This window comes from Peromyscus eremicus, chromosome 10 (assembly GCF_949786415.1).
Source record: "Peromyscus eremicus chromosome 10, PerEre_H2_v1, whole genome shotgun sequence".
NCBI lineage: Eukaryota > Metazoa > Chordata > Mammalia > Rodentia > Cricetidae > Peromyscus > Peromyscus eremicus.
In genome coordinates, this window is record NC_081426.1 from 49,893,396 (window position 1) to 49,965,484 (window position 72,089).

The following is a 72,089-nucleotide window of genomic DNA, read 5'->3' on the forward strand; positions in this document are numbered from 1 at the left end:
TCATCATGTGATAGTTTCTGAAAGAGAATTAGTGGGTGACATAATTTCTATTCATTTTATCTGATTAAGATTCTTTATTGTGTCTACTCACTGTTCTGTGGTCTTTCTGAAATACTTTGTAATATATGTACCTGGCAAACAAGTCACATTTTCCACTAAATATGTTACTTCAGCCATTGGCCATATGCATATTTTATATTTCATTTTGATATATGAAAGTACAAAGTACACAAAAATGCAAAACATGCTTTTAGTTATAAATCCTTTAGTTTTTTTCTTTCAACTATTAACTGGTTATTTCATTAATAGAACTTAGGCATGTATTATTTTCCCAAATTTAAATACAATTAGTCAATTCATATTTATTAAATATTTATTATGTTTCTGAAATTATAACAAAACATGTAATATTGCATTATAATTAATAATTTTTAAGATACAGATAAAATAATTTTATAATAAAATACAAACATTATTATTTTGCAGCCATAAAGCAGTCTGTTTTATATATATATGGTTTAGAAAGTAATATGATTTGAAAATGTATCTGTATAAAATTTTCACATACTTGTTTCCTTTTGATAATCTTATGAAGTGCTTTTATAAAGAACATTGTTACAATGTTTTTGAATGACCTTTCAATTTCAGTTTGCTACCTAGTACAGTATTATAAGAGGGTTGATATTGTAATGTTTATCTGCTGTCTTTTTACTTCATTTTATTAATGTTATGACAAGAGACCTGAATAAACTGATCAACTTATTTCTTTTTATTCTGTTTTGATTTGCCTACAGAAAAGAATTTAAGGGCATAGAATATCTTTAAATCTACAATCTTTTCTCTAAGGAAACACTTGTTACCTTTTTATAAATTCTTGAGAGAACATCATTACTACTGTCATGCTAATATTTATGAATTATGATAATTTGCTTAAAATACATGTTAAAAGAATACTAACTCTTTGATCTCCATTAAAAATGTAATAAGATGCATATTTCTGAGCTGTGTAAACAGAATGGCATAAGGACACGTCATGGGGAATAAAAAGACCTCAGACATAAAAAGCAGGCTTAGCACCTGGACACATTAGGCAATGTGAACCACAGATGAAAATATTGTATGACTATGAATCTTTGGTCACAGGAATTGGAGTGTGTCTAGCAGTACAATATCCCACTTCAATGAGAACCAATTCTTACAAAACTTCAGTTCCTATAGGCATCATAAAGACCTCTTTGTATTTTCTCTTACTGTGTGTGAAGCAGTCTGAATAGTAGTTCTCAAACAACACTAGCAACTCCTCATATAGAAGTTCTGCTGACTCCAGCTTAGGCTACTAAGAATAATTGAGAGGGTGCCTGAACTGGCTTACCCTAGTAATCAGATTGATGAATACCTTAACTGTCACTGTATAGCCTTCATTCAGCAACTGATGGAAGCAGATGCAGAGATCCACAGCCAGACAACAGGCCAAGCTCCAAGAGTCCAGTCAAAGAGAGAGAAGAGGGATTCTATGAGCAAGGGCATCAAGATCATGATGGGGAAACCTACAGAGACAACCAAACCAAACTAGTGGGAACTAATGAACTTTAGATCAACACCTGTGGAGACTCCATGAGACTGAACTAGGCCCTCTGCATAGCGAGACAGTTGTGTAGCTTGATCTGGCTTAGGGGCCCACAGTAGTAGGATAAGAATCCATTCCTGGTACATGTGTAGGCTCTTTGGAGCCCACTACCTATAATGGAACACCTTGCAAAGCCTTGAGACAAGGGGAGGGGCTTGTACCCACCTCTACTAAACGTACCTCCCCATGGGATACCTTACCTTCTTGTAGGAAAGAATGGGGGGTTAGTTGGGAGGAGGAAGTTGGAGAGCCTGGAGGAAGAAGGATGGGGATATTTGATTAATATGTAAAATGAATTAAAAAATTTAATAAAAAAAGAAGTTCTGATGACATCTGAAAATTGGTTTGATTATTATAGAAGGAGGCAGGAATGGAGGTAACATATATATCTATATAGGTCAAAATTTAAAGAGAATATAAAAGAATTAACAATGACAAAAACTCCCAGATTGAAACAGCATGTCTTATCGTATTTTACCCATTGATGGTAGTAAGAAGGGGAATTACAGTCCTCAGAACAACTTATTTAACCTACAAGTGGAAAGAAGAGGATTTGTTCTGCTGCTTTTTATTTTTCTTTTATAAATTTCTGTTTTCAAATTTAATGCATTTGTAGCTTATATTCTGTCAAACATACAAATACATTAATATGAATATAATTCATATTTTAAAGTGTTCCTATGTGTTAAAACTATTCTAAATGTATTATTATATTGAATGAGGATGACAGTATTTCTTAATATTTCCAATATAATTTATAGTATATATAAATAAATACCATTTTTATTCTTTGCAATTGCATGCCTTGCAGTTTTTTTTCATACAATTGTAAACTAAAATCTTTAAAACATTCTGAGATAAATTAAATTTTAAATTCAATATTAACTTGCTTTATTAACTCTTTTTTATCACAATCCTTTTTTCTGGTATAATGTTACATTAGGTTTGCTAATATGTAGTTAAATATATTTCATCTGTCTCACTGTAAACATCTGTCTTTACATATCCTTATATACTTTTCTCATTTGATGTTTATACATTTGTGGAGCTTAACTACAGTGTGTTATTGGTACATAAAATGAGTTGGAAAACTTTGTTCTATGCCTCTGCATTTTCTTCTCGTTGCAATTGTTCCTTCACTTTGATTATGTATCTTTTTATTATTTTTATTGAGCTTTACTCTCCATCTCTGGTTTTAAACAACTTGATTATGTAGAATCTTGAAGTTGTTTATTCATTAGACAGAAAAACTTTGATGTTACTTTAGATTTTTTTAAAACTTTCTTATTTTAGATATTATTGCTTCATTTATTTCCCTGACCCCTCTTTTTGTATGGGTTAAAATAGTGATATATCATATCACCATTATTTCTCACTGATCACCATAATTTACTTTTCCATCTATGCATCATTATATGTTTTCACTTCTTTTACTTTCAGTTCTCCTACCTTTAGTTTCATTATGTCTAATCAATTGTTAATAAAAATACTTTTTTAAACCTCACTGTTAGAAGCCTGAAAGACCATGGTGCTGAGAACAATGCGGCCATAGTAAGACAAGCTCAAGAGGTTTCCGAGGAGAGTGACATTAGATGGAGGAAATTCTTGTAATATAAATGCAATAAAATGGTTGTTTTTACCCTTGTTCTGAGGCTGATGTGAAGAATTTTGAATTGATTTCATTTGTAGTAGGAATTACAAGACAATCTAACATTGAATCTCTGGAAAACTTACTACAAACCATGCTTATGCAGATTTATAGCATAGTGGAGAAAATGGTCCAAGAAAAATTACATAATATACAGTTTGAGGAGAAAGAGAGCAGGAGGGAATTTAATGTCATAAGGTTTGTGCTGAAAGAGATACGGAAGGCATGATCAAGAATGGAAAAAGGGAGTGGTACCCTCAACACAAGACCCCACTTTTCTAAGCTTTCAGCCTGTAAAAAGTAAACAATCAAGGAAAACAACATGTCAAGTTTATCCAATATAATTCAAGTAGGTGGCCAGACTCCATCCTAAGTAAGCAGTGGACCTTGGCAGCACTGCTGTGGAACAATCCTTTTCTACACTGTGAATATGTATTACTCTCATTGATTAATAAAAAGCTGACAGGCTGGTAGCTGGGCAAGAAGTTAGGTCAGAAAGCCAAACTCAGAATGCTGGGAAGGAGAAGGGCAGAGTCAGGAGTCACCAGCCAGATGCAGAGCAAGCAAGATGAGAATGTTGTACTGAGAAAAGGTACCAAGCCAGATGGCTAAACATACATAAGAATTATTGATTAATTTAAGTGTGAGAACTAGTTAGCAATAAGCCTGAGCTCTCAGCTGAGCGTTTATAAGTAATATTAAGCCTCTGAGTCAATTATTTGGGAAGCAGATGCCAGGCATTTGGGAGTTCTTGACGAGACACAAACTTCTGCCTACATAGCACCAGCTCAGTGAATCTGCCTTTAGAAGCAAGAAGGATACAGGAGTAAAAGAGGCTCTGTATCTTCGTCCACAATTAAGGGAAAGTACTGAGGCCAGGAATGTGGACAGAGAGTTCCTGGATGGAGGCATGGACAGGCTATTATGTGAAGCTGTGAAACTGAGGTGTGGATTGTGTTGGAGACCCCAAGATTTTGGAGATCCAAGAGCTGGGGATTATCTGCAAAGGAGAGCTGCATAGAAAGAGTGGAACCAGTGCAAGAGAGAGAAGTGTATTACAACCAGTAAAGCTAGAGAGGCATAGCCATTCAAGCTCTTAGATATCAGATATAAAACCATAGGAGTTGGAGTTGGCCTTGCTGTTCTTTGTTCCTGCTTTGGTCCGGTATTTTCTCATTTTCTCCTTCCTTTTGGAATGTTAATACATATTCTGTGCCACTGCATGTTGACATTATACAATGTGCTTTTTGCTTTTGAATTACAGGGAGTTACAACTAAGACAATGCTTGAGTCTCAGAAGAAACTTGACTTCTAAACTGTCTTGAGATTATGAAAGACTATAGAGATTTTTTAAGTTGGACTAAATGCATTTTGGTATGTAATTTTGAAGTTGGACTAAATACATTTGTTATGGCCAAAAGCCTCTGAGGCCCAGAAGTGGAATGCAGAGTTTAGAGAGAATGGCCTCATATGCTCAAATATTTAAATTCTTGACCCCTCTTTGGGAGAGCTGTTTGGAAAGGATTGAGAAGTGTTGTCTTGTTTGAGAAGGTATGTCACTGGGGGTGGGCTGATTTCAGGTTTCAAAAGCCCAGACCATTTCTATTTCTGTCTCTGTCTCTGTCTCTCTTTCTCTGTCTCTGTCTCTCTGTCTCTCTCTGTCTCTCTCTCTCTCTCTGTCTCTCTCTCTTTCTCTCTCTCTCTCTCTCCTCTCTCTCTGCCTCGAGCTTTTGAATCAGATTTAAGCTTTCAGCAACTGCTCCAATGCTTCCTCTGCCTACTGCTACACTCTCTGCCGTGATGGTTGTGGACTGTATTACCCTCTAGAACTTTGAGTTTTCAATTAAGTACTTTCTTTAATAGTGATGGTCTTATCACAGCAATAAAAGAAGTAACCAAGAAAGGGGCTCATTCCCAGGAAAGGCTAATTCTTCTCTAAGCCGTCATGAGTGGCCTATAGTTCTTTAAGTAGGAGTATTACTTTGTCAAAATTTATGCCTTCCATGTTGATATTTTCATTGGTATTGCCATTGTTCCATCTTGTTTATGTAGCTATTTCTAAGAGAGACTGTTCCACCAAGAACTTTCTAGTATTTTGTCTTTTACAATGCTTTTTGCTACCTCATCCATAATGTTCTCTGAGTCATAGAAGCAGGAGCTGCAAAATAAATGTATCTGCTGAGGCTACGAAAATAATCATTGATGTTTATTTCTTAGTTATAGAAGTGCAGATTCTTTGCTTTCTACACTTCCTAATTCATTGCCTATTTTGTTCAAAATGTTCTTATAATACTTACATTTATTCATAGTATCCATATTAAAATCCTTCTGGAGCCAAATGATATTTTATGCTATGATAGAATCTATTCTTATCAACTGACCACTGTTCTCACTGATCTCATTTCCTGTTTGCTGGAAAGTTTAATAATTTTGAATTGATGATGAATATTATAAATACTATGCCAAGAAAATAGATTTCATGTATTATTTTTAAAGTGTTGTGTCTTGTTGATTAGAAAAATTTCCTCTAAGTGAAGTTCATTTTGAGCATTTTAGACTAAACTGGAGTATGAACTTTAGTCTGGGACTGTTTTAGCCCTCTGCTAAGAAATGAACAGTTTAGGGTTAGTCTTGAACATATTAAACATTCATGACATGTTTAAACCTTGACAGACATTCATCTGAGTTCCACCATCACAGATGAGCTCATCCACATCTTAGGTGGATATACTGTACTCTTACACTTTGAATGAATGGCTCCAGGAGTCAGAGACTTAAGAATATCTACATAGATATCTATATTAGATATCTTTCTTTGGAGAGTTATAAGAAGCTTTCCTTTCCTATAATCTTGATATCCAAACTACCACACCTTCTTCTCCCTGTATTATACTTCTTTATTAATATATTCTTATTCTTTAAAAGTTCTATATATTTATACAATATGTATTGACTATATTCATCCACCACTACCTCTTTCCAGCTTCACATTCGTGATCCCAACCACACACCCTTCCTTTCTTCATGTCCTTATATTATTACTATTAATATTTGTTATTGGTAAGCTCCATTAGTACTACCCATATGAACATGGCAACATGGCTATCAACTGGGGAATGAGTAAGAAGCCACCAACTACAGTCTTATTGCCATACTCAAATGAGACTCCAAGATACAGTAAGTATCACATGGAGTGCCATATCCTGCCACAGTCGTCTTCCCACTGATGACTCTGTTTCTTGTCAATTTATCTTAAAATTTCTTCTCCTAAAGGAATCATACTTCTATCCTAGTTCTATTCCTGTTTCTAAAGGAGTTGCATTTATCTTTCCAATTGGTTAGTATGTACTTTTAAGTGATAATCAGATTGTGATGAACTATTTATTACCTGAACTATTAGCTAATTTATAATTATGGACAAGATATTGATTTTAGGATCTGAGGAAAGATCATCATAGTGCCTAAATTTGTGTTGGATTGTTTAAATATATTAATTTATCATTGAAATATGATAATCTTTTAACATATAAACCACCATAAGGGATTCTATTATTCTCATTTTCTCAATAAAGAAGGCTGAAATAAAAAGGAGTATGATAAAATTATAACAAGATGCTTGAAAAGTTCTGAAAGTTTTTGTTCATGGTTATTATTAAAATTATTTTTAATTTAAATTTAAATTATTAAAATATAAATTAATTTGCCCTATTAGGTATATTAAAAGAGTCCGGCATAAGCATCAGGAAGTGTAAGATACACAGACCACAGAAGTCAATGAAGATAATTTCATGATATTGTGTTTTGTACTTTACAGCATAACAGAGTTTAAAAGATCATTCTGGTGCTCCTGTAAATTATTTTGTATACCAGCACATATTATAAGTGGATGTCTTATATTTCCTTTAGGAAAGGAGTGAAGAAATGTACGTATCCAAATCTGGTTTTCAGCACTGTAAGGATATGTGACTTTAGATGAATGCAATGAATTCCTATCTTTTGAAAGATAGGCAAGTAGTGCTAAATTACGTTTCTAATATTTAATTATTAAATTTTTATGATATAAATTATAAATTTATAATTCTTTAAAATATAAAGTCTCTAATATCACAACTAAAATTAGTATTAAAGAATAAAGGTAATAATACAACAAACCTTTGAAAATAAAGTATGTGTGATTGACTGACAACAGAGAGCCTGTCTTCAGACCATGAGGCCCATGGAACAGAGAAGAAAAACATTTCTCATGTATCACTATACACTGATTTTTATGTATTATCAAATCAAGAGGGAATATATTTAGCTATCAGAGGGAGAGGGGAGATTCAATTTTTCATGGTATCTTACTTACCTTGACAAGGGACAAAATGCATTCCATTCATGTGGCAAATGTAGACACCAGTTGAGCACAGCAGTCGCTAGAAAAACTATTTTATTTGTGAAACCTCATGCTGTCCAGAACACTGGGTAAAATCTCAACACTGTTACCTACCCCCTGGGTGTTTAATGTGAAATGAGTTATATTACCAATTCAGATAAGCATAAAATGTATGAAATGTGTTAGCGCTCTGAGGGAGTTTGCATCCAGCCACATTCAATACACATGATCATGATGGTTAAGAAGTGACAACTCTTACAATATTTTTGTTATATATATATATATATCATATATATATGATTTCCCACTGTAATCTTGAAAAATATATTAAAGTCTGTGAAAGAACCTAACATGTACTGGCATTGCTGATTTTTACTTTGCTCATTTAATTGTTGTTACCTTTTATTTATTTAATCCCCTTGTATATACCTCTTATTCACTTTATTACTTGTTACATCTTTAATTATCCTGTTATCACAGTTATTCTCAATACATCACTGTTCTTTAGAACAATGCTTGTATTTTTAAAGAGAAAATAAGTTTACAAACTTACACACACTAAAAAAAAATTCTCCCAATTACTGAGCTCTTGTATGTTTTTTTTCTTCTTTCTTAAATCTTCATTGTTATTTCAGTGGGAAATAAATTATTTGACTGCATCAAGGAGCCACAGAAATTGACTAGATGTTTTGCAATGGCCTTTGTGCTCTGAAAGCTGTCAATAACTGACCATTTTAGATAGTGGGATGAGAAACCACAGGTACTTTCATTTGCTTTAGTTGTCCAAATGCTGCCTCTGCAGTCAGGGTGGAGTATCTTTTAGTTGTTTCTGTTTTCTGTGATGTCATTAACAGGGTGTTCTCAGCCAGGTGGTGGTGGCGCACGCCTTTAATCCCAGCACTCGGGAGGCAGAGCCAGGTGGATCTCTGTGAGTTCGAGGCCAGCCTGGGCTACCAAGTGAGTTTCAGGAGAGGCTCAAAGCTACACAGAGAAACCCTGTCTCAGAAAAAAACAAACAAACAAACAAACAAACAAACAAAAACAAAAAAACAAACAAACAAAAAACCAGGATATTCTCAATTTTTAAGCCTTATTTAAATAATTGTGATTATAATTACTAATTATTAATTATTTGGCTGCACAGCTTACAGAATAATTAATGTCTTATTGATACATTTATAAATCAAGTAAACTTTGCTTCAAATTTTCCATATGACAGAATTTGCATTGCTGTGTGATGAGTACCAGTTTATTGTTGATGAATACATATATCTAAATTTCATTAATTCTCAAAACAATAAACTTTTGGAATTAAGATTAAGGATAAATATTACAGTGTAATATTATTCAACATAATACGTATATTTCCTATTAATTTTCTCTTTTAAAAAATCTTTTTAGATTTTATTTCCATCAAAATCATTGCATTCACCGATGTCATATGCTTAGCATAATGAGCTCTGAGTAAGTTTCCCTGGTAAAATTACATCATTTCAAGTGAATAAAATGAGATTCTAATTTTAGCTGCACTAGAACAGTATATTGACCTTGAAAGTGCTATTCCAGTCCCATTGACTTATTTTATAACCTGCAAATCAAATGCAGTAGGTTCCTTCTCCCTCTTGATGGTACCAAACTGTAGTTACCATACTATTTGAACATGCCTACATTCCAAGGAGCTATGCTCTGCTCTAAAGCAGAGCGTGTGTAAGGGATAAGACTCTAGACCATACCTGCAACCCTTAGCATCACATGTGCCTAACTTTATGTTAAATATTTGCTTCTTAGCTAACCTCAGTCTACCTGAACTTTAAAAGCCTCTTTTAATAGATTCTTGCTTCATTTTAAATTACCCTAAAATGACACATGCACTTTATGATGAGATTGGCAAACCCTAGAGAAATTAGATTTTTATTAAAAATATCAATTCTAGAGATCTTTCAAAAAGAGTTAGCAAGGAGTTAAAACTACTTGAGTCAAATTGAAAACATTGAATTTCAGAGAAAATATGGTATAAATAATTTCTGCCTTCCAAGGTATATTGTGGAAAACTTTTACCTTTAAATGTGTTAATTTGTAGTAAACATATTCTTATATATCCTGTTGGAAAAAATAGGTCACCTCTGTTTTACTCCTACCGTAATCTTAAATGCAACATATTTAATATGTTCTATACACATCATATAATTTACTCTTTGGTTTCTACAATTGTCATTTTATTTACTTGTTAAATGGGCAAGGTTAGGTATCCCAATTTGCAGATGATGCTTATGCTGGTTTTTCCTCTTGTCTGCAGACATATTTCTCTCGGACATTGCATTATCAAGTTCACTGTACACAATGAACAATTTAATTGGAGCTCCTATTGTTGCTCATTCTTTGTTCAAATTCTCTATATTTAGAATGAAAAGCACTTAGATCTGATGGGGCTATATCTTAGGGAATATTTTGCACTTGTGAAACATTGGATTCAATTTAAAGACAGTTTCAAGACATTGACATTGCAAGTGATCACTTGTTCATTCACACTGACGATAATTTAATCCATTTTTAAAGTCTGTCAGCTTAGAGATAATAATGACTGTGTTTTACCTCAATTAATTTTTACTTATATACTGAAATCAAGTACAACTTAAATTAGTCTCAACATTGGTAATACTCTTAGCCACCTGAAAACAATTTGTAAGGAATGACGAAAGGCTTGTAAATTATTTCTTGAATAATTATAGTGCATTACATAACATTTAAGTTCAGAAGAGAAGTGCTAGTGAATTAGGTCTAGGGGGATAGCTAATAATGTCATAGAAAATCTCTTAAGTTAAGTTTGCTTTTGTCTCTTCTATTCTCAGATTTTTGGTACACAACATGATGCCCACATACTATATTTCTTGAGTTATCATTGCTATGAATCACTTCTTTTCATCAATACTTCTGAACAGAAATCCATGTATGTGACAAAGTCTATTCTGGGCTCCTTTGGCACATATCCACATCTAGCATAATCCATGAGGCACCTGTACTCCACTACACACACTGCCAAGAAATCTCTTCAACTTTGAGCATTGTACATTTGTATGAAATGGCAAATTAGAAGATGATTTGCAGAGTTACAAAGAGAATTTATGAATCAAAATATTGAAATCAGAGATAGTCTTTTGTACATGGTATAACAATGTCTGGTTTGTAAAAACAATGAGCTGAACAAATGGTGACATTACGTATGAAACAGACAATACCATGAAGAATCAGTAACTGTTAAAGGTCTATCAAACATATGACAACTCAGAAAGATTAGTTATTATCTTAAATATAAATTTATCCTGCAGCAATATTTACCATCTACATTCCATCTCATACTGTAAACTATTACTTCAACTGAGATTTAAAAATATAGAGAAACAGGCTGGCACACATCTTTAATCCCAGCACTCTGGAGGCAGAGCCAGGCAGATCTGTATGAGTTCAAGGCTAGCCTGGTATACCGAATGAGATCCAGGACAGGCACTAAAACTACACAAAGAAACCGTGTCTCGAATATAACAAACAAACAAAAAAAAGATAAATAGATAATCACTGGCTAATGAGAATTTTTGAGTTCTGTGTTATAAAAAGATGTAATTTTACGCACAGTTCTAAATGCACAAGCTTTCAACATATCACTATCTAACAGCCAAAGAATATATAGCAGCAGCATGAGTAGACATAGCTAGTTGAACATGCATTACCCCCATGGAAGTTATAGACTCTTGAGAATTCATTTTTAACTTAGGTTACTTTTAAACAGAATCTCAAAAATAGGACATCAGAATAATAGTATCTGATATCATTGAAAGCAACCTTCACTTACAAACATTGCAATATCTTAGAAGAAGCTCACTCATGGTCTTTGTAGAGCATGTACTAGAATTCTTTGAACTTTGTACCAAATAAAATTATTTAATATATTTGACAAGAATTTCACATACAGGCCAAAGATAGGTGTCATCAGCTACTACACATGTTGACTTTTACCCATTTGTTCAGATACATACATGTATAAATGATGCATCCAGAAGTCCCCTATATCTACAAGCTTAGAAATAACATAAATATGCACACATAATACATACCTACATAATACATGCATGCGTACATACATATGTATTTAAGATCTTCATATATATATGTAATTTGACATTAATTAATTCTTAAAAATTTGTTTGTAACCATCTATTGAAAACAGATTATTTCCTCATAAATATATCTTGATTATGATTTCCCCTTTCTTTCCTCCTCCATGTTTCTCCATACCTCATCCCCTGTCAGGATCCACAAACTTTCAATCACTCATTGGAAATCAAACAGGCTTCCAAGGGATAACAATATAATAAAATAAAACACAAACCCAACACTTTAAAATAGAAGAAAACAAACAGAAGCCAAGAGCCCAAGAAAAGCATAAGAAATAGACACACATCCTTTCTCATCTTAGGAACCTATAAAACACTAAACTGGAAGCCAAACAAGAGGGACCTGTAGGCTAAAAAGAGAGAATATATATATATATATATATATATATATATATATATATATATATTCCATATATATGAAAAATAAGATAAAATTTAAATGTCTTCAATTCTATTAATTTTTGTCTTGGCCTATTTTTCACCCAGGAGTGAGAAGTACAGTTTCTATGAATTTGTAATCTTTCTGTTGTTTCTTTTATTGTTGATCCAGCTTTAATCTCTGAGGTTAAGATAGATTTCAAGGTGTTATTTCAATTTTCTTGTATCTGATGAGATGTGCTTTGTTTCTCAATATGTGATCAATTTTGGAGAACTTTGTGTTTTGGTGAAATATTTTGTAAATATATTTTAGTTCTATTTGTTTTATGTAAGGTAGGTTCAGCATTACTATTTTAAAATTTTTTTCTGGATGACCTATCTATTGACATGAAGTACTGAAGGGGCCTAGTATCAGTGAGGGTCAATATATGATTTAAGCTGTAATAGTGTTTCTTTTGTTACCTGGTTGCCCTTCTGTTTGGTGTATAGATGTTAAGAATTTCAGTTTCCTCTTTATGGATTTTTTTTTTTTGATGAGTACTTAATGTCCTTTCCTACCTCTTCTAATAAGTTTTAATTTGAAGTATATTTAGCCAGATACTAAAATGGCTACCCAAGCTTGCTTCTTAGGTCCATTTGCTTGGAATATCTTTTTCATCCTTCACCATAATGTGATGTCTGTTCTTGATATTAATGTGTTTCTTGGAACCAGCTTGATATGGTAGAGGATGGATCATGTTTTTGAATAATTTCTGTTAGTCTGTGTCTTCTGTGGGGAAATTGAGACCAACAATGTTGAAAGATATCAAGGAGCTCTGTTTGTTGATACTTGTTATTTTGATTTTGTTTTTGCTTATTGTTTTTATGGTGGTAGTGTGTGTGTGTGTGTGTGTGTGTGTGTGTGTGTGTGTGTGTGTGTGTTTCTCCTCTTTTGATTGACTGCCTTAGAAGTATTTATTCATTGTGTTTTCCTTGGTGTGATTAGAAATTTTTTGGTGTTGTTTTGTTTGTTATCTACTCACAAGTAGAAAGAAAACTATGTTGGGTATCAGAGAGAGATGTTTTATGGAAAAGTATCCTTTAAAATTTGAATTTCTAATGTGAATGAAACAAATGACTTTTTAAAAATAAAGATAGGAAAATATTTATATTTTTTGTGTTTTAAAAATTAATCCAAAAATAACACTAATGTGTAATGACCTAATATTTTTCATAAAAAGTTTACTGGATATGAAAAGGCAAAGTTTAGATTCTAGGACAAAGAGTCAAAAATTATATATATATAATTTTATATATATATATATATATATATATATATATTTATAAAACAAAAACAAAAAAAACCTTTTGCTTGAATCTTTACTTACGGATTACAACTTGTTGTTTGAGATTTGCAAACAAATACAATAATATTATGGCTATAAAACCAAGGCATGAGCCAGATCCCAGTACTAGGGAGGCAGAGGCAGGCAGATCTCTGTGATTTCGAGGCCAGCCTGGTCTACAGAGTGAGCTCCAGGCAAGGTGCAAAGCTACACAGAGAAACCCTGTCTTGAAAAAACAAAAAAAACAAAAAAACAAAAAAAACAAAAACAAAAACCAAAACCAAAAAAAAAAAAAGCATGAGAAAGACAGAAATAAAAAAAAATACTGATATAGGCAAAACATAAATTATAAATAATTTGTCTTAGCTACTGATAGCATTATTAAAATTTAAAATATTACTGCTTGTTTTCAGATTACCACATTTGATTTTCTTTATTAATTAATATTTGCCAGGCATAGAGGCCCATTCCTGTATTTTCTACACTCAGTGGAATGGGACAAGTCAACATTGAGTTCTCGGCCATTTGAATTCTAAAATAACATTGCTACTGTCTTTGATTAAACAAGAAAAAAACTGTCTCAGAAAAAAGAAATAAATATACAATATATTTATGTAAAAAATATATCATAAAATATTTAATTTTACATTCTTCTACAATAATCAGTGTTCCAAAATATAATAATTTTTGAACTATTATCACAGTGAATGTCCTTAACTGTAAGTTCTAGGTTACTTCTCAGCAAGCCCTCATAATTATATAATTTATTTTAGTAACCAATTAACCACATAATGCAAAGTATTTGACTACCATAATTCTGTAAGGCTACTTAGTTTCATAGGTAACTTCAGTTAAAATAGACCTAGGCATCAGTTTAGATTGACTTCTTTAAAATTGACACAGTGTTACAATGAATTTTGATTTATTAAATAAAGATTTGATTTTATCACATCCTCACTATACTCCACAACAAGACTGAAATTCCTAGTTATTTTTCTCTCCTAGTAGCTTAATTAAAGAACAGAAACAAAACAAAACCAAAACATGGAATAAATGACAGAATGCTTAATTATTCCTCATTTACCTTCAACAGAAAAAAAAATGGCAAATGTGATGAAATGTTATCTTCTTAAGAGATTTATAGCATGGACATTTATTAATCAATAATTCTGTTTGAAAAATATTAATGGATAAATCTAGAGGCATTGATCTGACTTTTTAGGTAGAGATTTTGATGATTGCTGAGTAGTCGTAGAAGAATAAGCATGGTATCACTCACATTGATTTGCAAATCACAGGTTTTCATGGATGCGTACATAAAACCCTGTTTTCAGTCATCTATAATTCGCTTTTGTACTGCAACACAGGTATCCTGTATGGCAGTACAAATACTCTCAGTTTTTTTTTTCCATCTATTCCTGCCAATGTACCTGAAATTAATGAAATAGCACAAAACCTCTGAGGCTTCTGTTACAGAGATTTGTGCTTGTGTTTATTAAAACCTGATGTTTACTTATTGTCTAATTTCTTTCTCTTTATAAACCCTTTATTTTGAACATATAGCCTCCATATTTTATTTTTTTCATAATGTTTAACCACTTCATATTTTCTATAGACTTAATTTATATAACCAAAAGAGGGCAGTGCTTCATCAACTATTCTTTTACTATCGTACTTAATATTTATTTTCAAGACACTAAGAATCTATTGGGTGCAAATTTTGATATCAAGAGTAAAATCGTATTCAACATTAACAACTCTTGAATAAATATTTTAATTTTTGAGCTCTTAATCACAGTAGTGTTTTGTTTAAAAAAGAACATAAAATACTACATAATAATTTCAATTTGGGTTGGTTTTTAGTAATACAATAAGAATCCTCCAGCATGTTTGCAATATTTATTTGATTCTCCAAGCATCTCCCTCAGAAGGAGTTTGTAGACCGATGAGAATTCTTTGCTGTTAAAAAAAAATCATTTCTTTGAAAGAACTTGAGCCTTATGTCCATTCTTTTATATGAATCAAGACAAAGCTCAATTGTAAAATTGTTCATTTATAAAAAAAATAGGATGCATGTATTTAATTACTACCTTATCATTTTATGGAGAATTATTTCATCTCTAAAGCTAGAAATACTGAAATGTCATTTTGTGGAATAATAATTCATTCATTATTCTTTTGGAATGTTGCACAGAGAGCAAATTTTCTTTAACAGATAGTATAACTTCTTCTACTTCTTGTTCATTCCTATAACCAAAATTCATAATAATCCATTTTATCAATATAGTATATCATATTTTTATTATATTATAAATCACAAATAATTTCACTTCAGGTGTTACTATTTTCAGTTTATTATCCTAGAATATCTAATTCCTCATCTTGTAAGAAAGCATCCTATTTTTTTATATTAGTCATATGGATGGCCAGTCCATAATTATCGTATGTATTTTCAAATTGCCTAGTAACTGAGAGACTCAAAATGTCTTCTTATTTTGATGAACTTCAAACAGTTTCATTCCTGAAGCCTTTGATTTCCTTGATCCTAGTACATTTTTATGAATAGTTTTAAGCTATTGGTTGTTATTTGGGATTCTCTGATACTGACTTCTCTCAGAATCTTATATTTTGAAACCCACACATTTCCTTTCCAAAACTCTTGAATCCATCTTTTGGCATTTTTATTATCAAGAAAGAAAAGATTCTTCCCAGTGTCAGAGTATTGGTTGGAGCCTAACAGAAAAGTTCGATGAGCTAACACAGATGTTCTGACTCTGAAGACTTCATCTTCCTTGACACACTGTTGGGTCTTTGTACCACTTTATACTGTATTAGTACATCTCTCAAAACCTTTACATTGAGTACAATCACTCTTCCCACTACAATAATCTTAATCCTATTATATAAGGATTGAACTTGTCATATCTTTAACTGCATGCTTTCAGTTTTTGTTTGCAATAATTTTTCATCTTTGAAATTGATGAAAGTAAATGATCCACGAACAGAAGGAGATAAGTTTCAATGTAGCAAATTTTTTAGACAGAAGTCACCATCATCTACCTCATTTTGTTGTTGATCTTTCCTTTTACAAAAGTAAGGGCCTTGTGTTAACTAAGAGCAATTTGGAAAGTAAGTTAAGGCAGTGTCCTGGTGACCATTGCTGCTGGTTTCTATTTCTTTACCTCATTTCCCAAGTACATCCATAACTTCACAGACTCATCTTTCATCACAAAGTTGTGGTGAAGACTAGCAAAACATATGTAGAAAAATGTGTTGCAAAACAAAATATATCATAAAGGTAGGCTAATGACTGTTATGGTAGGATGTTATAGTGACAGCAGAATTACAGACAGAAACAGATTTCACTAGTATAACCTGAGAAAGACTCTTTGTAATCTTTGTCCTTTCACATTAACCCTGTAATGCAGGAACTCATGACACTTGAAAGTTTAGAACACATATTGACACACAGGTACACAGACAGACAGACAGCATACACACACACACACACACACACACACACACAATAAATAAATAAATAAATGAATGAATGAATGAATGAACAAACAAACAAACAAACAAACAAATGAATTGTGGTTAATAGTCATCAAAGCAGGGTAGGACTGTTGGTTGCTTTCTTCCTTTGGAAGATTGTATAATTCCATCTCATACCATGAGAGTTATTACTCAGAGGGGAGGCTTTCGGGTCAGGTCCACTTTGGACTACTGAATATGAATCAATAGGGACTTATCTTCCATGACTTAGGTTGCCACAAAGGGCAGCAGCAGTAGCCACTGATTTGGGAGTCTCTTGAAAAACCATGACTAGCAACTCAAAGAGGGTTTCTCATGATTAGAGATGGGGTTTTTGTTAGATAATCTATGGCCCTTGGGTGAAGAATATCATAAGCCCACAAAGAAACGTTACATCTCTATCGAACATCTGTCTGTCTATCTATCTGTCTATCTATCTATCTATCTATCTATCTATCTATCTGTCTGTCTGTCTGTCTGTCTGTCTATCTTTCCATCTATCATTTATTAACTTGCATATATTATGTGCATTTTAGGTATTTAGTTAATAGGATAATTTCTTAAGACTTTTCAGACACCCTTCATGTTATTTTACCCTCATCGATGGTAAGAACCAGAGGAACAAGAAATTTGAAGTGACATAGTGTCTTTCCTAGAAATATCAGAAAGGCTACATTCATGAACAGTAGACATACTAACATGAAAAGGAAAGGTCAAGGAAGTCTCATTTCTAGATAAAATAGTACAGGAAAGTAAGAAATGCTGGGACCTGAAGACATAATCTATCCAGAAAATAATTCAGCAATTGATTACCCAATAACAAAATTGTCAGCCTTGTTTATACATAAATGTATAAATATAGAAATATATATGTAAACATATAAGTAAATATAATGATATATTCATATATACATATAAAAATAAAACATACCTGATCCATATGTTATGATGGTTTTTATTTTTATATTTAATAATATACAAATCACACACACACACACACACACACACACACACACACACACACACGAGCTAAAACAAAGGAAATAGGGCCATGAATTTGAAAGAAAGTTGGGGATGTAGCAGCCAATGGGAGGTTTTCTAAGGAGGAAAGACATAAGAGGCACAGCTTGGAGAAAGCATTGGAGGAATGACAATTGCTAAACATGTATGCCTATTGTGTTCAAGTGAAGGAAATGACACCTTTTCACTCAGAAGACGAATGGATGTTGTCTAACAACCTGGTGATCTTTTGCTCTGGCTCTATGGAGCTAGCCTTCTCGTGAATCCTGTCAAATTCTGAGCATTGTTTCTCAGTGAATGAACCCTTCCTATGAAAGTGTCCCCATGTACTTTTCATCCTATATCAATAGAATCTATCTTTATGCTTATTATAAATCCTTCCTCCCTAGGCCCTAACTCTGAGCACTGATTATCAGGCAAAATAACTTGTTCTCATTGTAAAAGTCACAAGGTTTTTGCTACAGAAGTGTACTTTGCAAGGGAATATCAACGTAGCCATTCCTGAAGCTCTGTGATAATTTTCATGTGGAGTGTTTGCTGTCCTTAAATGTGTATGAAAAATCAACCACAAAGTCAGAATCTGTAAGTTTTTGACCCAGCACCTGCTAAAGTGTTGCAGAACCGAGACTTGTTTTTCAACTCTTGCTGATCATTTCCCTGCCCACTGTGGGGCTTGTAGGGACCCCAATAGATTGCGAATGGTGAAAAGATATAAACATATCTTTTAAATAAAAGGATATAAGAATCTCAAAAGAATAATAATAACAACAACAACAACAATAATAATAATAATAAATATGTACCCATATAGTTGCATAATACCATTTCAGAAATACTTTTGCATAATATCTTTATGAGAATAAATTTTCAAATTTTTAACTTTATGAAAATTTCAAAATTTATCTCAAAAGTAGACTTCTAGGCTGGTCAGACAATTTCTACTGCCCCTTATCTACTTTCTCAACTGTTCTTGTACTTCGCAAATATGGTAGTTTTTTCTTACATATGGACATGCATCACTACTACCAACAATCTTGAACTTTAGTCTTGAGCCATTTTTATAAGCATTGAAGACTCTTGCTCCTGAATCTGATGACTATTTAAAAATTGAAGACTGAATAAACAAAATTATTGCAAATAATATCACTTTCAAGAATCATCCTCAATAAATTATGGAGAAACTCATCAACTCATTGGGTGGCAGATGTAAATGTGATTTATGTTTTGTGTATGTGTGTTTTGCCTACATGTCTGTCGCTGTACCACTTGTGTGTCTGGTTCTAACAGAAGCCACAAGTCATGGATCCCCTGGATTTGGAATTACAGAAGTTTGTGATAAACTATGTGGGTTCTGAGATTCCAACGTGAGTGCTCTGAAATACCAACCAATGTCCCTAACTTCTGTGCTATGTTTCCAGATCCTTTGAAGATGATTTTATGCAAAAAATTTCTCTAGTATTTTCTGCATAAGAAAATGATTTTAGAGAATTGGGTCACATTGACATACAAAAAGATACTATTGTGTCCTTGTTATTGTAGGGAATATATTCATAGGCATAATAATTAGGGAAAATATAGGATGAATGAATTCAATCTCATTCTGGAAATAAGTAGTATTTATCAGATGATATAACAAGAAATAACTGTAGAAGGAGATCTGTCAATTTAAGATTTGTGTTTCCAATAGAATATGACAGTGATCATAAGTTTATTTGTTGATTTTACATGTTTTCTATATTGTACCAACCCAATAATTATTAGCAAATATCTTATGGATTAAAATTTCAATATATATTGAGCACAAGGAACAACAAAATTAAAACAAAATTTGCCAATTTTTATAAAGAAAAAATATAACATTTCAGGAATATTTTATCTTATGAATTTAGAAGGTAGGAAAATATAATGGATATACTTCATTACTTTTTCCATTTATAATAAAATGTTCAAATAAATTTAAAAATTAGGTGGGTCATATTTTTATATAGTGTATGTGTATCTTTGGAGAACAAATATTTCAACAATTCAGAAATTTTCAATAGATATTCAAAACTCTAAAATTATGTTTACAGTACTTGACATATTATGTACTGATACAGTACAGAAATTGTTTTTTAAAGGGAAAATAGTGTTTCTGATACCTTGTTAGGGCCTTTATTTATATAATTTGAAAATAATTCTAGGAGTCCTTCAGGAGGGAGCACATCTTTATTCTCAGCACTCAAGAAGCAGAAGTAGGAAGACATCTGTGAGTTCAAGCCAGTATATTCAATTAGCAATTTATAGGGCAGCCAGTACTACATAGAGAGACCCTGTCTCAGAAACAACAACAAACAATAATACTAGGATAATCTGAGTGTGTGCTCTTTAAAGAACAGCATGACTAAATACAGTTTTTGTGAAATAATAACAAAATAATTCTTTGCATATCATTCACCAAATCATAAAGATAGTTTGAAAACTTAGAAGTAAAATTCAATTTCTAATTGTGAGAAATGCCTTTGGAATATTGATAGAGATGAGTCATAATAATTTTTCTGCTTGAAATCTCAAGGGAAAATTATTTGGGCTTAGATGCAGAACTGATTATCCACCATATTTATCATATAATTTTTGGATTACTTTTTCACTAAAAATAACCTTTTTCAGATAAAATTAATCTTTCCTAATTATATTATGCACATTGCAACATATAGGAATGGAAGCTAAGGGTTAGGATCTCTGCTAGAATAAGATGCTTTTCACTAGAGTAGACCATTCTAGGCACCCTCTGGACCACTGCGAGCAGACCGAGGTGGACCAGCCTAGCAAATAACCTAGCTATCATCATAGAGCCTTTGTCTAGTGACTGATGGAGGCAGATACAGAGATCCACGGCCAGGGACCAGGCTGAGCTCCGGGAATCCAATTGATGAGAGTGAGGAGAGATAGTGCAGGGACACCGAGATCATGATGGGAGGACGTGCAGAGATGACCGGCCACACTAGTGGAAGCCCATGAACTGTGGACTGGTGGCTATGGAGCCCCCATAGGACTGGACTAGGCCTTCTGGATACGGAAGACGGTTGTTTGGCTCGAACTGTTTGGGGGACACCCAGGCAGGGGAATTGGGATCTGTCCCTGGTCTATGGGCAGGCATCTGGAACCCAGTGCCTGTGGTGTGACACCTTGAACAGCCTTGGTGCAGTGGGAAGGGGCTTGGACATGTGTGCTGTGAATCAGTGTGCTGGGCTCTGCTGATTCCCCATGGGAGACCTTGATTTGGGGGATGTGGGGATGCGGAGTGGCTTAGGAAAGAGGGCTGGCGGTGGGAGGATGGAGAAGGGGGGATCTGTGGATAGTATGTAGAGTGAGTAGAAATTTTCTTAATAAAGAAAAATAAAGCAGGGCAGTGCTGGCGCACTGCTTTAATCCCAGCACTTGGGAAGCAGAGGCAGGTGGATCTTTGTGAGTTCAGAGTGAGACCCAGGAAAGGCACAAAGCTACACAGAGAAACCCTGTATCGAAAAACCAAAAAAAAAAAAAAAAAAAAGAAAGAAAGAAAGAAAAATGAAAGAAAAAAAAGAATAAGATGCTTTGCAATTTAGTGTCCACCCACTGAAAAAAAAATGATATTTGAAAAAAACCCACTTTCACAACCTCCCCACAGATGCCATAGAGTAATACAAATTGGGTTTTTATCTTACTCACAAAGAGGACAACAAGGGAGTGACCCATGTCACTTTCTAGAATCCAAGCTTAGAAGACCACTGCAAAAGGTACACAAAACTTTATGTAGATAGTGGATAGAATTCACAGAAGAATGGGATGGAAGGAAGACTGTAGCTAGAGCTTTCTTGCCTGGCCCACAGTCAGGACAAATCTCTGTCACCTGCCAATCCCACAGCCGCTCAGACCCAAACAAGTAAACACACAGAGACTTATATTTCTTACAAACTGTATGGTCATGGCAGGCTTCTTGTTAACTGTTTTTATATCTTAAATTAACTAATTTTTATTAATCTATAAGTTGCCACGTGGCTTGTGGCTTACCAGTATCTTAATATCTGTTTGTCATGGCGGTGGCTCACAGATTCTCTTTGCCTCAGCCTTTTTGTTTTTAGAATTTTCTTCTCTGCTTGTCCCGCCTATACTTCCTGCCTGGCTACTGGCCAATCACTGTTTTATTTATTAACCAATCAGAGCAACACATTTAACATAGAGAACATCCCACAGCAGAAGACTTTAGAAGCTATGATGCCATTAATATCCTTTCTCTTGGAAGAATTCTGTCCTTAAATCTTATTCCTCTTGGAAGAAATGGGTTCATTAACAGTGTTGTGTGAACTCAGTTCCTCTCTCCTCAGCCTCATATTCCACTGTGGTTCTTTAGCCTTCTCATCTGAGCTTTCCTGGTCCTCTGTCTTCGTCATGAACTGCTTTAGCCTGCAACATTCCAAAAGAAGAATTTCATTCAGTTTTACATTGGGAATCCAACTCCAGTCTCAATTCTCCAGGAAGCCTTCCTGTAATCTAGGTTTCATTTCCTTTGTCTTTAGATCTCAAAAGAGGAGGGTGCGTATGGATGAGAACTTGGCAACTAATATTTAGTGAGCTCTGACTATATGTCAGGCACTCATTAACTCTTTTAATCATTACAACAGGCTCGTGAGGTGGATTCTACCATATTATTATCACCACACTAAAACAGTGTTAGACTCTGGTAGCAGCAACTTGTCCAAGGTGACAAGACTAGTAATTGGCAGACTACTCTTTCACTGTACTATATTCTTAGTAATCTGTCTGTGAAAGTCGTGGTAGACAATGATATAGCTGTTCTTTGTATTCAGAATGAGGCCTGGTAAGGTATATATTGAATATATATTTAATTGATGTATACATTCTGTATGTTGCATGCTTAGATAACATAAATGTCATCCCTTTGTACATATGTGTTAAAAAGCAGATCAAAGCTTACTTTGTGTGTGGATATGTGGTTAATTTTGGAAAAAGTTCCATGAGTTTTGAAAATAAGGCATATTCTCTTGTGTTTGAGTGAAATGTTATGTAAATATTTGTTAGGGCTGTTTGGATTATAACATCAGTTAGCTCCAACATTTCTCTGTTAAGTTTTTTGTCGGCATAATCTATCTATTGGCCAGAGTGGGTTATTGAAACATGTCATTTTAAGTGTGTAAGGATCAATATGTGATTTAAGCTGTAATAGGGTGACTTTTAAAAACTTAAGTGATCTTATTTTGGGGGCTATATCTTAAGAAATACAATGTCCTCTTGGGGGCTTTTTCCTTTCATGAGTGTGTAGTGTACTTCACTATCTCTTCCAATGAGTTTTGGTTTGAAGACTGTTTTGTCAGATATTAAAATAGCTACAGATCTTGTTTCTTTGGTACCATTGCTTGGGATATCTTTTTACATCATTTTACCCTGAGGTGATGTCTATCCTGGATGTTAAACTGTATTTCATGGATTCAACAGAACTATGGATCTTGTTTTCACATCCATTCTCTTAGTCTGTCTTTGTTTTGGGAAATTGAGACCATTAATGTTTAGAAATAGCCATTAGCCAGGATTGTTGATTCCTGTTATTTTGCTGTTGTAGTTGTTGTTTGAGTGTGTCCCCTGTGTGTGTGTGTGTGTGTGTGTGTGTGTGTGTGAGAGAGAGAGAGAGAGAGAGAGAGAGAGAGAGAGAGAGAGAGAGAGAGAGAGAGAAGGTGTACTCCTTCTTTTGACTGGTCTGAAATTATTTCTCCCCCATGATTTCTTAGATGTAGTTATCCTCCAAAGGTTGGAGTTTACCTTCTAGCACCTTCTGTAGGGCTGGATTTCTAGACAGTTATTGCTTAAATTTGGTTTTATTACAAAATGTCTTAATTTCTCCATCTATGTTGATTGAAAGTTTTGCTGGGTATAGTAGTCTAGGCTGGCGTTTGTAGTCTTTTAGTGTCTACAGCACATCCATCAGTGTATGAACATCTCCTGCAGAGGTTTGTACCAGGTCCTCTGTATTTATATTATGAGTTCCAGTCTATTGTTTTTATTTGAATCCTGAGTCTGTGAATAAGTTAATGTCTGATTCTGTGCCAATTCTTGGGTTCTTTTACTTCTGTTGGTATTTTTTTGTGTGTGCACAATTTCAATGTAACAGTTTTGTTTTATTTTATTATATTATATTTTATTATGTTATGGGTAAAAACTGAATTCATAAAAACCTAGCTACTGAGGTAAAGGTTATCAACAGAACTGTCATTTATACCTTCTGGGAAAGGTAAAATCTTTTTGATCAAATGGAGTGACAGTGAGTACATCAACCACTCAAGGCAGGTCTCATGTTTGTGAGTGATTAACCAACATATAATGTACTTCACAGTTTTTTTTTTAATATGTTCTTTTATTTGTTTATAGTTTGGTGGTTTTTTGTTTGTTTTTTTATTTCTTTTTAGATGCTGTTTTATTTTGTTTTAGAGGTTTTGTTGTTGTATGGGGTTTTTCTTTTGTTTTTGAGAAACAAAGTTGGGTTTGCAAAAAGGGGGAAAGGATCTAGAAGAACTTGGAAAAGGTTAACAATATGGTGAAATTTATTTAAATTTTAAAATTGTTTTAAAGAAAAATATATTTAAAAAGAAAATAGCAGATCAATTCATATTAGAAACATTTTGGATGACAGCTCTAAAAATGATGCTTAGTTACAATTAAGTTAAATAAAAGACTGTAAACAAATTACTAAATGGTCTTATTAATAAAAAGCCCAGAGCCAGATATTGGGGTAAAAACTGAGAGATCAGAAAAGCAGAAAGAAGTCAACCACGTTCTTACCACTTGAAAATCCTTAGCCAAAGAGCCCTAATTCCTATATACCCACGCATATATGATTTCTGTTCTGCATCTTACTTCCTCTCTCCACCCAGCTACATCATTTCTGGTTTATCTTTATAGACCTACAGAACTCTATGGTTAGTGCTGAGATTAAAGTCATGTGTTGCCATGTCTGGCTCTGTTCCCCAGTGTGGCCTTAAACTCACAGAGATCTGGTCTCTGCATCCTGAATGCTAGGATAAAAGGCGTATGCTACCATTGCCTGACTTCCATGTTCAATATAGTGGCTGACTTGTAGATGAATTTCTAAACAGTCTTATTAAATAAGAAACACAGAGCCAAAGAGAGGGGTAAAAATCATAGAGATCAGAGAAACAGTAAGTCACCAGCCAACCTTAGCTCACCATGCTGCTGTAGCTTCCCAAGAGAACCAGCTTCTTCCTGTCTAATCTGTGCCTTTATTGCCTTGCTGTTCTGCCTTCTCATTGGCTCTTAGCCCAGTCACCTCACTTCCTCATCACTGCCTGTCTGTATAGACCTCCAGGACTCTAGGGTACTGGGATTAAAGACGTGTGTCACCACGCTTGGCTGTGTCCTTGAGCGCACAGAGACTCTGCTTGCCATGTGATCCGATTTAAGGGCTTGTGCTACCACCACCTGACTTTTGTTTATGGCTGGCTATCTATGTCCTCTAGGCAAACTTTATTTATTAATATACAAATAAAATATCACCACACTGGCTTTTTTCTTCAGATCCTCAGATAAGCTTTATTAGGGTGCACATTAGATTGGGGGGACACAATATATCACCACAAAAGACATTTTGTTACTTAGTGTAAAGAAGTTGTCCCTAGGGCTTAATATCAGGAAGTAATAAGTAAAGTTGTTATTTAAAACATATGTTTATGTAGGACACAGGAGAACATGGCCCATGGAATCAACTAAGCAAGGCTCACATGGGCGAGGCTCACAGGGAAGCAGCAAGTACAGGAACTACATGGGTCTGCACCAAGTTCTCTGCGTATGTATTATGGTTATTAGCTTGGTGTTTGGTGGGACTCCTTACAGGAGAGCTGTGTGTCTCTAACTATTTTGCCTGCCCTTGGGATTCTCTTCCTCCTATTGGGTTGACTTGTCCAGCCTCAATATGAGGGCTGGTACCTTGTCTTATTGTGTGTTGTTTTGTCCTGTTTTGTTGTTGTTTCTTGGAGGCCTATACTTTTCTGAAGGAAATAGAGAAGTGGTGGATCTGGGAGAGAAGGGGGGAAGAGAAGTTGGGAGGAGCAGAGTAAGGGAGAACTGTGGTTGGGTTGTATTGCATGAGAGAAGAAGTTTTTCAGTTAAAAAGTGAAAAGAAAGAAATTACATACAATGAAATAGAACATGACCGTAGTTAATAGTATGAATCACATTCCTGGTTTGTTTACTCTGGTTTTTTAAAAGTGAAAACATAACTGGAAGTTCCTGTAAAATTGACCTCCATAAAAATAAAACAGATTTAAATTATTCTCATTTTCTCTAATAGATTATTTTATTGACTAGGAAATGAAATAAAGCAAAGCTGTCCTAATAATCAAACCCATTAGAAGAAAGTAGAAAATATGAACACAATGGGTTTGAGTGAATCTAATCAAATCTAAGGCCATCGATGAAATTTGTAGTAGTAACTTATCTATTGTTTAATAAATATAATGAAATACCTTAATATAAAGTTCCAGTCAGCTATTTCATTTGTGTAACTAAAAACCACAAAAGCTATTCAAAACTGTGAGCATGGGAATTCAGTACCCCAAAGGTCAGGTGTATAGACATTGAATGAGATATATTAAAATAATAAATGCTAGATTTTTTTTATCAATGTAGATTTCCAGATTAGATGCTTGATTTTGTATTTAACTAATGTTTAAGGGAATGACTGGAAAACATTGTTGTCCTGTATAATTTTCTAAGGAATAATAACTTACAATGTTTTGTAGTGTTCTCTATATTAATGAATTAAAGTTGACCGTAGGATTCTAAGATTTAGAAACATATAGTTGTTAAAAGTCTAATTATATATGTATATGCAAATATATAAATGCATGCAATAATCATTGACACAAAAAGAGGTCATGAATTTGAAGGAGATACAGGAGGAGCATTTGAGATGGTTTGGAGAAAGGAAAGGGAAGAGAGAAATGCTGTAACTACAATACAGAAACAAACAAAAATGTCAAACAGCTGTCTTTTTCCGTAACTTAATATCAACAAATAGTATATTAATGTTCAATATTATTTCAGACTTTGTGGCATCATTTAACAGATTACTAAAATGTATACACACACACACACACACATATATATGTTAAACAAGTCTTCTTTTGACATTCAATGCCAACATAAGATTTATTAGATTATTATTTCATTTTGATGGTTAAATATTTGTATCTGTTGATTCATGTAATTCCAAACTTCCTTTTTCCAATTATTTCTAACATTATAATATAATTACATTATCTCTCCTTTTCATTTCCTCCCTCTAAGCCTTGACATATATGCTTCCCATCTTCCACTCAAATTCATGGCCTATTTTTTGATAATTGTTATTATAAGCATATATGTATATACATATATATTCCTAAAGATACCATTGCTTCGTCTATTTATTGTTATGAGCATGTATGATTTCAGGATGACCATTTGGAATTGGAAAACATGTTGATGTGTTCTTTCTTGATGATACTATTTCTTATGCTCTCAACATTCCATATTTGCCTCTAATTCTTTGTGTAAGGTTGAGGCCTTGTGAGCTTCCCCCATTCACTTTTGCATGTCTCTGGTGGTCCTTGTTCAGCTCATATTTAGGCAGAAATGTTAGTGAAACTTTATATGTGCAGCTTTTGACATTACTAGGAGAATCTCATAAAAAAAACTTCCTGATTCAAGCTATTTTTTAAAATTGATTTTAAGATGAAATATTTATTTTCATGAAGTAGTAAATTTCATTATATATGAATTATTCTTTGCTCATTTTGAAGTTTTGTCAATAAGTCTAGACTTTCGTAGTCCTGCCAATTAGCAATCAGATACTTCTTAACCTATACCAACAAAAGCTCTCATTGAAGTGGTTTAGAAACCAACATGGGTAATGCAGTCAATAGGAGAGGTTTCAGTAGAGAAGTATTCCATAGTTAAGATGAGAATTCAATATACACGGTAAGTCTGAATAATGTCTTAACTTTTTCTATCCAATCAAAGATTGTTGCTTATTACAAGAGTTTAAAATATAGTTTTTCAGCATTTAATCTATAAATAATAACTTTGTTTTAAATTTGAAGTTTTCTTAACAAAATACCAAAGACAATAAATATATGCATATATCTCTTTACATACATGCCTGAGGACATGAAATTTAGTAGGAACGGTTACATTTTTCCAATTTTCTAAAGGAATTATAAATCATTATAGATATATTTTAAATGGCACTGAATAGTTTTATCTATTATGAATAAAACAAGTCGATGATATAACGCCTTACTCAAATGTTCATAGGCTTTTAGCAATTTCTTTTTTATCCAGACTAAGAATTATTTTATAGCAGTATTCCTCTATTCAGTAAATGTACTGAGCATTCTGATGGATGAGTATTGGCAATACAAAAATAAAAGCTATTGTATATCCTTTCTTAAGGAATATATAGTTTAGGAGTAAGATAACATTTTAATCTACCCTATATAGCATAATATAATAAGTTTTATAATATTGTTTTGCAAGATGTTCCACACAATTATGAGAATATTATGAAGAGTATATACTGTATGAGTTAACGCTTTTGCGACAGGTGCTAATAAAGTGATCGTGTCTAAAACATACATATTTAGGTTCTGGAAGGAGAATTGGCAATGGACTGTAAAATATTGTGGGATACGCTTTATCTGAATTATAGCATGGTAATGTGGTATGATACAAGTTTCCACCCAGAAAAAGAAGAAAATCAACTCTAGGAGATAATAATCATTTAACCCTAAGAATGCTAATTGTTGCAAGATAATATTAAGGAGAATATACTTTTAGGACTCAACTGCATGGCAGATTTGTGTTTTTGTCTTTCAAAAATGTTATCGTGAAATTTTTACAAGAAACCTGAATACTTGGTATAGTTGCTTTTACTTATCTGAATAAATCTAGCTAAAGCATAATAAAAAAGAAAGGAATTAGGTATTCAATGGATTTTTCTACTTTTCCTTATCTTCAAGAAACCTCTGTTACAGAGAATGAAGAAAAAAGAGTGAGATAAAAGTATTGAGAAATCATCAAAGAAGTCACAATTATTTGGATATTAAACTACATGTTCAATGCTAGCTAATTTTTGAGGAAGGAAATGTCTACCTAACATAGATGTCCTATGAATATACAAGGTATGTGCATATATTCAAATTAACTGCTAGGTTCCCAGAATTCTTATATATAATGAAAATAAGACAAAATATTCTCATATTTCTTGTCAATAATGTGAAAATAAGACATTCTTTACTTTACAAATAAGGAATCATTTTGATTAAGAAATGTGTGTATTCATTAAGAAATGTGGGTGTTCATGGGTGTGTGTAAGAGAGAGAGGCAGAAGGAAATCCTAATCTAATGTATTTTTGAAATGATTTATCTCTTAGATAACATTTCTTTCTCTACTGTTTACTTCATAAATTAGTATGCATATGTTTTCTAGTTTGCAAAATCAACAAAAATACAATACAGAAATTTTATTGGAGTGTCATTAAATATGTTAAACAATTAATTTGAAAATTCAATTTCTCTATATGCTTCGATTCTTCATTGCTGTGGGATATTTTATATTTTTTCTCTAATTTTACTTTGCAATTATATTTATATTTAAGCAATATTTGATTATAGCAATAATTAAATCTTCTAACACATTGTATATTTTGGAATTAATTCATGATCCGTAGAAATACAAGTGCTTTGTTAATAATGAACTTTTTGTTCAATTATCTTTTGTGGATCCTATATGTTTTAACATAGGAAGAAGTGGCTGATGTACTCATTTCAATTTCTGTATGAATAGATGTATTTTCTACGACTCTTATTTTGATTCTTTGTTTACACTCTTACGATAGGTTCATCATTTTTGTGTTCCTAATGTATTGGCATGACCTTTCAAAATTTATATTGTAATCAAATAGTTTGTATTAATTATTTGAACTGATTTTCCAAGCATGTTATTTTAACACACAGTTATTTAATTGTGCTGTTCTATTTATCTATTAGTTACATCTAATTAACTGAATTGATGTTATCATTTTTTATTTTCTCCAAGGTAAAAAGGTTGATATTTCAGTGTTAGGTTTTTTATGATTAATTTTACTGTCCCTGTATGAATCAACTAAAATTAAAATAATTAGTTTCTCTATTATTCTAGCAAAATTCAAAGGGTGGTGCTTTACTCTTATAAATTCAGAAATTTAATTTGGTCTGGCTTTTGATAGCAAGGCTCTTATTTTTAACATCACTGTGTTTTTAATTTTAATGGTTTATTATCAAAAATAGATTTACTGGACTTTAACTGTTTTAGTTTAAGCTTCATATATGCTGAGTTATTTTGGTAAGTATTAAATATGTATAAATCTGCAAAATCATCACAATGAATATGGTAACTTATTTGTGACTTTGAAAGTTTTGTACCTGCCTTCTGAAATTTGTGTCTTATCTTACGTCCTTCTAGTTCTTGCCTTTTCTTACCTGCATGTGTATGTAACATTCATCTTCCTTTCCCACTGCACATTAAATTTTATTCATGAAATTTTATAATTCATTCATAAAATTTTCACTCTTGAGGAATGAAGTTACAACTTACTTTATTGTCTATCATATTTACTGCTACAATGTATGCATACGTGATATATATGTTTATAAACATATATATTAGCATATATTATATTATTGTTACATAATGTTGAAATTTCAGTACCCAGTATTCAGAGATGAGAAACAGGGAGATATACATCTTTGAGCCCTTTGGGATATTATTATTGACCAGAAAATTTATCCTGACTGCCATGTTTTAGGATAGGGAAACACTCTTGTGTAGAGGGAGAGGGAGAGGGAGGGAGGGAGGGAGGGAGAGAGAGAGAGAGAATCTAAGGAATAAATAAATGTCAGTGTTGTTCTTTGGCTTGCACACACATGCACACACACACACACACACACACACACACACACACACACACAAATACCAAGAGTGTGTGTGGAGAATCACTGGGCATAAGAAGCAGAAGGCCTTTTAGGATAGGCTGAATGGAGTTAAGATACTTGTTGAAGAGGCAAATGAGCAAAACCTTAGTATGAAGGACTGAGGCATGAAAGAATCCAAATATGCAAATCTTTGTAAAGCATGGATAGTATAAAACAGTTCTCTGATTCCAGAAAAGTCATGTGAAATGAAGTGAAGTAAGCCAACAATAACGAAACCGAAAAAAGAGGAAAAAGATTCATCACAATGGAGGCAAGAAAGGAGCTTGTTTGGAATCCCCTTAAAGTACAACTTAGTTTGGAATAGTGGAATCATTATCTGATTCTCATGTAAAATGGGTTTGGTTTTCATTTAGAAATTTATAGTGTAGAGCTAGTAAAAAAAGCCAAGGAACTACGATATCCAGGTCCTAGGGATATAATTCTGTACCTCCAAAAACAAAGGATCAAAGCTATAACATCAAACATATAAATAAGAGAATAGGATACCTAAATTGGAGGTTTTATAAGGAAAAGTGAGGAGTACTATGCCTTGCCCAAAGAGACATTTATGATTATATGTAAATAAAGAATGTGGAGATCAATGTATCAGAAAAGATACTTATGTTTTTCTAATTATTTCTCTGATATTGTTTGTACAAGTTCACCTTATCTCTTCTCCACAGTGTGTGTGTGTGTGTGTGTGTGTGTGTGTGTGTGTGTGTGTTTCTCTAATGCTATCCAGACTGTTTCCTTTAGCCTAAATCTTCCACAGTGGTCCTCAGGCTATCTCACAGGTGCAGAGCTGTTGTTAACAGAGCCATTCACCTACCAATGATGATGGTAAGTCACTACAGTGATCATTCTATATCTTTCTTCACAGTCCTAATAACTAACCTAGGGCATCATGCAACTCAATATTACCTGATCCAGAGCATTACATGTAAAGAGAATGAATTCATTGAAAGATATCAACACTTTTCAATTAATTTCATAGATTTACCTTCTTTACTCATTCATAATATTGTAATTTATTAATTATTATAAAGTATATGAGCAAAAAAGTCAATTTTCAAGTAAAAAATTTTGTTTTTTAATTGCTCTACTTATTTCCCAGAATTATTCCATACCTAATTTTGGAATATTTTATAAATGGGATAGTTCTCACACGTTGTAAATTTTTTCTTTATGTATGCTACCAGAGTTGGTACAGAAAATCCTATAGTTGGTATTATGGACTACTGATTACCTGATTGACAACGATATATTTTATGGAAAGATATTTTCTTTTTCAAAAACTGAAAAAGATTATGTACATATGGTAACTTTTGCAATAATATCAGCACTTGGGATACTAAGCAAGGGGTTTGCCGCAAGTTCCAGGTCAGGTTGAGTTCGAGTCTCAACAACAAGAAAAGAAATAAAACAAGAAACAGGAACTAAGTATGAAATAGAAACACATTTCTTAACTGCCAAGTGCTCTCAGTATACATTGTAAATGGAAAGAATCTCTTATTATATAGTGTTTAATTCCATTTCTCTCTAATAAACACTTATACATATTTTTCTGTCTGGGGACATTCGTTTAAGTTCTGAGTTGATTATTTACTTCGTCTATCATAAATATTCAAATACCTCTATACCTCTTCAAGGATAGATAAAATGTTATTTTTTTCTTCAAATGAGGGCTTATTGCTTTGTAAAATAATAAGCCTCATTGTGACATTTTCATACATTTCATAAATATACATTTTCAACATCATGTATATTCTTCATGTTAATGATTTGTGTTCCACATTATCTTACATTGATGTCCCCTCTTTCTTTCCAATTATTTTCTATTTTAGTTCGTTTCACTTTTCTCATTTATTTACTTATTATTTATATTCATTTATTTTTCTTCATTGTTCCATGATTTTTTATTAAGAAAATTTTTATTTATTTTACATACTAATCACAGATCCCCCTCTTCCCTCCTCCTGCCCCTCCAGCCTGTTCCCCCCAACCAACCGCCCATTCCCTCCTACAAGAAGATAAGGCTTCCCATGGGGAGGCAGTGAATACCCAAACTGTCATTATATTCATTTATTTTATCTTGAGTATTTTTCTTTATTCTTTGAAAATTCTGCACAGTATATTTTGATCTTAATATTTTCCACACTCTAACTCATCCTAGATCTTCCCCTAACGTCTCTACCCACCAACTCCATGTTGTTTTAATCTCTTAAAAAAAATGGGGTCTGATTTTCATTTATAAACTACATCTGAGCACAGGGTTGCTGTGGATATCACAATATATAAATAAATACTGATTAGTCTGTAGCCAGGCAGGAAGTGTAGGCAGGACTAACAGAGAGGAGGATTGAGGGATTAGGAAGGCAATGGGGGAGACTGCAGCCACCCCAGGACAAGGAAGATGTAAGGTACCAGTAAGCCACAAGCCATGTGGCAAAGTATAGATTAATAAAAATGGGCTAAATATAAGAGTAAGACCTAGACAATGATAGGCCTGAGCTAATGGCCAAGCAGTTTAAATAATATAAGCATCTATATTTTTATTTTATAAGTGGGCTAAGGAACTGCTGGGGCTTGGTGGGACCTGGAGAAAAAAACTCTGCAGCTACACAGCGTCTTCCCTGGAGTGTCCTTGATCTCATGCTTTTTAAAAGATATTCAAAAAGTCTCAATTTTCCTCACTGAGATGAATTACCTATCTCAGTCTTGAAACATATGAATAAAAATGAAAATGAATCAAATAAATAATTTCTTTGTATTCACCTAAAAGTCATATGATGAGTTTTTTCTAAGAATTTATTAATGGTTATTTTGATGATAAGTTAGCAAAATTTTCACACCTTAGTATCTTTTTCTGGTGAAATTATATTTGTAATAATATGATTACAAGGAATGTATTACATATATTTACACTTAGCATTGCATCAAACTGTTAATGTCTATTTGTAGAGAGATTTGTTTTCTTTTACTCTCCTGACAATTAACATTAAGAGACATCTGTGAAATCTAGTATTTAATTTAAGTAAAACCTCATGTTTTCACTTTAACATGAGTATATTGTATATGATTATATGTCACACTTATCTCACAGATGGTACACATTAAAAATTTTATATAAAAAGAATTAGCTGTGTTTTGTTTGAATATTATAATGAAAATGATTTTTAAACTTGCCTGTTTTTTCATTTAATAGTGAACATAACAACAAATTTTATACAGAAAATGTAAAGCACATAGTTACTTTATTGAGATATTTCTATATAATTCCATAATCTAACTTGACTAAAGGCTTTTTAAGTTTTTATGTTTCAATTCCTATCCATATGAATTTCTTTAATGAAACTCTATTTCCAGACGGGCAACAGTACTATATAATTGTATAATTTATCTATTCTAATCTACTTGGTGGATAGTTTAATTTTAAAAACCAACATTGTTGAGTATATTATTGGCTCCCTGCCATTTTTAAATGCTTCCCAATAATGGCTGTACTTAAAGTTGAATATGTTTACATCCACAGACATCTAGCTAGTTCAATAATGGAGGTTAAATATTTTTGACATTAAAATTATATTTTATTTAAGTTTTTAAAATTTAAAAACAAATATATGTTTAATAAAAAGCAAAACTTATAATTAAAATTCTGACAATAAACAGAAATACTGGGTGAGATTATACATATCTTTGCTTTTAGAAGGGAAACAGATCAATCAACACTATTTGTAGAAATAATTTTGTAAAATGAATTTTTAAAATGTAAACAAACTTCTAAATGAGTTTTTGTCAAACCTTTAAATTATATAGCACAATTCAGTTTACAGGGTGTAGGTCCTAAATATGTAATTTTCTCTTAAGACTAGGCATAGCTGAGAGAAGGTGAAGGTGAATATCATCAAAATACAGTGTATGGAATTTTTAAAGAACTGATAATTCTACCAGAAAGTGGACAGATACAGAAGACAGAAATTAATTAGATGTGTCTGTATTTATAAAAGGACATGGTTAAACAGTGTAAGCCATGACCAGCTACTGAAGCATATGAGGCATAAACAGTTCAACTTTTTCTGGCATGATCTAAACAAAAGAGGAAATGCTAAGTGTTCTCTACAACAATTCACATCTGGGTTTAGAGGGAATTTTTTAACCATGAACATCCTTGTGAATCTCTTTACATTGGGTTTGAGTGTCTGGTGTCAAGGAACACATATGGCATATTTACTAGGGTAATGGCATAAAATTCACTCTTTTCTACAAAACGCTATTCATTTATAAGCAGCTTTACAGGTAAAGAGAATCTCGCCCCATCTCTCCCTCTTTTCCTCTCCTTCCTCTAGCCCCCTCCTCTCCATTTCTCTGGTGAAATCATGCATGCTCATCACAGCGCCTATGCAGAGATTATAGCACAACTTTTCAGGAGTTGGTTCTGTCCTTTCAGCATCTCACTGACCCAGTAAACATCTTGCCTTTAATCCCAGACTTGTGAGTCACAGGCAGTTGGATCTCTGAGTTTGAGACCAACCTGGTCTACAGAGAGAATTTCAGGTCATCCAGTTCTACACAGAGAAACCCAGTCTGTAAGAACCACCACCAACAACAAAAAAGAAGCAAACAGGAAAATCAATTTAATCTTAGTCCACAAAGGTTCATGTGCGCAGACACACACACATACACACACACATACACACCTGCACACAAACAGACTATGTTAAAATATTATCTTTTCAATATTTCTAAAAATATCACTTCAAAGAAGTAGTGGAATGGCCTGAAATAAAGCGAAGCCTTTAGGTTTGGGCTACTCCTCGCAATAATTCCTTGCTCTTATGAGGTTAGACACAAAAACAAAGAGGGGACCCTAAAGAAACCATGAGTGAAGCACACATGCAACACATCTCAAGTTTGTGACTGAATTCCCTATTGAAAAAAAAGTGAAGGGAAAGAACCTGAATTATGAAGAGACAAAATCTTTCAGTGTCTGATCACTTAGTGACTCATGAGTGTATTGAAAATGAAGGTCAGTTTCACCTATTATTCACTAATCTATTCTAATGATTGAAAATGCCATTAATTAAACCTAAACCTTACTCTTTTACCCCAATTTGTTGAGAGACTACATAACCAAGGTATTGAGTACATACATATAGCATACATTTCCATTCAAGGTAATTAAAAAATATTTAAGTAGAATGTTTTTTTGTGATTAGACGTCTCTCTACTATTCAAAATGATTCCAATAAGTTTTAGAAGGTTCTTTTCCACCAATATTTTAAATGGGGTGAAATATATTATATAAATGCTAATGCTCAATTTTTTGTATATTTTCACATTGATCTGAATTAATTATATTTTATGCTAAAGGTAAACAAGTTAATTTATGAAAAACTACCATATTTAATTTAAAAATGAGATGGTAATATTTGTATTCTTTAAAAAGCAAAAGAAAATTCAGGGGATATTGCTAAATTACTCAAATGCTCATAACGAATATTTACCTTTGTCTGTTTAAATTCAAATACATTTTTGAAAATATACTACTGTAAAACCACAGACATTATATTTAGGAGATATGAACTGAAGTTTTTCTTAAGTAACATATTTGTGTTTTTTCAACACTAGCAAACAAGCCCCCACACTTGGACACAAGTTTCCTGACTTATTGCTATTAGGTAACATTTATACTATAACTTTGATAAACCAAAAGCTTCAAGTGAAAATTTCTATCAACATCTGTAGTAATTATGAAAGCATACAAATGCTATAGAAATGTTAGCTTGCATTTTGTTTATAATATTAAATTTAAATAATTTTAAATGTGGATATGACTTATTTCAGAGACTAGCTGCTAGAACTGTATTGATAAAACATTACAATAGTACTGATATGTAGGGTGACCCGAAGGACAGATGGATGGATGGATAATGAAATATTCCATCAGCTTTACAGTAGATAATTCAAGAAAATATTTTGCTTCCTTAGTTGTACCTAAGCTTATATCAGCAAAGGAAATCATGTGTCAAACACTTGCTTAACTATATAGCTAATTTATCAGAATAATATATTGGATTTTTATAGGAAAAAAAGTAACAGCTCTAATAGATCAATGTAATAGTTTATTTCTGTCTGTAACAAATTGTGGTTTACAATTTTTGTTTTGTTTTGTTTTGTTTTTCAAGACAGAATTTTTCTGTGTAGCTTTGCTCCTTTCCTGGAACTCACTTGGTAGCCCAGGCTGGCCTTGAACTCATGGAGATCCACCTGGCTCTGCCTCCTGAGTGCTGGGATTAAAGGCGTGTGCCACCACCACCCAGCAAACTTCAACTCTTTGAGAAACATCACATTTGTCCAAGCATGTTAGAATATACAATAAAAAGTGAGTTCATATAACTGTCTTTGATCTAATATAGATTATATAACAATGACTTATAAAAACTCAAGGTTTTTACATTAATTTTATTTTCTAAAATCATTAACATTTGATTTGGAACAGAAATCTGGTAATGAATGTTGAATAACTTTCTTTACTCTTCTCATTATTGGTGACAAGAGAGAATAAAATGCATCAGGGTTTATTAATCATAAATTATCAGTAGAATTTTTAAAAGCACACACAAATGCTTGTCCTTTTTTTTAACATTTTATTTTATTTATTTATTTTTCACTTTACATACCAACCACAGTGCCCCCGCCCTTTACCAGCTTTCCTCATCTCCCCCCACCCCCAATCATTCCTCATAGTGGGTAAGGCCTCTCTTGGGTAGTCAACACAGGTTGGTATACCAAGTTGGGACAGGACTAAGCCCCCTTCCCCTGGATCCCGGCTGAGCATGGTATCCCACCATAGGAAAATTATCTCTATAAAGCCAGTTCATGAACCTGGGATAAGTCCTAGCTCCCCTGCCAGGGGCCCCACAAGCGGATCAAGCCACACAACTATCACCCACATTCAGAGGCCCTAGTTCATGCAGGTTCCACAGCTGTCAATCCAGAGTCCATGAGCTCCCACTAGGTTGGATCAGCTGTCTCTGTGGTTTTCCCCAACAGGATCTTCACCAGCCTTGCTCCTATAACCCCTCCTCCCTCTCTTTGACTGAAGTCCAGAAGCTTAGGCAAGTGCTTTGCTAAGGGTCTCTGCATCTGCTTCCATCAGTCACTGGATGTAGGTTTTATGATGATAATTAGGGTAGTCACCAATCTGACTACAGCAGAAGGCTAATTCAGTCACCCTCTCCACCATTGCTAGTAATCTTAGTTGGGGTCATCCTTGTGGGTTCCTGGGGTTTCCCTAACAAATCTTGTGTTAGACTGCTCTTTTAGAATATATGGATTCAGAACATTTTTCCCACTTTCAAAAATCCTGTTTTTCCTACTTCTTAATTAATGTTAATAGATACATCCTAATATCCAAATGAATGGAAAACGTTTTACCCTTCTTGCCCTCTCTTCCTTCCCTAACTTCTTTTCACCATCTAGGACCATCACATTCATTCCAACACAGCTCTGAATTTTAACTCAGAAAACATCTTTATTTCTGTGGGTTTTTTCCTTCTGCTCTGTGGTGATATTTTTAAACATGGTACATTTATATTCATAACTCCATACTTCAATTTCTAAAATAACTCCCTAATTGATCTGCTCTCTCTTGCCATTATTCTGCCAAACTTACATTTCTAAGTCAGAACACAGACACTAAAATAAACACTTGTTTATGTGATGTCCTACCACATTCTATTCTTTAAGTCACCACCCCTTAGCAAAAGGAATATTTATAGGGATGATAAAAATCCACAGAATGCTGCAGGTAGATTTCAAAGAGAGAAGCACTGACTTCGGGGGTATTTTATGTCTTCTTCCTGTTAGTTAGCATAGGCTAGCACATTTAGTGGGTTGAGTCAAGGACCTAAAGTTCCCTTGTTCACAGAAGGGTACCCCGAACTGATACTGACCTGCAACTCTGAGCTTTTAAATGTATTCATAAATAATAAGGTAACTAGAACAATAATGAAAATTAAAACAGAAACAAATACAACACTTGTAATTCACTGTACCTAGAATCTAATATTTAATACAAACATTTAGTATTTTAAGTTTTTATATGCTCTTCAATTTCCTGGACCAGTTACTATTATTAAAAAAAAGTTTCACTTCATCTGTATTTAACTCAAAAGAGTTTTACTGATCTTTTAAGAGACAATAAAGTACAACTGAGATAGAGTCCTAGGGAAAGTTAGTCATTTTAACACACTCTATTTTCCTATGTTAGAATAACATGTAAGGGCATCACAGTAAAGATTAGGACATGGGGCCTGCAGGGAACAATGCATTTTAGGTATAGTAATTTCTTTTAAGATAGACTCTGGTCTCTGAAGGGCCTGTGGAAGAAAGGTTTATTTTGATTATACTGGGGTTGAGCTCCCATACATCATATTCTCCACTTTCAGTAAGGCATGAGTACATGACATTAAGCAGCTATAGATGGTCACCAGTGCTTTACAGTCCTGCTAGAACATTCTTTGTATTTCTCTCATGTTGTCTTTTTGATGAATTGCAATGCATAGCTGGAAGCAGCCAAATTAAAATATGTTCATTCCCTATTTCTCTCTTTAGATGTAATTGGCTGTGAAGAAAGATTTATAAAATATAAAGCAGAAAAGAGAAAACACAGATGAACTTTTCAACATCATCTTCACACTCCCAATATGTTCAGCTTCTAATTTTTGCACTTCAATTCAGTCTAGAAAGAGAATTGTTACTGCCTCTGGGGGAAGATAGTTAAATGGTAAATAAGCACGGGGAATGTGAGGATTACCCTCTCTGTGTTAGTAGACTCATGACCTATGAGCACATTAAGGCATTCCAAACTGTAAACTTAATCTATGTGTATTTAACTTTATGTAAACTACTAGAGCATGCATGCTGAAACTATAATTTGAAAATTGATACAATATCAATAAAATTAATCCTCAATAAAAAAGATTAGGACATGGCATTTTAAATGTTATATTTTTAAATTAGAACACAGACACAAGACACGACAAAGACACTACATCCATGAAATCTCAACAATACATTTTCATAAACAAGGTTTCTATAATGAATGACCTTACCAGTCAGCATGCAGATATGGATAGTCAGAATTTCTTAACCAGTAGATTAAGAGCTAGAGGTAGGAACTGGGTAGATTACTCAGCAGTTAAGAGCACTGACTGAAGTTCAATTCTCAGCAATCATGTAGAGTCTATAACTCTCTAGGATTCTAGAGTGGGAGGCTCTGACCTATTCTCACCTTTGTGGTCAATGCATTCGAATGATGCAGAAATATACATGCAGGCAATACACCCATATACACAAATAAATCTTTTTTAAAAAATGGCTAGAGGCAACCGACTATTGCTGAGATTTGGAGAATCAGGATGACCCAGGGACAAGTTCTCTGATAAATCATTCAATCCTAAGTGATCAACTTAAACCTATATACATACTATCATCACTGGATGGGTTTAGTAGGATATGTATGTGTATTAATCTGCATAAATTTATATTAATAGCATATTGATATATAATATAATCTATTAAGTAGAGGTTATGAGTTAGAGAGAGGTGAAAATAATGATTTGGAATGAGGAAAGTGAATTATTTAATGATATAAAATACTGAACTCTTATGAAATTCTTAAAAATAAAAGAAAATCTTAAATGTAAAGATTCATTGTTATTTTAATTAGGTGTATGTGTTTCTGTATGTCTGCTATGTGTATTTGGGGGAGTCTAGGAGAGGGCATCAGATATTCTGGAGCTAGAGTTATGGGAAATCTGGAGTAAATTTGGTCCTGAGACCTGTGGAAAAAAAGTAATCACTCTGAACAACTGGAACTCTCTTCCCAGCCCTTAAATCACCTTGAAAATAATTATTCATTTTATTTGTGTGTGTTCATATGCCTATGTGTGTTCTTGTGCATGAGTGTGTGGGTACATGCATGTGTGTATGTGTGTGTGTGTTTGTGTGTGTGTGTGTGTGTGTGTGTGTGTGTGTGTGTGTGTGTGTAATATGCTGAGTCCATTTAGTACTAATCTTATGTATGCTTTAAGGAATGACATATTGAGAATGGTTAACAGAACTGTGGGCACACCTCTAGAGAGAGATGATTCTCCCCCTCTCTAGCAGCCTTTAATGTCTCGTGATTCTTCATAGAAGTATCCTTTCTGGTAAAACTTCTCTCTCCAATGCCATTGACATGTTAGTTAACATTGTCATTGTGCTGGTCTTATTTAGACAACCATATTGTTGATATTTCATCGGTATAGTTTCTCAGAAATATATAGAAATAACTATCTTGTAGCAAACTCTCTTGTCCTCCTGTTTGTGATCATTTTACCCTCTGTCATGGGATGTGCCCTGAGACATGAGTATAGGGTGTGTGTTGTGGATGACCCCATTGTCAGTTCTATGCATTTTAAGTAGTTGTAGATTTCTGTAATTTTCTCCTGTTTACCAAAAAAAGAAACTTCTATGATGAGAAATGCTAGCTACAATTATCTGTGCACCTATGTGTATGATAATGAGTATTTAGTATACAATTAGAAATTGTGCTGGGTTTGGATAGTGGGAGTATTAGGTTCTCCTCTAGACTTTGTGATCTTACCAGCCATAGGTACTTGGTTGGGTTTACAGGACCAGACATAAATTCACACAAATTGAGTGGCCCTTAATTCCAATGAGACAGATATTAATTGTCCCCATTATAAGCTCCATTATACATCCCTGAGTATTTGTTTCTGTGCTGGTCATTGCTATTGTTTGTAGACTTTCTATCTGGGTAGGACTATGAATTGTTTGTCTTTGTTGGTAGCTTTCATAGAGATTCTAGAAACTGTGAGAGTTAGTCCCCAGAGAGGAGGCTTCCAAGTCAGTTCTTGATCATTTTCTTCTAATCATATGTCTAAGGTATATGATTCGATGTCTTCATCAACAGTGCCTTACTTTCAAGTTTTTGGGGAAAACCAGTAGAAGGAAATTAAAATGGAAAAGAAGAAATAAAATTATCTCTATTTGCAGATGATATGATATTCTGAATAAGAGATTCAAATTTGCCATAAAAAAGCTTTCTAGAAATGATCAACACTATCAGTAAAGTGGCAGAATTTAAAAACAACCTAGAAATTCAGCAGTCTTTTTACATACAAATAATATAAATTCTGAGAAAGATATCATGGAAACATTCCCTTTCACAATATCTTAGAAAAATAAAACTTCAAAGAATAAATATAACCATGGAATAGAAAAACTTCAACAATAAAAACAAATCTTTGAGGATGATTATTGTGGAAAATAGCAGAAGACAGAAAGACCTACAATGCTTTTGGATTAGCTGAATTAATATTGTGAAGATGACTATATATCAGAATCAGTTTTCATACTCAATTCAATACCAATCATGAACTCTATGATGATATTCAGAACAATAAAAAACAAGTATTTTAAAATTAATATGGAAGCACAAAAGAACATGGATAAGCAAAGCAATCTTGAGCAAAAAGGCCAATGATGGAAGGACTACCTAACCAGATTCCAAGTTTTATTAGAGGGCTATAGTTTTAAAAACAACATGGCCATGTCACAAAGTATAAAAATAAAAGTGGGCATGTAGATCAATGCAACAAAAGAGAAGACTCAGATATGTGTGTGCATAACTATAGCCATCTGATATTTGGCAAAGAGGTCAAACACATATACTTGAGAAAAGAGTGCGTCTTAAACAAGTAGTGCTAGGAAAACTGGATGCCCCCATGTACAAGAATGGAATAAGACTCATGCATATACATAAACATATATAATAGGGCAACACCCTAAGATACAGATGAGGAAACATCTCTCTGAAAAGGATTTCATTTACCCAGAAATTGAGACCAGTACATCAAAAACTATAAACATTACATAGCGAAAGGGAAACAATCAATGGATAGAAGGAAAAGCCCACATAATGGGAAAAAATCTTTTCTAGCTATACATCTGAAATATGATAATATTCAGATAATACAAAGAACAAACAAACAAACACTCATTGAAAAAATGGGCTGGAATCTGAACAGGAAGTTCTCAAATAAAGAAATAAAAATGGCTAAAATTATTTCAAAAGATGCTCACTGTTTGAAGCATGTAGGAAAATGTAAATCAAAGCAACATCGTTATATCATCTAACATCAGTCAGCATAGCAAAGTTCAACAAAACAATTTAAAATAAATAGTGGACAGGATATGGAGATATGGAAATGCTCTACACTGTTGATGGGATTGCAAACCTGTTCAGATACTCTGTATATCAGTATGTAGGATCCTCAAAAAGGTAAAAGTAGATCTTCCATATCACCTAGCTATACCATGTTTCAGCATGTGTCCCAAATCATCAATATCCTACTCAACCAATACGTGCTCAATCATGATCATTAATGCTCTATTCACAGCACTAAAAAGTAGGAACAAAATGATGTCCTTTCATCAATGAATGAAAATGTAGTACATATACATTTATGGAATACTATTCATGCATAAGAAAAAGAATTCATGAAATTTGCAGGTAATAGATAGAATTAGAAAAGATCATACTGGTTTATGTAATCCAGTTGTGGAAAGATAACTTTGCATGATCTTTCTTTGTTGGCTCCAAGCTGCAAATCTTCAGATGTAAGCACATAACCAGAAGTAACTAGAATAACAAGTAAAGTATAAAGGGACTATTGCAGGATGGCATGGGAGAAGGAATATTATGGAGGTGAAAAGCAGGGTATAAGTGATCTGAAAGGAGAAACGGAAAAAGAGGGGGGTTTAGTTGGGGAGAGTAATATAAATATAGAAGAAAGTGGATGGAATCACAGTAAGAATGTCTGAAAAAATAGACATATAAGAATACAAATTCAAAATTATGATAAATTCCAAATACAATCAGGAAAAACAGGAAGTCCTCATTCCAGAAATTATCACAAAATATGTGAGAGACATAAAGTAGGTGGAATTGAAACAAATGCTTCAAACTCTGTATCAATATCGATTATGTGGCTGGGGTAAATATAACAAGCTTCAATTTTTGTTTGTTTGTTTCCACTTGATGCAGAGCTTAATGTTAGTCTGCTTCATTGTTCTGCAACGGAACAGTCGTATTCCCCAGTGGAGTTTTGAATGACAATGTAAGCTTCAGTTTACGACTCAGCAAAAGCCATTCTAAACTCATTTGATTTATCTGGTATATTTCACACTGGTCTCCACTTTTTTCTTTTGTTCCCTTTGCAAACTTACTTGGCTGCTCACTCTTCAATACTTCTTTTATTACTTTGTGCTATACTTCACACTCATTTATCTCATCTTGTCACATTGAGCTGGATCTACATTTTATTTATGACCACACATAACACTTTTCTTTCTCTGTCTTTTTCATGTACAGCCTTTCTCTGAATTCTTCTTGGCCACTACTTCTATTTCATAAGTGATGATATTATGGGAGAAATGGTCCAGGAGGGAAGGCATGTGAGCTATGACTCTCAGAATAGGGTTGCTGGTGCAGTGTCCTTCCAGGTATAACTGGAAGTTACTAATAAAGGAACAAACATCTCTGGTATAAGTATCTATTTGATGCAAGAAGTTACTGCTTTTATTTATGATATTCATCTTCTCCAAGACAGTACACACTTATTTTTTTTCACTATAGCTCATATTAGAGACCTAAAATCACCATATTCAGACCAATGCACAAGATAATACATTACATGTTGAAAGATATATCTATCTGCATCTGGACAATTCCAATTTTTATTCACCAAAGCCTAAATTAAATTATTAGATTGTATGATGTTTTATTTTGATGCAGCTCCATTTTGACCCTTTTATTTGTTAATTTATACTGGTTAGTCTTTACACTGAGATGGAAGCATCATATTCCCAATTCAAAAACAGTTACTCTTTACCACAAGCTCCAGAAGCCATGCAAAAAACACTGATCTATTAGAAGCTAAACAAGGAATAGTAGTAGACAAACGGACTCCAGAGTGGTTCCTTTGGGATCTAGCTTTCCTTTCTTGGCAGTAGATACACTTTATAGATGTGTTATCAGCCTTAATTATCATATTGCATATAACAAAGTCTAATAATAGTCATTAACCTTATCATGCATGCTGCCTATGTAGCTTGGAATTTATATATGCATATGCAACTTTCCAATTCATATAAATTATAAGTTTTACTATTGTCTTTATACATTTAACACGGGGGGAAGTACTTTACTTTTAGTATAAGAGAAACTGCTAAGAAAATATTTTACTATTTTTATGAGTTTACTACTGATTATGCTGTTCTCAATTCAAATAGATAAATGTTAGAAGTCAATAATTTTTTTTTCTTTTATAACTGAAATGATGATGGGAAAATACTGAAAAACTAAGTGATCTATATTCTTTTTGGACACATGAAACTTGAACTTTGTTACTATTAAAAAAAATCATGAAAAACAGCATGCCACACAGAGATGAATTCAAGTCCAAACTGCCTGATATGTTAAGCATAATAGTTTCTTTATGAATTTTTTAATATATTTGGGATTATTTACTAAACTACTTTTAAATTTGTAGACTGCATTTAAGGGGCTCCAGTAACATGTGGATACTCTTCAGACTCTGGGCTTTCCCTTCAGTCATCGCTCTGATGCACTGGTTTCTTTGGTCGTGGATGGTTTCACTGCTTGTTTCCCTTTTAAACAGTATACAAAGATTTCTTCTTTCAATAACCCAGATAGTCATATACAGCTACTGCAATCCAGTAACTAGATATATTTGGTACAGCACAGACCTCTCGTGTTCCTGTCTCCTCATGTTCCTTACTGTGAGCTACAGGGATCACTGACAGAACACCAAACCCTTGAGATATGTAAGCAAAAATTTTCTCCCTTTGGTCTTGACTTCCAAGTGTGTAATTCTTACATTCCTAAAGTCATGGCACGTCTTCCAAAACTCCTTTCTTTTCTGACATCAGAAAAGAATACTGAAAGAAACATGGACAGGCTTCCTTTTCATACTCCAATCATTCCATGGAGATTTGATTCCGGTTCTTTTACTAACCTTTCAGCAGTTTTTGAATGTTGATGCCGAGGTGGGACTGATGTCTAGTTCATGAAACTCTCAAGGAAAGTCCCACTACACATTAGGAATGAGTCTTTTTTATTTGACCTCTGGGAATGAAACTGCTTTACTTTGCTTTGGCTATTTCATTCAAGAAGACTTTCTCACTATCCCTTTTGTTTCAGTTTAATTTAGTTCATAAATATCATATATAGTCATTAAATTTCCATGTTTACCTGAAATGTGGCACCTTTCTAACTATGGCATCATGCCTTGCCAGGTGTGATTTCTGTTATGTTGCCAGAACTGTTATTAGTGAAATATGTAGTTATTTCCCTTTAAATTGAATGATCAATGAATAAATTTTCATAACAAATCAACCAAGATAGATGAACTTGCTACTTGCCATTGTATATAGCGTTAATTCAAGTAGATTCAGGTCTCCCTGTTTGGGATTGGTTTAGTTTCTTTATCAAGAAACATTTATATTGAAAAATAGCCGTTATCAATCAAGGCAGGAAATTAATTTTATACCACATGATGGTCAGTAGTAAAGCAATTCAGGTGAGTGTCCAGATAGACATAAATGAGATGGTTTGGGGAAAGACAAATGAAGAGCTGGAACTTGCTGCAGACCTCAACAGATAAGTAACATTTCGAAAGAAGGAAAGTAAAGCAAATAACATCAAAACTTCCAAGACATTTTTGTGAAATGTAGAATTAATAGAATGTTTATTAAGATAAATTTAGATTTAGTTGGCTTTATGTAGGGGACATGTGTAAATAAAGTAATTAAGATAATGGGACCAAAATTATATGCATTTATGTCAGGAAATGTTGGTATGAATATCGCTCAAAAATTTAACTGAGAAGAAATTACCACCAGTGTATGACAGAAAAAAAAGTACACTCAGTAATTGCATACTTACTTGTTCTCCTATAAAGAAGCGAGAAGACCATAATTGTGGATAAATATAATATGCACAAATATCGACCTTTGGTTGACATGTGCCTCCTATAATCTCTGCATGTTTCCCTCTGACATAAACAGAATGCCATGCATCCCTAAAACTGCACATGTAAACATCTTTCTTATGAAAGATTTTTATTGCAAAATCTTAGTGCAGGGGAAACTGAGAGTTGACTTTATCTCTCTCAAAATAATAAGGTAAAGGTTCCAGGAAAAAAATACTATGGAAAATTAAAGAGATCTGTTTTTAAAACTTCTGATTACATCCTCAGATTAAAAACGAAAAAGAAAAGAAAACAAATTTTTAAGTCACAAATCTCTCAGCCCTGCATCAACCAATAAAAATGATTTTTATATTTCTTATCATTAATCTTTCAACCTACTGTTCAACCCCAAAATTATTCTTCCATCTTGTCATGAATCTGTCAAAGGTACTGCTTCCAACAAAATTGACTTACTTAATTTATGTTTCTTTCCCTGAATCTTGCCAGCCTGTGTTCTCAATTTAAAAAATCAAATCAAATCTGTATTCACTACTTCTGAGGTCTTTGGGTCACAATAAAATTTCTTTTTTCATTTTTGTTAAAAACATTTTTAAAGGTAAGATTTTCTAACTAAATAAAAATATTTGCATGGACCATGCATCTTTTCACATAAAGAAATGTCTTTATACAATACTTGATGCTATGATTACTTTTAAACCAGTAACATTTATTCTTGAGATACATTAATACATGTAAAATCATTAAATATGTTGTTTTTCATAGATACTTTGTTTCCATTTAATAAAATGTTCACACAATACACACTCTGTCTTCATTTCACAGTTTTCTTTTAATGAGGTGAATGGTAGAAAATTTATGTTTGTAAGAAGAGGGTGAGATGGGATTTCTTTGAATTCTGAATACCAGACAATACATATGACAAAGCACATTCATACAGCTAAGACTTCTTACTTGGATTAGAAAACATGTCTCTAGCTGGGTGGTGGTGGTGCATGCCTTTAATCCCAGCATTTGGGAGGCAGAGGCAGGAGGATCTTTGTGAGTTCAAGACCAGCCTGATCTCCAAAGCGAGTTCCAGGAAAGGCGCAAAACTACACAGAGAAACCCTGTCTCGAAAAACCAAAGGAAAAAGAAAAAGAAAACATGGCTCTAAAATCCTATAATATTTGTATTTTAAGTCTTCTGATATCATTGAATTATTAATGAAGCATTCATTTAATTATATAGCAAATTGAAACAATGTTAAAAAAAAACAACTTAGAATAAAATAGAATATCTAGTTTTCCATGACTCATAGAATGTCTCTTTAGAGTGGACAGTGAACACAGTCTTTAATAAGCTGGAGTCAAACACTGAGGCTCTGAACAGTAACTGCTGTTTGAGTCATTCTTACTTAACCTGTAAGGATTTCAATCTCAGAGGAGCACAGTGTCGTGGGTATTTCCTATGTACTGCTACAGTATCAAACAAGGGAGACAGTAGAGAAATGAGAGACAGACACTAAAAGAGAGAGGAAAGAGAGAGAGGAGAGAGAGAGAGAGAGAGAGAGAGAGAGAGAGAGAGAGAGAGAGAGAAGAGGGGAGGCAAAAAGAGAGACAGAGCAAGAGAGAAATTGATTCACTGTCCTATTATTATCAGTTCCATCTTAAGCCAGGTGGATATATGTTAATAATTTCTGTTTACTTAGATGTGCAGGTTGTATGAAAAGGCTTTGGCAACATAACAGCACTCTTTCAGGTTGAGTTCAAATGAAACTTTTCACCTAAATTAATAATTAGTAAGGAGAAAGTGCACATTAGATAGATGGGTAGGATCAGGCTTCCTATTTACTTTTTAAAGAATCCCTTCATGACATTTGGTAAGCTTTTTTGTTTGTTTATGATGATATAATCCCATGTAAAATATTATAATCTCAGTTTCACTGGTTCACCGAATTGAGACTATCTTCTTACCACATTTAGATTGTCACCATTATGTGAAGTAGAGTACCAACTCAACATAGAACTGGATTCTCAAAATGAAAGACACCCACCAATACTGCATGATATCAATTCTGTCAAATTTGGTACCAATTAACTTAATTTTATTTCCATGTGTCCCTTACATAAAACTAATTAAATCAAGCTGTTACATTAATAACACTCTATTAGTTCTACATTTCATAAATATGTCATGAAATTTTTGATATTGTTGTATGCTGTAAATATTCATATGGTTCTTTGCTTTTCCTTACTATATAAATGCTCCTCAATTTTGGTAGTTTCTGTAAGTTCTAATTCTTCAATTTATCTCTTACCAAGACATCTAGTTATTAGACTATTTGTGGAAATAGTTTTAACTGATTCTGAGTGGCAGTACTTTATGGTACAGTCTGGTAAACAAGAGTAAATGTTGTAATACATTTATATTAAAAGAAATTCAGAGAAGTGTGCAGACAGATATAAACTAGATGGCTCATCACAAGATAACCAGAAGAGTTAAAAGTTATTGGAATGTCAGTAAACAAAATCAAACTAAGATCACTAATGGGTGCATCTCTTTATCCTGGAAAGCTGAATTAAACAACTTCTGTGTAAGACTGTAATCTTTAAAATGCGTTGACAACAATTTAGTTATTATCCATGGAAATTGTCAAGCACTATTTAAAATGGAAATCAAAATAAAATCAGTTATGTTGTAGTACTATTTGTGCTTTACAATTTTTCAGTATCTGGGTGAAAATCATTAGCTCATAGATTAGGCATTTCTTCCCTTGGAGGTTCGTAAGAGTATTGATGCTGGCCCTTTCTGCTGTATTTTCCCTTTGCCTTCCTCGTTATGTAGTTTTTGAGCCAAAAAAATAATATTAGGTTACAGTCCATTTGACTATATCATGTCTCCTCTCTTCCAAATCATAACAATTGCATGAGCCATACCCTATGTATTAGACAATGCCAATCTGAAGAAATTCACACCTACATGAATTAATGTGATTTAAGTGTTTCCTATACATGAATATTTTCTGCTTTAAATATTTTCATATTTAAATCATTCTGAATCATGTAGCTATGCATCCCTTCTTGTCCATTAACTACTAACTACAGAAATTCAAACAGGCCAAGTGCTCTGTATCTGAAAATAAGAGTAACAATAGACTCTATATAAAGGTCTATGGAAAAGTAAGTAAGAAAAAATATTTTAACTCTTCGACAACCCAACATGAAAGTCACCATATTTAGCCTCACCTTGCCCTTGGCCTTTTCTGTGTAGCCTGTTTCTATCATACACATTGTGTAGAATGTCATGAATTTCATTAATTAAGAGTTATTAATTAAGTCAAATAAGCCTAACCTGAACAAATAGAAATCTTGTGCACAGATATTTATCTTGTGATTTGCCCTTCTGAAGAAAATCTTGTGTGAATGGCATTTAGGTAAAATGAGCATCTATTGGCCACAAGCCAAGACACTCACTTTGTAAGGCCTTCACCTGTCTGTGATCACTGATCCTTCACTGGGAAAAGACATCTGAGAGTCTTTGAATAGACATCATTAACCTATGTAAACCACTCCCAAATCTTCTTTACAGGAAGATGGACTTTGGTGAAGAATGCTGAATCTTAATTTTGTGTCAGATTGGCAAAGAAGGTTGTCCTCCTTGCCTCAACACTTTGTCTCCTCTTATGCAGACTGTCAAGATATAGGTTTTTTGACTCCCTGATCATCATTTTCATAGCTGCCAACCCACCCCTAACCTCTGCATATAAAAAAGGATACAAGTATATACACAAAGTATGTACGAGTGCAAGATGTACATTAAAACACAGACTTAGGATATCTAAATTGTATTAGAAATATTAATGGATATTATTTCTGTATTTGTATCTGTGCATGTTAGTAAATATAGAGCATATAAATTGTGCCTTAAAATATGTGAACAGAAACAGAATCACATGAAATATGGACATTATGTGGGAATTATTGGAAATATATTTTTAAATATTAAAGGAGTACACAAAAGATGTTTTAACTCTTTAAAACTAAAATGGTAATATTTTAATCTGTGTAGAACATGATTTTGTTACTTCCTTTCCTTTCATGTCTACATTCCAAACCAATAATGTAAGACTGGCAATTTAAAATGTCTATTTGTCTCTATTTAGAAAATAATGTGAATATGTACTACATGGTTTTATATTTCCCATTGATATATATTTTATATAAACTTGGATATAAAATACATAAGAAAAGGGATAACCTATTATCCTTTATCTAGCTTATCTGCATGATAATAGATGTCAAACAATTATTTCAGTAGGAACTGTTGAATTTTGACTTATTTATATATATTTCCCATGGATTTTCAAAAAGAAAGGAAGGGTATTATATATTGAATGATTTGAAGGTAGCAAAGGGAAAGGGAAACACTATAATTATAGTATATTCACAAAAATAAAATAAATAGAGAAAGCTTTAAAATGTATTTTTACTATGACTTCATTCATGACCCACTTCCTCTTTCTCTCTTCAAATCAACACAATGTTTATGCAGATAATGTGTGATGCCAGTGTAAAAAACAGAATGAAAGAAAGAAAAGAGAACAGAGAAGAGGAAGGGAAGGAAAGAAAGAAGGGATTAAAAAAAGTAAAGAAATACATTCAAAATAAGTGAGTAATTTTGAATCCCTCATCACAATTAATGGATGCACTTAATTAGGATGAATTGTTTATTCTGTATAAGATACACATGGCAAAGCATTAAATTTTCCCTCAGAAAAGTATAATTAAGCTATATTAAATAAATAAAAAATTCTCAAGTTGTTAGCCTTACAATTGTTAATAATGTAATTCCATGACCAAAGTCAAGTTGAGTAGGAAAGGATTTATTTGGCTTACAATTCCAAATTACTGATTGTCATCAAAGGCAGTCAGGACAGGAACTCAAACAGCCCAGGAATCTGGAGGCAGGAACAGATGAAGAGGCCATGGAGGAATGGGGCTTACTGGCTTGCTTCTCATGCCTTGCTCAGCCTGTTTTACTATAGAACCAGGACCACTAGCCTAGGGGTGTCCCCACCCACAGTGAGCTCAGCTCTCCCTCATCAATCAATACACCAATTACGAAAATACCATATGGGCTTGCAGATAGCCATATCTATTTTTTCTCTCCTTTTTTTTTTTATTAAGAGATTTTCTATTAATTCTACATACCAACCACAGATTCCCTTGTCCTCCCTACTCCCAACCCCAGGCCTCCCCACCAACCCACCTCCCACTCCCACCTCCTCCAAGGCAAGGTCTCCCATGGGGAGTCAGCAGAGCCTGGCACACTCAGTCAAGGCAAGTCCAAACCACTCCTCCCTGCATCAAGGCTGCATCAAGTGTCTCACCATAGGCACCAGATTCCAAAAAGTCAGCTCATGCACTAGGGACAGGTCTTGGTCCCACTGCATGGGGGCCCCCAAACAGTTCAAGCTAAACCACTATCTCACTTATTCAGAGGGCTTAGACCAGTACCACGGGGTCTCCTCAACTATTGGTCTACAGTTCGTGTGTTTCCACTAGTTTGGCTAGTTGTCTCTGAACTTTTTCCAATCATGCTCTCCATGTCTCCTGGCTCGTAAAATCCCTCCTCTCTCCCATACATTGGACTCCCAGAGCTCTGCCTGGGACCCTGCAGTGTATCTGCTTCCATAGGACAAGGGTCGGGGCAAAGAGAGCTTAGGGGAGCGGGAGGTTCAAGCTGGATCGGGGTAGAGTGGGAGAGCAAAGAAAGAGATGCCATGATGAGTGAAGACACCATGGGAATAGCAAGAGGCAGAGTGCTGGGGAGGTCCCCAAGAATCCACAAAGATGACTCCACTATAGACTCCTGGCAATGGTCGAGAGGGTGCCTGAGCTGACCTACTCTGGTGATTGGATGGCTGAATATCCTGACTGTCATGATAGAACCCTCATCCAGTGACTGATGGAAGCAGATAGCCATATCTTATATAGGCATTTTCTCAGTTGAAAATCACTCCTTTCTGATGACTACAGCTTGGGCCAAGTTGTTATAAAACCAGCCAACACATAATATTTCAGGAGTTTATAAAATTAGAGAGAGTGGAGGCTTTCCCTGTGTAGTTACACTAGAATATTATGTACGAATATACATAAATGGAAAAAAGACATGTCTGTCAAGACAAAGTGAAAGATGGCGTGCTAGTTGTAAAAAGAGTTGAAGCCTCATTTGCAATATTAAAAATAATAACCTTAGTCACTATAGTTAAAACATTTAAATGTTATTATGATGGTATTTTAGAAACGGACATTCCAAATGAATAAAGGAAAGAAACAAATTTAAAGAATAAAACTCCTGCATTATACCTAGAGAACTTGATTGGTGAGAAGAATGGGGAAAGCCTGTTATCCTTCAGATCACCACTGGAATCAGAATGACCAATGTGTATGTTTTTGAAGGAAACAAAGTAAATGTTCAATAAGTGGTGAATGTAAGTGTACATATTATTATTTGACACATGCTATTTTTCTGTATGAATATTCCTATAATTCTCGTATCCAAGTACCATTATTATATGGAATAGCACAAAGTTCCTGAGCCAAAAGTTTTCTCTCTTTAATTCAGCAGCATACAAAGAATGATTATGAATGCTTCACAAACATAATTTCGCTACTTTTCAAAGCTTCCTACTGAGGAAAGTGTGAAAACTTTTAAAGTTCATTATATAAATATTCTTCAATTACTTCTTTAAATTATACCATTAGTGATGAATACATTTCTGAAGCATTATATAACAGAGAATTTCAGCCCATAATTGCTAATTAGTTCAGTAGTCAAAAGCAGGTAGCTTTATTTGAGTCATGATTCTCTAATTTGCTATGACACATAGTATGAATGTCTATATTCTCACATTTCTATTGCAGCATCTTTATTTTCTTTATTATATAACTATCTTCTCTGTATCTCTCATATTGCTTTGGAGGATTAAGTCATTTAGAAAGGTTTGTAATATGACATATTAGAAAGTTAGTTTTATATATTTTATAATGCATGATATGTTTATTTCACTATCGAATTGTAGATGGAAATTTCTGTCACTCCCGGTCTGGCATCCGTTCAGTCCCAAATAAACACACAGAGCCTTATATTAATTATAAACTGTTTGGCCTATTGCGCACACTTATAACTAACTAGCTCTTGCACTTAAATTAACCCACAATTCTTGTCTCTGTGTAGCCGTGTGGCTTGGTATCTTTTCTCAGTCCAACGTTCTCATTTTAACTTCCTCCGTGTCTAGATGGTGACTCAGTTCTCTGCCTTTCCTCTTCCCAGCCTTCTCCTAATCTGGTACCCTGCTGATACTTCCTGCCTGGCTTCTAGCCAATCAACATTTTATTACACCAATAGGAGTGACAAATCTTTAGAGTATACAATGGCATTATCTCACAGCATTGAACCCTAAATGTTGACTTAGAGATAAAAACCACACTTCCTTAACTGGTAATCACCGTTTGTGAATTTTCACATCATTGGTCTGTTGTTTGATTTTAGCTCTGCTTTGTTTTTTAACAGAGAAAGATTTTTTTTAATTTTTGTTGAAAATAGATTTTTATTCTCTAATACTACCATAACTTCCCCTCCTTCTCTTCCTCCAGCACTCCCCATCCAACTTCCTGTCTACCCCAGATCGACTCACCCTACATTTCAACAGACAACAACCAGACTTAACAAAATAAGATACAATAAGACAGATTGGAAGTCCTCACATTAGGGCTTGACAAAGCAACGCAATAGGAAGAAAAGTGTTCCAAGAGCAGACAAAAGACTTGGAACACCAAGCTAACAGTCATAACATATATGCAGGGGACCTGGTGCAGACCCTTGCAGGCCTCAGACTTGCAACTTCAGTATCTATGAGCTCATATGTGCTTTTTGGATTCACTAGGCCATGTTCTCCTAGTGTCCTTCATCACTTCTGACTCCTACAATCTTTCCTCCTATTCTTCAGGATTCTCCAAGCTCTATGGGGAGGGGTCCGATGGAGATGTCCAATTTAGACTTTCTCTCCATAAATGTCTGACTGCATGTCTTTTCACCCACTCTCATCATCTGTTGTCATAGAAAACCCCTTTAATAATGACTGCTGGAGAGATGACTCAGTAGTTCAGAGCACTGGTTGCTTTTCCAGAGGACCATGGTTCAATACTCAGCACTCATATGGAAGCTCACAACTCTCTCTAAGTCTAGGACCAGGGGAATTTACACTCTCCTACAGACATACTTTCAGGCAAAATACCAATGCACATAAAGTAAAGAGAAATAAATCGTGTTTCTGTTTTTTAATGGGATTTTCTATGTTTGTTTCCAGATGTCTTACTCATCCAGACTCTGAATATTGAAGCAGTTTGAGAAATGTCTCACATAATCTTAAGCATTTGAAAATTTGGTCTTTGTGTGGTAGTACTGTTTGGGAGGTTACGTAGTACAGACATACAGGAAGAAGTACTTCACTGGTAGTGGGCTTTGAGATTAAGAGACCTTTACCACTTTGTATTCACGCTTTATTTCGTGCTCCTGGTGGAGATATGAGCTCCTAGCTTCCTGCTTTTTCTAACATTTCCACAATCATACATATTTAATGAGAACTGCTGGTAGCAAAAGGCCAAGCAAGTATACAGCAGGTAACAACTAATATTCAAAAGGTTAACCTATCAGAACCAAGGGTTCTGGTTGAGGACCAAGTCTTCAATCAAGGTGTTTTGGAGTTATTGCCTTTTGAATGAATTGGCTGTTTCTTGTTGCAAACTTCTTGTGCAATAACAGCTATGATCTCCCCATTGCCATGCATTTTCATAAAATGTATATGTGTAATCTCATGATTACATCTCAATCGTATGGGCACATATATCTGTGGTGGTCAGGAAGATGACTTTTCATTTAGCTGTATAATTTTGATATATAGAAAATATGCTAGAATATGCTTCATAGCCAGATCCATTTTTAAGTGTAGACACTTAAAGCTTGCTTTTTCCCTTTTGCTCAGACTAAAACAGAAAATAATGATCTCTCATCAGTCTAACATAAATTACATGCATTTAGCTCATTTTTACCTCAGAGCAAGTTCAAACTAGACTAACAGCTTTTGTAAATAGATCATAAGTTTAAAACTTTACAGTTATGCACAAGATCAGAGTTTTGAGTATGTCACCAAGGCTACTAACACAAAACACCCTAAGAAAAGCCTGCCAATTCTTCACTTGCCAAGTCTGCTGATAAGAAGCTATATCTCACAGTTTGTCTCACTGGGCACTGGGCCCTCTCTCTCTGGTCCTGAGATCTTGAAACCTTGTGTTATCATGGTAATGACTCTGCTCCTTATCATTGATTCTAGGAATGTACTATGACCTTGAGGGTTTTGAAACTTTGCTCAGGATTGCAAGGAGTCTCCTGTTGAAAACTTAAGCAGTCAGGCAAGAGAGAAGCTAAGAATGAGGGCTGAAAAGAAGCTGTAGACTTAGAGGATCATTAGAACAGAGAGAGAACAGCAAAGAAATCAGAAAGCTTGCATAGAAAAATAAAGTGATGGACTAAAAGAGCACAGTGTGCATAGATTCATTTGATATCCTTAAGAAATGAGCAGGGGGTAATGAAGGACAGGGGGGAGGGCAGGTGAGGGGGTAATAGAGGACAAGGGACAGAGGATGAGAGCTCAAATGGGAACAGAGTGGGAGAGCAAGGAAAGAGATACCATGATAAATGAAGACACCATGGGAACAGGGAGAAGCAGAGTGCCAGGGAGGTTCCCAGGAATCTACAAGGATGACTCTACCATAGACTACTGGCAATAGTCGAGAGGGTGCCTGAGCTGGCCTACTCTGGTGATTAGATGGCTGCATACCCTAACTGTCATCACAGAACCCTCATCCAGTGACTGATGTAAGCAGATGCAGAGATCCGTGGCTGGGTCCCAGGCAGAGCTCAAGGAATCCAATAGATGAGAGAGAGGAGGGATTCAACGAGCAAGGGATAGTGAGACCATGACTGGAAAAAGTACGGAGACAACTAGCCAAACTAGTGGAAACTCATGAACTGTGGACCAGTAGCTGAGGAGCCCTCATGGTACTAGACTAGGCCCTCTGGATAAGAGAGACAGTTGTTTAGCTTGAACTGTATAGAGGGACCCAGGCAGTGGGATATGGACCTGTCCCTAGTGTGTGAGCTGACTTTTTGGAGCCTAGTGCCTATGGTGAGACACTTTGCCCAGCCTTGAGGAGGGGCTTGGACCTTCCTGAACTGAATGTGCTAGGCTCTGCTGGCTCCCCATGGGAGACCTTGCCTTAGAGGAGGTGGGAAAAGAGAGTAGGTTGCAGGGAAGGCTGGGGGGCGGGAGGAGGGAGGACAGGGGAATCTGTGTTTTTAATCTTGATTTTTATCTAGCATTTTTTTCCTCCCTTACCTCTTTACCTTACTTTTTTAAGCATACATAATTACCTGCCCAGGTGTGCAACCAAGCATAATCTCCCACATCAATTATCACTGAAGAAAATGTACCACAAGCTTGCGCACAAACTGATCTACTGAAGGCATTTTCTCAATTTAGATTCTCACTTCCAGAATAACCCTAACTTGTGTCATGTTGTCACAAAACTAGTCAGCATAACATCTTTCTATTATTTTAAGAAAATACCTGAGGTAGTAAATACATATAAATATGAAAAACTTTTACTTTCATTTCTAGAGTTCAAGACATTGGCCCATCATTTGTTGGCTCTTTCTTTTGAGCCCATGAAGGATTGAACACATCATGAGGTAATCCCATTCACCTTGATGATAGTAACGAAGAAGAAAAAGAGGAAGGAGCTAGGGCCATCATCTCTGAAAGGAAGGATGGACCAGGAGACACCAAGACCAAGTTCTCAGCATAAAGAGAATGTATTTTCCCCAGAGGGACAAAGGTCAAGGAATAAGAGACAGGAGATAGAGGACTAAGGAAAAAGGGAAAAAAAACAAAACAAAAACAAAGGAAAGGTAGAAAGGAGGGACAAAGGACCAAAGGACGGTCTGTAAGCATGTAGGAGACAGACATGGCCCTTAGACAAGTGGACCTTGAGAAAGGATAAAGGGAAACCCTGTATTAGGATGAGATATTTAGTCTTGCTTGAGCATGTTAATTACGGTGGCCAAAAAGGGGCTTTTGATTGCTGGAGTTCAGTACTTTGAGAGCTGGACCTTAGTGGTCAGCCTCAAGAGAAGGAAGTGGCCAAATAAGGGAATAGACTTTTGTGGCTAGCTTTAGAACTGTAATCTATCAGATTAGCAAGGAATATGGTGTGGATAGAAGGGTAACAACAAAACCTGTCAGTATCATGCTCAGGCCTGTCAGGTCATCCATTGCCCCTCAAGAACATCTTCTGACTGTCCTAAAAATTCTCCTAGGATGCATCTTTTAAAATGTTCTCCTGAATCTCAATAATTTCAAAAATGGATGGCACAGATTCAAAGGGCCGCATTTTTTTTTTGCATCAACAACATGCAATATTACTCTTTATTTCTATTGGCATAAGTTAGTTTTTCCAAAGTATGCATCCTTTGTAATCCGGAAGCAGGTGTTGATTAAAAATTGAAGATGTGAACACTACTTACTTTTTATTCAGTTTTTAACAAATATTATTTTTAATCAAAGTCCTCATCTCAGGCTTCAGACAGCTTCACTGACACAAATTTTTGGAGTTTGGTAAATGTGTATGTATTTCCTGATTTTCCTATCAAGGAACAATTCAAGTTTTAATAGCTCTTTTAGAACAAGTCAAAATCTGTTCTTCAAGGTATTTTCCTTAAGTTATCAAACATTTCTTTGTTTGCTTTTTAACAAATACTCTATCATTATATGTTTCTGCTTTTATATAATTTTAAAAGTTTATGTATCTAGGAGTCTTGTGGAGATTCACAATTCACAGACAAACTTGTATCAAGTTAGTCAAATGTGACTGAGTTTGTACTTTTCCTAGTACAAAGAAAAAACTGATTCTGTTAAAGAAACATCTGTCCTGCCAATAAATATTATGATCAATTAACAGATGGACAATCTACTATCATCATTATTCTAAATTTTTATTAACCTTTTCCATAAAGTGTACTTTGATCATGTTATACCCCTCCCCCGACTTCTCCACCTTCATCTTCATTATTTTTCCAAAGCCAGAAATACTGAAAACCAAATAAAGATTTTAGATTTTCTAATCTCATTGATATTGTTGAAGAGTCACCGGAACCAAGAATATGAGGAAATCAGAGCAGTATTCATCAATATAACTGAGCATCTTCCTCCAAGCTTACATTCTAAAGGTTATATACGTTGTCCTCAGATCATCCTGTTTTTACTTTTTGTAAGGTAAGAACGCCTTTATGATACCTTAGTTTTTAGTTTCCAAGGTACACTGTACTATGTTTAAATTTTAAATTTCCTACTTTAAGAAAATTGTCAAATAAAAAGAAAAACACCTTTCAAAATGCAGTATTTGCAGTTCGTGATGAGTAAGGTTGCGAATCTCACAGCATCATCTAAAAAGACGCTTTAAATAACAGCTACGGTGTCAATGACTCTTTAATTCAGAAGTTGTCACCATTGTGCAGACTACACTATGTGCTGCTCCCTTACTGCTGCAAAAGAGAGTGTATCATAGTGTCACTAGTTTGTGATGCTTTGTTTGAAAGTACTCATCCCTCCTGTCTCACAGAGGTAGGTGTACGCCTTAGGTACTGAAGCACTAATGGAATAACGACAAATACATGATGAGAGTGATTACTTTAATAAATACTGGTTTTCCTCCCCAACATTTCAGGATTATTTAGTTATAACATCACATTTGTATTTTAAGAAAGCTTATGTGAGTTTCCTAAAAATAAGCACTAACATGTTCAAACACTTCCTCTCATTGTCATTCAGGCTGGGAAAGTAGAGTACTTTTGCATCCTATAAATTTTAATTTGGCAATAAATTTTCTTATCTCCATATTATCATTCAGTACTCTGTTAGTTGAAAATTCAGATTCAAAAAAAATTTGATAGGGTATTTAGTAACATAATCTGTTCACTGAGGAAAAGCCTACAGGGGAAGAAGAGGTCACTAATCCTGTGGCTATGATAGCTAATCTTGTTTGTCAACCTGACTGCATCTGAAATCAACTAAGATTCGAGCTGCTGAGTGTACCTGGGAGGTAGGTTCTTGATGGAATTGTTTGAAGCAGGAAGACCCAACCTAAACATGGCCATACCTTTTGGGTGGCATCCCAGGTGAAAGGACATTGAATAAGGAAACTTAGCTTTTGCTTGTTTGTACTTACATTTTGAGTCAAGTTCACTATTCTAGCTAGGCTTTCTGTAACAGGTATTAGAACCAACTTCTTTGGGATTTGAACCAGGTTCCCAATGCTGACTGAAGAAGGGAAGTTTCTCAGTGATTCTCGAGACTCCAAACCCATAATGAGACTAATGAGAAGTTGCGTTTCGGACTGAATAACTACTGTATTCCTTCTAGCTCTTCTGTTCCATTAGCGAACCCTGACTAATACAGTGGGCTTAATCTGTTTTAGAGAAAGTAAATGCATAGTTTATATGAATTTATAATTAGCAACTAACAGAAATTAAATGTTCTTTGAGGTGGAAAGTGTGAATAGCAAAAGTAGGAATATTATCACTTGAATATTCTTAAATTATTATTGATGTGGCAAATATTTGATTGTAATTTTAATGTTTGACATAATATTTTAGTTATGTGATATGTGATATACAGATATTTATGTGTATGTAATTTAACTTTATGTAACTTAATCTTATAAGAATGTGAAATTTGTTTCTTAGTACAAACACTATTTTATATAGAATATTGTTATGTTAATTAAAACTTATTTAAGATATATTTCAAAGTTTTATGAAGACAATGCTTAGTTACTTTTGTAGATGGGTGCTCTAATGTAAACCTTCCATTTTTATGACAGTAACATCACTATGAAATGCCAATACATGAGTTATATTCAAACAAAGGTTTTTATAGTCTAAGACCATCAAAATCAATATAAATTGATGTCACAACTATAAATATCTTTCTTTGTTTTTTCTTTATTTTCTTTCTTTCTTCTTTCTTCCTTTCTTCTGTCTTTTCAGTTTTTTTGAGACAGGGTTTCTCTGTGTAGCTTTTGGAGCCTGTCCAAGAACTCACTCTGTAGACCAGGCTGGCCTCTATCTCACAGATATCTGCCTGCCTCTGGCTCCCCCTAAAGGCATGTGTCATCATTGCCTGGAATAAATATTTTTCTGTATACAAACCAAACCAAACCAATTCATGATTCTCATGACAAATGGGTATAATTTGAAGGAAAGCAAACATATTCTGAAACACAAAATTAATATATGTAGTTCACAGAGAATAAAATAAATTTAAAGATTTGTGTTAAAGAAGATTGTTTTCTCAAGTTGTAATCAAAATTCATTGTTCATTAACTCGATATTATAATTACATGGAACCCTATTTTACTTAATTTCATTAACCTTAGTGGTAGATCTATTAATTATAATTATTTTTAAATATTTTTATATTCATTCAGGTGTTCTTACCAATACTCCATTCACTTACCTTTTCTATTCACATTGACTTTTCTCTCCTTAACTTTGTATGCTTTCTCTGTTTTTATTTAATTTAAAATCCATTGAGCATATTTAATGTTTGCCCATATTGAAAGAGTGTGGAAGCATCTATTGAGCATGAAGAGTATCTTCGGTCCTGCATCTCTGAAAGAAAAAGGGGGGGGGGGGGCGCGACCTCTTCCAGTATCCACCAACTGCCAATAATTTCACAAATAAGTGTGACACTTATTTATTAGCCCCTCTTATATCCGAGGTAGGATTTTGATTGGCTTAATCTTTGTCAAACATCATGCATACAGTCTCTTTCACAGTGAGTTCAAATGTGCAACTTCATTTTCGTGTCTGGCAAACACTGTCTTTTGTAGACCTCTGCTTGTATCTCTTATGATCTTTCGGCTCCCTCTTCTACAAAAATCCCTGAGCAATTCTGGCTGTGATGGCACACTCTGTAGATGTAACCAACCGTCTTATTAAATAAGAAACACAGAGCCGATTCAGAGAAGAAAGCCAAGAGGTCAGAACTAAGAGCCTTACCCTTCCTGCTTCAGCTATCCTGCTTCAGCCAAGAGAGCTCTCCGAAAAAGAGGCCTACTTCCTGTGTGTACGTCTTTAAATACTCTAGATGTTCTGCCTTCTCATTGGTTGTAAACTAAACACGTGACTGCCTTGTCATTGCCTGTATGTACCGCCCTCCAGGTCCTTAAAGGCGTGCGCCACCACCGCCACGCACTTGCTATGGCTCTATAACTCTGACCCCCAGGCAACTTTATTTATTAACATACAATTAAAATCACATTTCAGTACAAGTAAAATACCACCACAACACTCTCTTAATGTCAGCACTCAGGAGGAAGAGGTAGGTGGATCTCTGTGAGGTACACTATGAGAGCTCCCAAGAATAATTAAAAGGGCAATATGAACCAGAGCTCCAGCATCAGGACTCTTAATGTGATTTTTTCTATTATTCACTTTTTCAACTGATCTACTTATGTACACGGTATTTTAAATTTGATTTGATATAGCAAAACTCCAACTAAAACAGGTATGTAACTTGACAATTAGACCTCCTATTTCACAGCATTTTTGGCAGTCTTCATTATTGTTAAAGTTTTAAATTCAGGACAGGGCTGATGTTATGAAACAACTTATTATTATTCAGGATAAATTTCATAAATTGCTAATAGCTAAACTAAAATGAAGTGTTAGTGAATTTCAACATCTTCATCCAAGTGCTTTGTAGTCAGTGAGATGAATCTGTTATTTATAAATGTAGATTTTCTGTAAGTAATATTTTCCAATTTAAAAAATATATTATTTTTTGTTGTTATAAAAATCTTACTACAAATTAAGATATTAGTCATCTATTTTAAATATGGGAACATTTTCTTATTTTTTTAAATTGTGTAGTGTTTGCTAACAATAAAATGACTCCTAATGAAATTCTGCTGTACCCATAGATCAGTGTCTCACTCAGCCTGTGTCAGAGAAGCTTCCTCATGCAGTACTTTGGAACTAATGCAGAGATACATAATTGGACTATGAAAAGAGAGTGAGTGTCCTTGGAATACCCAGACCTAAATGTGATGTCTTCATCAAACACCTTTCCTCCGGCTTGGGGTACTCTGCAGAAGAAGAGGCTGAAAGAGCTAATGGAAATGGAAGATACCAAGGAACCTGCTTTCCAGACACAACAGGACTGAAACACATATGAACTCAGAGACTGTGGCAGCAGAGAGAGGGACTGTAGAGCTTCAGGCTGGCTAGGGTTCACAACACTGAGACAGGGAACTGAAAACAAGCCCCCATTCTAACCCAGAAGCTATCTCCAATTGACAAGTTTACTGGGTATCCAAAGTGCTTGTCAGTGAAGCCTCCTTACCAGCATTAGATGGTCAAGACAGAACAAACTCAGTGTTTTTTTGTTTTGTTTTGTTTTGTGTGTTTGTTTGTTTTTGAGATGTTTTGTCTTACAATGTTTGGGCTCTTTCTTTTTCTTTGTGGTTTTATGTTTTTACAGTGAGTGTGTGTGTGTGTGTGTGTGTGTGTGTGTGTGTGTGTGTGTGTGTTTCTCATGCTTTTTATTTTCATTTTTAAAAATGTTTTAGTTTGCTTTGTTCTGTGCTGGTTTGTTTGTTTATTGCTTATTGTTGGTAAACTATTTTGTTTTCTAAAGAGAGAGAAAGAAGGCTCAGAGTTGGATGGGTGGCCAGGTGGGAATAATCTGGAAGGAGACGGAGGAAGGGAAAACGTGATCCAAATATACTGTATGAAAAAAATCAATAACAAAAACTTTATAGTGTTTATTTTGTTATAAGAAAGTTTATTTTGATGTTATCAAATATATTGAGTTTTCATAATATTGGATCTGGACAACAAAATGTATCTGTAAGGCTGACAAGAATAAATGTTTTCATTGACTTAGATTTTATTTCTCATTTTTAGAACTTAGATCTCTTTAGAGTTTATATTTGTATCTGATTTGAGTTTAGAATTTAATTTTTGTTCTCCAATTGTCAGTTTCCCCAACTATTTTAATAAATATCCACATCTTACTTATGCCTTTACTTATTTTATACCAGTTTTTATGTACATATTGACCTTTTTCTGGATATTCCACACTTTTGTGATTTCTATATTCATGTTACAATGTAATAATTGATTTATGAGCCTGGAGTCCCCAAGAGAGATTTCAGAACTGACATCCTTCCTTATAACCCACTGACTAATATTTGACAAAATTAAGACCTTACTTTGTCTTCATTTCCACATTTGTAAAATCTAATTGAGCTCACCTAATTGAACAATCATGAGGGGCAGTGAGCTGATTTTTATAGAACAAGTCTTTGGAATAAGTAAATTCAATACATGTGTATTCACTAAACCAAACTTGAAGGATTTAAGAAGAAAATCACCTGTTTTTACTATTTTTCAATATTTTAATTGTTGATCTTTGTATTTTTGTATAATTCAGTACTGTTGTTTTCCAAACAAACTTTATTTGGTATGCTGTATTTACATGATATATAGGATGGATGCTTAATAGTATTTCTGAATCCACTGCTCATGGTTGCTGGTATGTTATGACATTTTGTGTTAGAATAAGTTGCCATCACAGCTGTGCTGCTGTGACAGATAATAGTTATAAATTTTATTATCACTGTTTTTATATATTAAGTAAATTTCTTAAAAAGTCAACAAGTATTATGCTTAAGTTAATGCAATTTTTGATAGTGATATACATTGTTTTCCTTTTGATATTCAAATCACAAGATTAAGATCTTTGTAAACATAATTGCTTCATTATGTGTTACAGTGCTGAAATTTTAATTTAATAAGTAATAATAAATTATCATGCACATTGTTTATTTGTGCATAAATGTATAATATATCTGCATATTTTTCCATGTGGTAAACCTGAGAATTGAAAGTAGAAATGTGACTGACAAGTAACAGGTATGAGAGTAATAATTTCCTACCTTAAAGACTGTCCAAAACATTATCAGCAATGATTGAATTAAACTATCTAATTTGAGGAAGCAATTTTGCCCCCCAAATCCTGATACTTCTGTTTAAACTTTTATTTTATTGTAATTAAAAACAACATACACAACATTACTTATCACTTGTTACTTTAAAATTATAATTAACTTTATTTGAGTTTAAATATTTTAGACTATCTAAATAAATAAATTAATTGCATGAGGCATATTTGAAATGAGGTTTTAGAGCAAGGCTTCAAAGATTGCATACCACAGATTCCTCTATTTGTACTGTTTCTAAAAGGTAAGATTTTTGGTAAAATAATAGCATAACAAGCTAAATAAAACAACAAAAAGCAAAAAAAAATAAACATACAAATAGGAAACACTCAGTTTCTGTGATTTCAGATTTGAAGTATTAATCAGGTTAATTACTTGCTATTACATAATGGTATTTTTTTTTTTTTTCGAGACAGGGTTTCTCTGTGTAGCTTTGCGCCTTTCCTGGAACTCACTTGGTAGTCCAGGCTGGCCTCGAACTCACAGAGATCCGCCTGGCTCTGCCTCCCGAGTGCTGGGATTAAAGGCGTGCGCCACCACCGCCCGGCACATAATGGTATTTTTGTTACAGTCTTTATATAGATTTAAAAGATCAAGAACAATATTTCTAAAACCATCAAATGGTCTTTTCTTCTGTATAATTTTATTTTGAATATTTTGTTTGTGCTAATGAGAATTGACTGAGGGTTTCCTACTACCTAAGTATATTATAATTCTTTTATGCCCTCCAATCCGTTATCAAGTATACAGCCCTTTTCCCCCTTCGATTATTGTTGTTACATATAAGTACCAATGCAGAGATTTAAATACAACAATCTGAGTCTGTTTTTGTTGTTTGTGTATTTATAGTTTCTGGGCTGACTGCTCTGCGTTGGAAATCTAGTAAGGTGCTCATCCCTGGGAGACCCTGATTCCCTCTCTCTCATCAGTCAAAAGCTACATGTAGTTCTGGTCTAGGCATGGGACTCTGAAATTTCCTCCTTCCAGGTTAATATGTGCACTGATAGCACCAGTGTCCCAGTCTTGTTTATGCAACAATTTCTAGGATAGATTGCTTCATTGCAGGCTTAAAATCATTTCATTCTCTCTTCCATAGTGTTTCTTGAAGCATAGGTGTAGGAACTGTGAATCAGGTGTGTCTGTTATGGAACAATTCTCTTGGATGTGTTGATCTCTACATGTGTCCAGCTGTGATTTTCCATTTGCTGTAAAGAGAACCGCCTTTGGTGAGAAGTGGTAGATAAAATGAATTATGGGTATAAGGATAAGATTCAGAATGTAGTAAGAATTTACGCTGGTCTATCAAATTGGCACTAGTGTATTCTTTTCTAATATCCAGACTTTACTAGTCTCAGGAAGGTGGCCAGGTTTTCAGAACCAGGCATGATATCTCTTCTGTTGAAGTTAGAAAACTGTTGGTTGCCAGTCACTTCACCATTTTGCATATCTTGCTATGTTAGTAATTAGTGTGATTTATCGAAGTTGAAGCAGGGTAGGGTTGTTTAACTAATTTCCCCCCTAGGTGGCTTGTATAGTCATTAGCAGTACCTTGGAGGCTAGACTGAAGAAATATCTTGTTACCAAATTATTCCATTTCAACAGAAATGTTACAAAGAACGAGAAATAAAATATTGAGTGGAGTCAAGATACTCTAAGTTCATAGTTTTTTTTTTTTTTCTTCTACTTACTATGCATGATTGATTTTTGGGAAATCTTTCCTGGCACTGCTCTCCTTTTCTTCCTCAGGACCTTGCAAAGTTTCTGACTGTTATAAAATTCCTTTTCCACTCATCAATCTGTATGTTTTGCATTTTGTTAGTGAAGAGGTTTTAGAAACATTTGCCACAGATAAAAATGTGCTGTAGGCACAGTTTCCACTTACACGAGCTTGAAGCTACTTCAATATTCTCTTATGATTCCATGAAATGCAAGCCTGCCAGGAACGTACATCCATTTATCTGTAAGGCTCCATTCAGTCCAGTTATGTAGGATTCTGGCAGCTGTCAGTTTACCAGAGCTTCTTGGGGTGGTTTAAATATCACAATATTCAGAAAAGAGAGCAAGATGAAGGTAGATTGAACAGACCAGTGCCCCAATATGGATTTTAACAAGTATAATAGCTTTATGCATCAGAGATCTTATTTGTCCTGCTGTTGATAATTTGTACAAGAAAATAGACACAAATTAAATTAAAATTATTTCAAAAATACATCTGGCTGTCTTCAGCATTTTAATGGTCTATATGATTTTAAGTAGGATTTTAAAATTGGAACATAGATGTCCTTAGCAAATGATGACAATGTTCTCAAATACTCCAATTCCTATATCTGAAATTGTTTCTCAGATACATATTCTTTATGATCAGGTATACAAGCTACATGATATATTTTTAGAAAGGCAGATGACTTGCTTTGAGGGAGAGTTAGATCAAAAAGGGACCTGGAACTCATCTAATTTTACAAGATGGTTTTCCTCTTATTTTTTTTTTTAAATAATCGTGGAGCAAATTGTTTTACATTACTTCTCTTATGGTAAAAGTTAACATTGCTCTGTTTACTGTAAGTCTGGCATTTTATTCAGGCTACCATATGCAAATTTTGCTTAATTCGGTAAGTACCTCCAGAAATCCAAAACATTAAAGAGCAAATTGAGATAATGTCTTCTAAAATGTTTAACATATGGTACAATAAGAGACAGATTGAATTTTAGATTTTATTTACTATGCATTGAATCAATATAAGAATGTATCATTCTGTTCTGAAGAATTCAATTTAAAATAATTTGAATTTAATATCAGTCTGAATTTTTTTCTGTTCTGTTGTGGTATTTGCATGTTCAATCAGTGCCAGTATTTTAATAAAGTAGGAAACCCTGTAAATCTATGAGAATGAAAATTCCATTGAAAATCATCAAAAGTAAATATGTGGGTCATATTGTCATTTTTAATGAAGTAAAAATTCTCAAGGACTTTATTATCATCTTGAATATATGATTCAGGAATAATCAATATTTGATCAATAAATGGAGAATTAAAGCACATTATGATTGAAGTAAATGACTCACAGAAAGTCATTAACTGATTGCTCTTCTCTCCAACACATGGAAATGTTTCTTGTAAAGGCATAGGAATAAGGTCCAAAATTATTTTTTTCTACTAATTTATAGTTAATAAATCTCACAGCCAGCAATTTTAACAATCTCTTCTTTATGTAAAGCTAGTGTTAATAATGTAAATCAACAATTCTTCTAGAATAATGGTTCTCAACTTTGGTAATACTACAATGCTTTAATACAGTTACTCATGTGGTGACCCATAACCATAAAATCATTTTCACGGCTACTTCATAACTGCAATTTTGTTACTGTTATGAATCGTAATGTAAATATCTGATGTGCAGGATATCTGATATGTGACACCTGTAGAATGGTCGTTCAACCTCTAAGGAAGTTGCAACCTACAGATTAAGAACAGCTGTTCTAGAAGACAGTGACTTGTCTATAAACTGGATGCCCTTGAGGATTATCTATCTATCTAACTATCTATCTGTCTATCTATCTATCTATCTATCTATCTATCTATCTATCTATATATATATATATACCTATCATCTAGTTATGTATCATCAATCAATCTATCATTTATTTGTTATCAAAGAGGGCTATAACCTTACTTATAACCTGTTTTGCAATTTACCCTTTAATTTTTAAACATGGCCACCCTCGGTGAACATACATTAGCCCTATGCTCTGTATGTAACTGTAAGTGACACATAAATGGAATAATAGAGTTGATCAGAAAAACAAATTAGGCAAGTTATCCTCTAAAATGCAATCAAATTGAATTATTGTGCATTTACTGAATTATTTTTACATATATATATATATATATATATATATATATATATTGTCTAGGAACTGTAGGGAACATATGAGATATAGTACTGCCTTAGAAAGGATATTTTTCTTTCTAATAAAGTACTAAACAAAAATATATTAAAAGATTAGGGAGTTAAGCTCCATTTACATAATAATTCATGAAGGTGCAATTGAACATGTCTTTAAATACCATAAACAGAATAAGTAATGTGATTGGTTAGATCAATTGAGCCAATCATTTGAGTTCACTAGAGAAAAGTCAGGGAAATCACAGCAAAGGGATTTCAAGGAGATGGATTTCTAACAATATAAACCTGAGTACATACATATGGGCACAAATTATTTTGTCCTAGGGACCACCATCAAATGGACTAGATTAGGGCGTGCCATAGACACTCCCTTTTACTCAAATTCTACTCATTAAAGTGAAAATAATCTAAATAATGACTTCAATACAATATCTAGACAGTATTAGACCAAATATCTGGGTGTGGTGGCCTAGCCTATTAGACACACAAAATTAGTGATCACAAATTGTCCGTTTTGACATATGTTAATGAAGTGTTGGTTGAATGGAGCATCTTATATTGAGTCTGATGATCTAATGTGGGGTCATGATTCAGTATCTCTAAACTGAAGCATTTACCCACATTTTGGGATTAACAATAGCAACAAAATAGAAACCCAAGAGAAAGAGTTAGGTTCTTTTTTAAATACGTTCATGTACACAAACTGTTTAAAGGGAGTCACTTAAAAAATGGTATAAGACTGTCCCTGGAGAAATAGCTCACTAGCAAGGAGGTTTGGTGGTCTTCCAGAAGACCAGGCACTCATAGCCTGAAGCCTAAAACCAACTTTAACTCCAGCTTCATAGCATCTGGTATCCTCTTCTGGCCCACACAGGCATCCACATGCATGTGTGAGTATAGGCATATGAATGAGCTGCCTCACACATACATATGATAAGCCTGGATCTGAAAATTATAACTTTTATAATTTTCTGTCATCTAGAAAATGGTTTTGTTTTTCTTCAAGAATTCAATTCAGTTTTGCTGTACTCACTCACTGATTTGTTTTTTTTTTATTCATCCCAGGTGGTCCTTTGTAATGATTGTGAGTTCTTGATATCAGAGACCACATCACTGACACACAAAAATTTCTTTGTAATATTTGTTAAATAGTGATAAACCAATAAAATCCTATGCAAACTATTCCAGTATATTTTTAACTTGGTAATGTATTTGTTTCTCCATTTTGTGACTTCCTCTAACAGAAGATTTTTGATTCATTCATTTTTCCTCTCCCCAAACTACTCTTTAGATTTTAACCAACTAGAGATTTATAAACTATGTTATGATATAAATGCTTATTATTTAAAAATTTATGGAATGTTACATCTATTGTATGAAATATTGATTAGATTCTAATATTTTGCTACTTTCTATTTCATATGCATTATACTCATTTGTCGCTATTTAAATTCATTTTCTTTCAAAGCAGGAGTCTGGATCTAGGCCAAAAGCCTGTGAGATTTTTTTCTTTTAATCCAGATCACAAGCAGATGCAAACACATTACCTGGAAAGCCACATTGGAGAAAGCTGACCAATACATATCAGAATCAGTATCCAGCCAGTGGATTGAAGCTTCTGAGGGCTTTCAGGTAAGAAGAAGTGGGCATCCAGACTTAGCCCTTCATCTCCAACTTCATTTCCACATGTAATGGCTATTTTTAAAAACAACAAGGGCAGAGGTATTTAGGTACCTCTGCTGAAGTTTCACTATTTAAAAAAGAGATGAACAAGTTGAAGTCAATTACCTGCTAAGAATCAGCATGCAGTCTTTCCAAATCTTAGCCTTTATCTTCTATTTTCTACATCTCCATTTAAATGAACTTCCCAGAACTGTGTTTAATAGACACCCAACAGTTAAAAAAAAAAAAAAAAAAAAAAAAAAAGATGAACCACCAGATCCTTCTCTTGTACATGGATTATGGTACAGTTCTTTCTCTAGTTTTAGCCTTCCCTTACACAATTCACAGAGTGATAAAAATATTAACTTCTTATTTGAGGCTTTTTGCTTTAACTAATTATCCTGGTATCTGCCAGCTCAGCTCTGTTGTACAGCTTAGCAGAGGTCCTGGCAAACACAATATAGTATTGAGTTGCTTTAATAATTTCATGTCAGAATATTTATTGAGTTATCTCTTAATTTGGACTATCCCTTTACTAACTCTTAATAAGTCAAGGTACAAAAATACATTAACAAAACTACTTTTTGTGATGGTAATTATTTTCTCTTTTTAATACACATCATAATGTTGCTGTTGTCACTTCAACTTGACTGTGGATTTTTTTTCAAAAAATTAGACACTTTGCATGGTCCATGAATACATATATTCTTTCATTTTTTCATTATTTATAGAATTGGTGTACTCATGTGTTGAAGGATATATGAGTTATTAATAGGTGTGTAAGGAAGATATGTAAAAAGACTATTTTATTAAAATATGAATAAATCTTTGCTGGAAGTGGTAGGGAGGGGTTGGACTAGGTTAGGACATCAAGATGTAATTGAGGAGATGGCAATTGAGTCATGCCTTAAAATGTTAGTGGAAACATTTGCACCTGAAAAAGTAGGAGATTATATTTGGGTACTAACTAAAGTTGAACATAACTACAAGTAACATTATACAGACTTAACGCATTATATTTACTCATAGATATGTTTATTCATGATATCATGCAATAATAACTAATCAAAAAAGAGCCCATAAAATTACAAGGGGGATTTAGGAGACTGTGGATGGAGGAAAGGGAGAGAAAATTAATGTAATTATATTATAATCT

General features: G+C 34.0%; 1 long non-coding RNA gene across 1 annotated transcript; it reads left to right on the top strand.

The window, feature by feature from the left end:
- The first annotated feature begins 22,355 nt into the window (after window positions 1-22,355).
- Window positions 22,356-53,693, top strand: LOC131920645 (uncharacterized). Its single transcript, XR_009381740.1, has 4 exons — window positions 22,356-22,630; window positions 29,125-29,286; window positions 51,733-51,848; window positions 53,485-53,693. It is a non-coding gene; the product is annotated as an uncharacterized LOC131920645 (long non-coding RNA).
- Window positions 53,694-72,089: the final 18,396 nt, after the last annotated feature.